This window comes from Stegodyphus dumicola, chromosome 2 (assembly GCF_044657685.1).
Source record: "Stegodyphus dumicola isolate Sdum_Otavi_A_Nest chromosome 2, ASM4465768v1".
NCBI lineage: Eukaryota > Metazoa > Arthropoda > Arachnida > Araneae > Eresidae > Stegodyphus > Stegodyphus dumicola.
Genome location: NC_140769.1, coordinates 62,326,941 through 62,399,029, shown reverse-complemented (window position 1 = coordinate 62,399,029; position 72,089 = coordinate 62,326,941). Strand labels below are relative to the sequence as shown.

Sequence of the window (72,089 nt, the reverse complement as noted above, 5' to 3'; positions counted from 1 at the left end):
TTTATGAACTTGTCGAAGTTAGTAAATAAATAAATTGGTAAGGCCAATCTGCTGATTCGAATCTCATAGCGAACTCACGAGATACTCTTCAAAGAACTGTTTCAAGATATTATTCTTATCCTAAAGTTTACAGTGATGAAAACACTCTAAGTAATATTTAAAGCGTTACTTTAATCTCTTACTAGAATTTCAAAGCAGTCTGTTTCTCTTATATAACAGCAACGTTAAGACGCTCTTATATAACGGAATACGTATTATTTGCCGTCGTATTCTTTGGGTACAAAGAATTTTTCTACAAATGCATTAACTGATCATTTATGTAATAAAGCAAAATATTATGCTGCTAGTAATATAATTATTTATGTACATGAAAGTTATATTTGATTTTCATAAAACATTCATTTGTAATGAGACTTTTTGTAAACAACTACACAATCGGTTGTTGGTAAAAAATTAACAAGCAATTTTCTTAGAGGTAAGGATAATTGCATTAGATTACGAACGAGGTGCAATGTGTATGGAATAACTCTTAAAAATAAACAAATGCACCCTTTTTTACGACATTTCATTTCAAGTAAATTTATAATTTATGACCGGCATGACGCCTTGAGTCAATTTGATAAGTGGACAGAAAACGAATTTAATTATTCTGTCATTTATTGGGGTCCTTTTACACCACTCTTTGTATTGAAACAGCCGTTATAAAAGGCGTCCTGTTAGATTTCAATCAAAATTAAGATTAAACTAACTGAAATTAGATATTATTAAAAAAGAAGCAAATCCATATTCTAAAGGAAAAATTCTTAGGAAGTCAGCAACTAAATTTTATATCATATACAGACAAGTAAATTTCATTCATCTTTTCGTAAATGATGTGTTATGGTACATAGGACATGTTAATGAATAGCTCAACTTTTTTTTTAAAAAACTGATTTTTTTTTTTTTTTTTACAAAATTTTATTTGGTTGTTCCATTTGCCTTGTTACAAAACAAATAAAGAAAACAAATACACAAACAGCGTTCGCAAAATATATAAAATACAAAAGCCTTGAAAAATTTTTGAAACTTTATCATAGCAATTAATGTAGCCATAAACGGAAGCGCTTCTATACAGAAGATAGCAAAGACTTTTAAGGAAACGATAGATAAATAACTCTGAATATCACCTGCTTTTATGCAACTGGCAGTCAGGCAGACATCACGGTATTTGAAGAAACTTGAAGACTTTACGTGCTTCATACTCGTCACCACATTATCTAATTATGTAAGAGAACATTTCATTCCTTTTTAAATGCCAAGTAAAACATTTGCATGCTGATATAAGCATCAGCAATAGTATGTATGCATAATATGGTTATATTTCTATTTCTCTGTCATGTGCAGTGAAGAATTCGTAACTCAATGAGGTTCTTTTAGTCTTACGTGCTTTAATCAAAATTAATGAAAGTGGTACAGTTAATGCTGGGCCCATCTTTTGAATGACGATAAATTTATTTTGTTACGGTTTGTTATTTATAACACTGCGAGTGGCTTGTGACAAAATTTAATAAATTGAGAAATCATTATGCTACTGAAATACTTTGTGAAACTAATTCTGTATAATAAACGAAAACTTTAAAAATTTTCTAAGCACTTACCCGGATTTGAACAGATAACCACAAAATAATGCTAACATTTTACCACAGCACCACACAACAAGTATGTTTTCATTGTTTATTAAAAGGTCAATCAAACTGTTATCATGGCTTTTATGTTTATCCTTCATCCAAAGGCAAAAATGTAATATAAAAATCATATATAAAGTTAAATAAATTTAACCAATAAATTAATCTTCACAAAATATGAAATTAAATTTTGTTTTTCATTTTTGTGGCGAGAGAACCAGTAAAATTTAATTTTGAAGCTCTTTCGTTTTATTTCAAAATCTTCAAATAAGTACTGAAGAATTAATGAAACATTGATTTATCATAACAGTTAATGTCAAAAATGTGTTGCAGGCATCGCATCAATGTAAAGGTAAATTTTACTGCCGTATCGGCGTCGAAACACAAGTATTTAAGCCAGAGTCATAAATTAAGATAGAAACTCTGGTCCTAAATTAAGATGGCTATAACATATAAATAATTTCTATTAGAAAGAAAGCAAGAGATTAAAGAACCAACCATTGAGAAAATATGAACAATACCTGCTTTGAGAAGTACTGCCTTCATGCAGCTGTCATACAAAGAAGTCGTATTCGATGACGGTGACGCGAGACGATCTATTTTGGCTGGCTCATAATTGATCTGGAGAAGTGAATCTCTGGAGAAAAGGACATCTGGAGTGTAGTCTGGAGAAGAAACCGAAGTATTCAAAATGACATAATCAAATATTTGCATGTATATAAGGATATAGTCAGAGGTATATCGATACAGTAATTTTTCTCTAAGACTATAATGTATTTCTCCCGCCTTCATAGCATGTCTTCGTGGTGCCATGGTCAGCATGCTCGGCGCATATTTGAGAGGTCCGAAGTTCGAGTCCGAGGGTCATCAATTTGCATTATGAATTAATCTATTCAAAACCTTTTGGAGTCAGGTGAAGGAAATACTGAATTATAAGTACTTATTAATTGTGTTATGTTAATAAAATCACAAATAAATCACAAAGCTTAATATAGAAAAAAAAACCTAGAAAATAACCTATTTTTAATTATATTACTTAAATACTATAAATAACTATTTTAAGATACGAGAAAAAACGATCTTATGTGTAAAGCAATTATTTTATAAGGTATTTCTCCCGCCTTCTTCGCATGCCTTCCTGGTGTGCTGGTTTGCACGCTGGGCGCGTATTCCAGAGGTCTGCCGTTCGATTACCGGCGAAAGCGTTTGCTAATTTTTCATCTTGGCTGCTTCAAAAAAAATCCTAATTTCTCTGTAATTTCTTCTCAGTACTTCAAAAACTACTCATAGTTCATGCAATAGCATTTGCCTACTTGAAATTCTTCGTCTGCTTAATCATTTTTTATCTAAGACAATTTAAACTACACAAAGAAATCAAGCATCTTGTAATCTTTTAAATTACGACCTAACTCTGTTAACTTATTTGACAAATTTAGAGCTCAAAACAATTACTCCTAACACCCACTATTAAATAGCTCTCTTCGTCCAGAATTTTAAAATTACATACATTTTATTTTCCAGTTTAGGTATACTTCCATTTTTCCCCACTTCTCAGTTGTAATGAATTGTTTATTATTAATATTTTCTTAAGCGTAAAAACCCAGAGCATCATCCTTTGTTTCAGAAAGTGGAGCATTCCAGTCAAGTTTTAAAAGCCACAACTGCTGATAAAACATTTTCAACTTGACTCTAGATGGTGATAGCAAGCCAAGAGGGTCAAAGATCTTAAAATATTGGAGTATGGACTTTAGTAATTTCAGTGCTGAAATCCATAGAAATGCTGAATAGTAATATGTCCTCTGTAGAGTTCCAAAAGAATCCTAAAGTTTTGGCACAATCAGCTGAGTGAACCTCCAGATCACATTCTTCCTGGTTATCAATAGATAAATTTTCGAGAATTTCAGGACAGTTTGAGCTCCATTTTCTCAAATTAAATCCACGTTTATCTAATAGCTGTAAAAGACCAGAGCATCGGTCAACTGATTCCTCTAAATTATTTGGTCCAGATTAACAATCATCTACAATCATCTACATAAAAATTGTTTTTAAGAACGAAAGATATTAATTTAGAAGTCAAACCGTTAATTTATCTTAATTAACGGAGGATGCATGAGGATGATCCTTTCCTGAATCCAAAGCAATCTGCAACAAACAGCGAGTCGCTAAGAATGGGGCAAATGCAGTGCCATAAGTAACTGAACATAATTTATATGTCTGCATTTTTGAATTAATTAATTCTCTCTAAACAATACAAATTTTCCTCCTCATTATCTGCTGAAATTTGGCAGCATATTTTTTTTACACCAGGAGAAGAAGCTATTTTATGTATATGAAAATTAAGCAATATTGAAAATATATCTCTGTAGTGTTGAACTCTTCCCCTAAAATAGAGTTTAAAGATTACATGATCCGTCAAGTACCACCCGAAGTTTGGTGGTAGAGCTATTCGATTTTACAACAGCATGACGCGATAGCTAATATACCTGATTATTTTCTTCAGTCTGAACAGCTGGAGTTAAATGATTTAAAACTCAAATTTCTTTCTATGGACAGAAGATGGGGGGGGGGGGAAATAGCCAAAGGTTTGGAGTCGCCTAACTCTTCTGCTTTACTGGAAATGGGCAGTCATACGACAAATCTGTCGTTTTCGTTTACTCGATAGTTTTCCTTAAAATGTTTCTTAAAAAACTCTTCTTCAACCGTTGATTTCTGCTTTTGGAGCGTTAATTCTTCCTACTCCCAAAAACGCTTAAGTGTTGCACCGACATTATCCTCAGTATTCAAACTAATGCGATTAACACTAATGGAATGCAGAAGAAAGCCTTCTATTTTAACTCTGCCCGATACAAACCCAATCGAAAATACATAATCAATACATAATCCAGTTTTTGAATTTTCATCTCCCTTATAGCCGTAAATTACAAGAACACCGCAGGGGTTAAATGATGGTTTTTTAATACTTGCAATGTAATAATTTATGTATTTTTTTAAGTTCATTATTATTTTTAGGGCATGCCCTATATGGTCTATAAGCTATAGGAAGTTCTGAAGTTAATATTACTCTTGGAAGTTCAGTATTATTACAATGCATATCCTATTTATTTTTTGCAAATATATGAATATAATTACTTAATCATTCTTTAAATTAGACATTTTTACAAGAATTTTCCCACTCATTATTTTCCAAGTTATTAAAACAATCCTTTTCATTTTCAATATTTTGAAGAAATTACTCTTAAAAGGACTATTTAATCACACACCTTCATTTACAGTCCTTTTAAACTGATACATCTGATGATTAGTGAAATTTAATTGCAATTTAAACAAAGAAACACAAGATGAAAACAATAGCCAATAATTTAAATGAAAATTTACAATATAAAATACCACATTTCTACTTTCGATTTTGCATGATAAGTTGATTGATTTAGTGACAGAAATACAATGAGAGATCAAGACAAAAATTGAAAATCTATTTTTTAGAGTTTCAAAATTATTATCATCGTAGCATAAAATATTTACAGAAATTACATTAGCCTGACTACATGTACTTAAAATAGCAGGAAAATCATTACTTCCTACATTAACATTTTACTGAAAATATTGTCATTTTTTTTAGTTAAAGTTTCATTGTGATAGGATGGAGATGAATTATAATTTAATGCTGGATTAAGAAACCATCAGCTAACATTATTGCATAGCTCTAGAAATCAGATATTCAACATCTCCAGTTGCACTGCTAATAACAATATGTATAAACAATAATATTCTAAAAGTAAACTTATAATATTTGTATAAAATAAATAGCCTTGAAGCATAAAATAAATATTTTCACTTACTCATATTAACCAATAAAAATACCGTACAATAATATAGCGTTTCAACAGTATCTATATCTATAAAATACATCTTAAATATAATATTTGTTGCTTCTCTTTTTACGTATGTCAACTCAAACTCTTTCCTTCTTTGCAAAATTTAGAAAACCTTGTTACACTATCTACTAAAATTAATTTCAACTGTATGAGATCAAAAACGGCTTTTATAACATGAACTCATAACAGGATCATTTATATTAAGAAACAGCAGACTAATTATACATAGGAAAACATATCTGGTTATTCAAATAAAAATGGACCTTTTTCTTTTGCTGAGGTGTGCATGTACTGCATAATTTATATTATGTCCAACCAGAGAAAGTTTCACATTGTTCAATTGTTTTTCGATTACCAGCTGTGTGGTTGACAGAATACATTTGAAGAAGTGAAAAACAATATTAATTCGGCCTTAGTGTCAAAAGAAAAGCTGCTAGTCAACAGACATATCACCTGCGATAGCAACAAAGCATGTAAATCTCTAATGAGTTTATAACCTATGAAGGGCATATGTAGTGTCAGTATATTAAAGACAAAAACGCGTCTATACAGTACTAAATCAATTTTAATGTGTGTATACATTATTCATTCAATGATGATCTGATTTTGGTTGACAGTCGTCGTATGAATGCGATTCATACAATGCATATCGTCAACGTGAAATAATGTTTAATGTACTATATTTGTCATGATATCATTATCTATATTTTTGTAACAAATGCAATCTTTTAAGCCATTTACAAGATATACGGCAATTCAGCATTTTCATCAAATCGCATGGTATTTCTCGTCTTCTTGGGAGCAAAGCCAGCATACCTAAGTGCACATTGTACGTGATTTTTGCGTTATTTATTGTTTACAGTAAAATGCTGAATACAATGGGCAATAACCGAGAACTGAAAATCATGATTCATTACTGTAATGTTAGTTTACTAAAATGAATAAATTTTACGGGCGAAGATGATCGGAGTCCCGGTAACACTCGCAACACTTGAGCTTATGATAATAGTGACAGCAGAAGGAGGACTACAGAATTATTTTAATCGTATAATTATGTACCATAGTTGTTTTTCATTTTATTTTCTTATTCTTTTTGTGTATCTTTGCGTTTTTGTACGTTTCATTTATTGTTATTGGCCCAGTGTGAAATCTGCAAGTATTTTTGCACTAAAATGTTGAGGAATTTGATTTTTAAAAGCAAGTATTTTTTATCATAATATTGCAAAATAGAATAGTACTTAACTATAAATCTTATACAATCAGGAATTTATAATTTCTTTAATCAGGAATTTATAATTGCTGACTAGCTTCTTTCTTCTAAATCGTTCTAAATTTCAAAAATGATTTCCAGTTCAATATTGAAAATGAATGAAATACTGAAAATGTTTTCCAGTGCAATACTGAAAATTTGAATATGAATGAAAACGCAAAATACAAGATCTCTCTTAATTTTAAAGTGTACTATAACTTCGATGCTACTGATTATCGAAGTAGAACATTGATCTTTTCATAACATCTATATTTAGGAGAAAAATAAAAACGAAACTTTGCATCAATAAAGATCACTTTAGATACGCTTATTGAATCACTTTAGATACACTTTAGATACGCTTTGAAATGCACCTTCATTAACCATCAAATTTTGAATCTGATAAAAGAAACCAACATCGAAATGCCTGTATAAAAGTACTGTTAATGACAGTAAAATGAGCAGTTTTCTGTAATAATTAGGAATCACCGCGAATAATAATAGTTTAAACATTTAAGCTTTTGGGACTAAATCAACACGATTAAAATTTCTGCAGCAGGTACAGTTACAGGTAGTCTTGGGCGAGACACAACAGTTTCACCATCGCACAAGCAACACTTAATTTCTAAAATTAGAAGTACTGGAGCCTTACGAAAGGCCATCAGGAAAGTGGAATAAATAAATAAAATAACTGTGTGGACATTTATTAATTTTCTTAACAGTTATTTTATGTTTAAGGGGCTTTCCTAACACTCTTGCTTTCAACTCACATTTTCTTGCCAGAATGCAAATTGTCTATTGCGCGTGTATTCAAACGAGGTAAAAAGAATTTCAGAAAATAATTAGAATTATTAGAAAGAATTATCGAGGTATTTAAGGGACGGTTTTAGAAGGTGAAATCAGAGCGTGTTCTGCTTGCCTGAAGGTCACGTTGCTATCTTTGAATTTCTAGCTACTAGATTTCTATGGCGTTGAGATTTCTTACCATTAAGCTTGTTTAGGCTAATTTTTCGAATCAGAGCCAGTTTGTGCAATATTTAATCCTGTGAAGCCGTTAGGCTAACTTAAACCCATTTAGTTCTAAATTCATGATCTTTCGATTTCAGCGAAAAGTGTTGGCTTTTGTAAGCACAAATTTGTACCATCTGTTAACTTTATTTATGTTAATAAAGGTTTCTTTACATCCTTCCCTGACTTTGTCGTACTTCAAGACTTAGGGATTATTCTCTCTTATAGTCTCCTAACGTCGAGCATAGTTTATGCTAGCAAAGCATACGAGAAGTTATAACTGCTAAAATAATTAAGAACTGAAATAATAAATAATTAATATTAAAATTCAATAGAATGCAAATATATAAATAAAAATTTAATAAGTTAATAAATTAATGACGAATAGTTAAATAATTATGAAGTAGCATACCGGACTTCGTCTTATTTCTCAAAAATCAAACGGAAATGTGTTTCGCGTTGTGCTTCAACTGCCGATGCAGATACCATATTATCTGGTTACGAAAAATCAAAAACAAGACCTCTTAAACTTCGCAAGATTAAAAAAATACTTTAGCACAAAAACATTACTTATTCATTCAGCTGATGGAGGAGAAGAAAATTTTGGTCGCTATTTAGTGCGACGTTTAAAGACCAGATAATAGCGCCCTTAGGGGGATCGAAAGCAACCAGTTTAGAGGGTGGAAAAGAAGCTTTTAAGAAGCTATTGAGAAATTAAATGCAGTCGCGTGCTGCTGCGGAGATAAGTTGTCCCTTGTAAAGAACAGGGTTCCTCCGGTCAATGCCCTTATGCATTGTTAACGCAGGGGGCGGTTGGGGTTTAGAACGAGAGGTAAGCATCCACTTGGGCGTCTGTATTCCAATACCGACGCCGTTTAAAAGATAGTTGAGCATAATCAGGTTGTAAGATTGCTCTGGGTCGCTTTTAGAAAAGGCAACCGCAGGATCATATACCGGCAGGGTATGTAATACTGGATTTCCAACAAGATGAATGTTTTTGTGTTTCACGTAGAGATCAACCAATCAGACGAAAGTTCTGCTTCTGAAGGCTCACGAGTAATTTTCAATGTGGCGATGGCTAAGACTGTGAGATCTTGAAAGCGAAAATAGAAGCCGATTTAATTGAAGAAATACGGAAAAAGCTGTTATATATTGCTCTTTTGTAGCATTATAACTGTTTAAGTCATTTTTAAAATCTTTATATAAGCGGCTAAAGTGTGTGTCGCCTATAGTTTATTGTTGCCAATCGGAAAAATGAGCGCGGAAATTAACGTTTCCGCAGTTTTTAATTAATATCTCGGCCGATTAAAGCCGTACGAAGATGAGAACGGTATCGATGGATTCGAAGAATTTTTTGGAATCTCGAATTTCAACTTAGCGCCGTTCCATAGATATTCGAGAAAAAAAGAATTTGGCAAGTAGCCAAATCCCTGTAATAGGGAAAACCCAAGCAAGAAAGTGGGAAATGTAGGGAAAACGTAGGGGAAAAATTAGTTTTTAATTATTATCCCGGCTAATTAAAGTCCCAAGAAGACGCGAATGGTCAAAATGGCGTGCCACTGACATGCGGATTCCAACGGTGTACTTCGCTAAGCCCGAGAGCCAGCCGTTTCGGAGGAGATGATGTTACTTCACCCCATATATATATATGCGGCTTAAGTGTCTGTTTGTCACCGATAGTTTATTGGTTGCTTGCGTAACTGTACTAGCCAATGGGGTGAAGTTGCCACGGCACAGGATTGCCGTTTCAATTGAGACGTAGACACTTTCCTGTAAAACTTGCCTTTGCTATGACCATCCATAAGTCTCAGGGCCAAACGCTTAAGCGTGTTGGCATTTTTTTACCTGCATTTGGACACGGTCAACTTTGTGTTGCCTGTTCAAGAATTAATGAACGGACGTAAAATTAAAAATAATGGATGGTCCTCTGCAAGGCGAGCTTAAAAATGATGGAAAGATCTACACAAGAAATATTGTGTGCAAAGAGATCTTTGACATGTAAATTAACATTTTATTATTTAAATCACCTTTATTTATTGAGCTAGCGGTAGCTTTAAGAAATGCATCCCCCCAGTGGTTTCCTTCACTGCACTCTACTTTAAGCAATTAAGCAAGTAGAAGGGGAAAACCCCGTGGGGTAGTAAGCAAAGGGGCGTCCTCGCCGCCTGCCCTGGGTAATTCAGTTTGAATTAGCAGACACCTTTGCACAAATCATTTTAATTACAATTTATAATATCCAGAACAGCGGTCATTTCGTATGACAGCCAGGCTTTCTAGGATTTATATATTCATTAAATTTATAATCGTATAAATTCAAGAGTAGACAGTATTTTATGACGTGCTTTGTATTTTTGATGATATGTTTACAAATTAATCGTCGCCTAAATTTCGCCAAATTTATCGTATTTCGTGCTGATCGTGTGAAAAGAAATGCTATTCTTATAGAATACAATTTTTTTATGAAATTTAATGTGAATATTTTTTTAAAATCTGTTCGTATATGCTCGACTTTACTTTTCTGCTAATTACTTATCTTTTAAATTGAATTTGCATAATCAGCGACATACTGTAAACTGCATAAAAGGTGCGTAAAAAAGGAAAACATAGCTTATATAATAATGAGAATACACATTAAATTTGTATGCTGTTATTTTCATGTTATTAATGGAATACTTTTTAGATTATAAATACATTAAGAACTATATTTTTATTTTTATTATAAATGCTACATATTGAAACATTGGAAACTTATGGATTTATTATTATGAATGATGAAAAACATTTATATATACATTCATTAATATAAATTTTATTCATTACATTAATACTAACAAACATACATCAACAACTTCTAAACCGTCACATCTCTCTATGTGTATGTAAATATATGACTTATTACATGTGTGCATATATATATATATATATGAATACAAAAATGAACATTGCCAAACCGTTTATTTGAAGTTACTTCTAATTCATATAACGATCATGTAATTAGCAGCAACTTTAGTCATTAGTTCTTTGAATATTATCCTGGATATGAAATACACAATTGAAAAATAATTGAAGTGCATTACTCTAGTCATTAAAAGTCATTCTTTTACACACAACCTTTGTATTTTTAATTATACTTAGGAATTTAAACGAAAAAATTCAGCAAATAGCTATACGAAATATTTAACATTTTGGGAATAAATTAAACATTTTTGACTCATCACAAAACATATATCAGTAAATGACACTATATACTTTTACATAAAAGTTATCGAGTAAATATATGGATACCAAAAATACTATTTATAATAATAAAATCAGAAGTAATGACAAATCAACGATTGTACGATGTAAAAGTATTTGCAAAAAATATACAGCAGATCATTACTAGAATCGGAATAAAAAAATATATAATTTAAAAGTAGCAATTAATGTAATAAACACATGTCTTTTTGCCAAGATACTGAGCCAACGGTATTAAAATAATTACAACTTGTATTCTGTATATGCACGGAATTTGAAAGCAAACGTCTCTTCCGCCAATTAAAGTTGTACGGAGAATGCCTAAAGATGACCTGCTGTCATAAGAAATAGCGCCCCACACCACCACACCAAGGATTATGGCTGTATGCCTTTGTAAAACAAAGGCTGATTGGAACCGCTGGCCCTGTCCTCTCTATACAAGATCCGTCCTCTCCAGACACGACGGTCCCAATCAGCCAAATCAAAAAAAAAAAAAAAAAAAAAAAAAAATTTTTTTGTACTTTATTTCAAAAACATTTTCGATATTTTACAATCGTTAATATTTTACTATCCTTGATAGTTTGCAACCATTTTTTCACATAACGTTACAGTTAGCATTTTGACAATATTTTACAGTTTTACAATACTGCACAGTTAGCAACATTTTTGCAACAGAACGCACATTTTACATTATTTAAAAATTTACAAAATAGGTTTATAAAATAGATCTAACAGATAGCAGCTTAACACTCAACTTAACTTTAAATTACCGCCCGCTCTTTATAAAGTTAGCATAAACACATCACTTAGTTTGGAAAATGCTGCTCCACTCTCCAAATACAAATATGTTTGGTAAGTTAAATTAAAACTTACTATTTACTTGCCTTTTTAGTTTTATTTTAGTTTTATTGTCTTAGTATTATTTATGTATTTTTTATAGATAGTATCTAGTTTCTTTTTGATTTATATGCCTATTCGTGTAGGGGAAGTTTTCTGTAGGCAAGAGTTTCTAAATTACTTTGGTTTTCTAAAAAAATTTGGTTTTACAGTCTTAATTGACTTTTTTTTTATTTTAATTCTAGTCATTTACTTGCTAATTTCTCAAAATTTCACTTGTTTAAATTTCTTTTTAGTAATTCACGGCATTTGGTTTTACTTTGGTTTTGAATTTTTCTTTTACCCTTGCCTACATAGATGACGAAACACGAATTGAATAATTGAAGAGATAGGTTTGGTGGCAACTTTCGCTTGATAAGTCTGTCTCTTGCCTGCTCAACAATTATTCACTTATGCATTTTTATAATTTTTAGCATTAAAATTTTTTTTGAAATTACATATTTGTTCATGGATTTTGATACTTGCACTCATATGCTCTCAGAATTTAAATGATATTGTAGATTAGTTCGCAGCAATAATTAATCATTTATTTGTTTGCAATTAAATTTCATTAACTTTTAATTTGCTTTTTACGAAAAGAGAATGTTTGTTCAATTTAATATATATATTCTTATTATAAATTATTGGTTTATATATAAATGTAACTATAAATTATGCTTTAAACTACTAATAGCCCCTTAATTCTTCATACTAATGTGGATATTTCCCCTCTCTATTCTAAAAACAGTAATAACGTTTTTTTAGTGCCTCTTTCAAAATCAATCCATTTATGTAATCACGTCTACAATGCGATGAAATCTCAACCAATCAGACTAGAGGAAATTCTTACTATAAATACCATGGCGACTAATTGTGCATCCCCTCGCTTTGCTTGTTGCTAGCAAACGGGCTTCCTAGCTTTCCGTTTTGTTCATTGTTAAGATGTTAATTGCTATATGGAATGCATCCAGGACTTAGAAGAGACTATTTATCCCTGGGTTGTATCACACGCCTAAGATTGATGTGGAGTGGACTGCAAAAATGTTCACGAATAAATTAATGTGATCTTTTCGCCGAAATATCTCTCTTATTTCTCTACAATCTTCTAATTTATCCACCCTCCGAAATTTTTCTTTTTTCTATCAGCCACTACAATTCTTTACTTGAACTGTCCTTGATAAATTGACCAGTTCTAAAAAAAACACTGGCTATTTTTTAATTATTATAAATGGAGAAATTTGAGAATAATTCTTATGGTATCATAAATTAGTCATTCAAGAGCATGAAGATGTTCGCTGTATGACACCAGCTGGAGCGCACGCAGATCCTATCCCTAGCAAGGTGTTCTATCTTCCTCGTATGTGATAGTAAAAATAGGTATTGTTATTAATAAAGTTGTTTTTGATGGTTCTTTGAAAACTGTAAATCCTAGTTTATTAAATTTCACGTTAGGAGTTAGTGCAACCTTATAACTTGATATTTTCTCAAATTTTAGACCATTCGTGGTATATGATACATCATTTCTGCTAATGTTAAACAAGTGTGTCGCAAAATTTTAATTACATCTTAAGATCAAGATTTACAATGAATTGTGTCGTGTGATTCCATGGAATCTGAAATTAAGGAGTATTAAATTTTTAAATGTTACATATTGTACTGAATCAACCTGAACGCTTACATTGAGGCCGGAGCCCGGGTCAGCTACTTCCCAAATTTTAAGATGAATCGTAATTCTATATGGAGCCCTAAATAATAGGCTTCCGGCCCTTCGTTTATGTAATTTGCCGTAATTTTAGCAGAAAATGTTTTTGATTTTCAAAATTTTATTTTGATAATAAACAAGTCTTAAAAATCGATTCTTTCTTCCCTGGCATAGTCTGCTTGACAGTTAGAATTACATCGGCAGGAGAAGGTATTAAGCTCTTCTTTCTTTGTTTTCATATCTATACATGTCACATAAATATACTCTCATAATGTTTCTAGCATTCTCTGTATTCGCAGAGGCGATTTAACTGTTTTAACGTTTTTCATTAACATACTGGAAAAATAATGATCTTTGTTTCTGTCATGTATTAAAATACTGTATATTCAGTATTAAAATACTGTATTATACTGTATATTCAGGGCTTAAATTCAGTCGAAGCTTAATTTAATATAAGGTCCAATATTTTATTTTATTTTCTAACAAATTATCATTAGTTTAATAAAATTTTCATTCATCTCCTTACATTTTACTGACTTTTATTCATTAATGAATTTATTACTTTAATTATTTGATTTATCTAAGTTTGTTCATTTTTCCTTACGGTCCATGGGGGCTTCCAATTTCAGAAATTAGGCATCTTTTTGATCGCTTGTGGTCCTTCTGCAAATTGCTTCAGAAAACGAAAGAGAATCCGCAATAACAAAAATGCATTTTATATAGAAGACTTGATGTTAGGCTTCATTAAAATTCAAGAAGCAATCACAACGGCTATCAAATTCACCGAATGGATGCTAAAGTTTCCCATTTGAGGCAGTGACGTACAAACAGACTGGACTTTATTCTCAACTTTAGTATGTAAAGATACCTGAAGTGAAGAACTAGAAGATCCAAGCTGATAACTGCTATAAAGCTCTGAGCCTACTCTGGGACTTTTTGCCGGATGTTTTTACATTCAAAATGGACTTCAAAATTTCAAGTTGAAATAACCAAACGAATTCCCTATCTCACTAGGCAAAACTATTGGAACCTCTTTGCTTTTCTCATGGACCATACCTATAAATATATTCTATCAATAGCTGTGGTTGCTGAATTTAGACTAGTATAATAGTTCCAAGAAGTGGAAATTACTAAAAAGAAGTCTGAATTTTGAAGTATCTTCGCATTTCTTAGATGGATTCCTACAACAATAAAAACATTTCATGGCGTCTGTAAGATTTCAAGACCAATGCATACTGCAGTAATATTTGCTCCCCAATTTCAAAAGGATGGTAATTTTAAAATTTTGAATTCATGTTGCTAAAAGTAAAATTGCTCCACTCAAACCAATTTCAGTACTTCGGTTGGATCTTGACGGAGTCATAGCGCTTGCAAGACTGCATACTGCACTGTTTGATTACCTTAAAGAGCGTCGACTAACTTTTCATATTTTGACTGTTCTCCCGCAATGTTGTTACAACTGTCACTGCATCCCAGTACCTGGAAAACCTTTGTTGTCAATCGAACTGCAGAAATTTGTTCTGGAAATCATAATTCTTCTAACTCCGACTCGCCAGTTGACATGCTCGATCACCCAGCCGCGATATTCAGCACTATTATAGAAAGAAATTATTTCAGCTACAAGCACATCAAACCCCTTCACGCCTAATCTTAATACAAGATGGAGTTCCTTCACATATTGCACGGAGTTTTAAGGGTGTTTGTTCTCAAACGTTATTTTGCAGAAGAATGCATCATCAGCCAACAATTCCTTTCCGAGCCCCAGATCTGAACCCATGCCTTTTTTGGCTTTAGAGGAAATTTGAAGCATCTAGTAAACCTGACAACCTCGTCACCTGATTGTCAGGAAAGCATTTCGTGAAACATAAAGGTCCAAGTGCATTATCTTCACTTGACTGTGAAACATGCTATCTTGCGTTTTTAGATGTTCCTGGTGGAAACTAAGTAAAACATGTATCGAAAAGGTAGCTAAGTATACAATTTATTAACAAAATAACCTCTAGTAGCGATATATAGAACTATTTTTTTTTCTGAATATTTTCCCCCATCTCTTTATTATGTTAGTCACTGTTTCACACTTTCCTGATGACGCTGCAGGCAGCTTTGAATTGGGGGATTTTAGTAAGAATACCTTGTACATCGATGGAGTCATGAAACTGGTAAGTGGAGGCCCTCACTATTCGATCCGTGAAGGTCCATTAGCTTCTGCCCTCTCGAAAGTTATGACAATTGTTAAACCTTCTCATGCACTCTTAATTGAGCTTTAAAACTCGCAAATTCCTAAGTTTTATACTCTTTCCAAAAGTTGATAAAATTCGAATTTCTTTTCGCGTCATAGTTATTAACTTAGGAGCGGCATCATATCTTTTAGTCAAGTATCTGGTTTTTAGACTTTTCTTATCACTTTCTAAGGATACTTAGACTGTAAAAGTATATTTTGAAGTCTTCGATAAACTTCAGAATATTTCTGCTCGGTGCTCGATTATAATATTGAATTATTTTTATGTATTCTCTCTATTCTTACTTTATACTGAATTTCGTTTATGTTAAATCACTGCTTACTAACTTCCAGTTGACAAAACACGAAAGTGTCTTGAAACCAGAGTTCAAGAATTCCATTTCACTCACACTGAAATTGAAGTGCTAATTTCTCTAACTATTCTTTCAGTCAGACCCGCCTCTTTTCTCAAAATAACCCAATTTTGCTCAAATTCAAGCATTAGCTGTGGGTAATTCGCTCAAGTTCAGCACTTGCTGATATTTACACGCACTACGTTGAGGCGAAATTATTTGAAAAACTATATTTTCGCCTCTGGACTCGCTTATGCTGACGACATATTCGCGCTTTTTAAAAGTAATAAAGACCATTTAACCTGTTGTGAATTCAACTGATCATGCAAACAGTTTTTTTCTAATGCTGAATCTGATCCCTTCTTTTTCTTCATATTTTAATTACTCGCAGTGCATCTGATTTCAGTGCAATCATTCGGTGTAAACTAGGGTTGGGCAGAATTTTCCAAAGCTACTTCAAATTTTCGCTATCACTCAGATATGTATTAGAACTTAATAAAAGATAAGTACATAACTAAAATACATACTACTTAGTAAAACCACTTTTACTTTCTTTTTTTAAAGATATTCCGTCATGAAACCATGTCTAAACCACAAAAGTAGAAAGTTACAAAAATAATAATAATGGTCATTCATATAATAGTAACAAATGATGCATTTATTATAAAAAATCAAAATACATTAAAATGTCATTGCAAATTATAAAAACGAGTGAATCATTTTCATCTGAGGCTAGTTCTCGAAGATAGCAGATTTAGTCTGCACACACTCCGCTAATCTTGAATATATCAATGTATAATTAATAGTAACATCTGGTCTTGCACTGAATTCTAAGTGGTTATTTGTAAAACGGGAACAATATTTTGACTTAATTATGTTCATCTAAAAAGCAAATTCGCGTAAGTAGGTACAGCCAAAAAATTATGTTAAATGAAATGTAACCTTTTCTAAATTAGGATACTTAACTTCGTCCATAAGATTCCAAGTTATTTTTAGAATTTGAACCATGTCCTCTCATTTAGAACAACAACTTTATTTTGCACAAGAAATAAACAAAATATACGATTTATATTTTAGTCATGTTCTTCCTTTCTTCCACATCAACACGTGAAAGTAATAGCTCTTTTCTACGAGATTCTTCAAATCGTCTCTCATATTCAGAATGAAGTATTATTTCCTCATAATACTCTTTGTTGTATGTACTTCCTTTTTTTAAGCAATCGGTCAGAAATATTTTTGAAATTTTTAATTCGTTCTTTATCAACTGGGAAGATATTAGCTTTAACTTATTTTTGAAAATTTTAACAAATCCAGTCAATTGAGTTGGAAGATGTAAAAAGGGACTATGTGACAGAAGTCAAATTTTACAAGAGCAGCAAAAAACTATCTCATTCCTCACAAGAACATCAGAAGACGTTTAAAAACGCTGTATTACGTAGACCCTAGTTACGTCGATCTCATAATATTTTGTTGTTGGCTTCAACATATAATGTCTCATACTTCGTTGCTCCTTAAAGCATGACTTTTGTCACAACCCCCTTTTACATCTAAAGGGTGTCCCAAAATTAACGCAAGATTTGAATGTGCCACTATTCATTCAGTAAAGTTTTGGCAACCCTATAAAAAACGATTTGACAGCTGATAGTTTAGAGTTAGTAGAAACGAAGCATTACACGATAGTACAACGTGTTTTCACTGTTAAAATATATCTCAAAAACAATGAAAGTCTGGCGACCGCAGTTCGTAAATTTCGATGAAGCCTATTTTCACCTTGATGGCTTTGTTAATCGTCAATATTGGTGCATTTGGGGTTCAGAGAACCCACGTGTGATTTTTGAAAAACCAAATGCATCCTTAACATGTCACTGTTGGATGCAATTTTGGGCTGGAGGCATCATTGGACCATAAAGCTAGTTCAAGCATTGAATGTTACTGGTGATCGTTATAGCGACACGATAACACAGTTCTTTCTGCCTGAATTGGATGATATTGATGTCGATGACATGTGGCTTCAACAAGACGGTGCCACATGCCCTATAGCCTGTGAAAGAATTCAATTACTGCATGAGATATTTCCTGGCCGTGTATTCTCTCGTTTCGGTGATGAGAATCGGTCCTTTAGATCATGTGATTTAACACCATTGGATTTCTGCTAATGGGGTTATTTGAAGTCAATGCCAACAGGCTCAAGTGGGATTTGCCTATAAGATGAGTATGCTAGTCTTTAGAGAAAGATGTGTTAAGTAAAAAGTTTTTAATGTTAAGAGATTAAATGATGAACACTGCTATGCAAGCTCTCATGAAGAATTTTTTTTTTTTTTTTTTAAATATCTTATTCCCAGGATTTTATAGAATTCAGATAAGGAACAATTAAAAATGAAATATAAAATTATTTGAATATGGCAAAGCACATAAATGATATTCGCAAATGGGAAGAAATGTCTTCACAGAGGACTTTCAAAGGGAATTGGGTTTATTTACATTACACATGAGGAGAACCACATAAATTAACCATGCAGCCAGCCCATACTCCTAACCTCAAATACAGGGTGAACTACTACCAATATTCAGTGGTCTTAACTTAACTACTTGGCCACTAATAAACCATTAAAAAATTATTCTAAAGTCATAAAAGTGCATATGAATACTAATATGCATCTTTAGCATTTAAAATTCATGCATTACTTGCATGAAAATTCTTTTGCCATACCATAATGTAACAAAATCATAAATTAAAGAATAGTTTACATTGGTAAACCAGAAAAGAATATGACTGAATGGAACTGGAGGAACCCCCAAAAAAATATACCTTGAATTATTCTAATTCATCCCTCGGTGTAATTTGAAACTGTTGTCATATATCATATATTTTGAAATTAAACACTTTTAAATTTTTTCCACATGATAGTCAGACTTTTTGTGTTTTATTTTTAATAAAAATACAAAATTTTCCTAACTATAAGGATGGGAACTGCTGGAACAGATAAAATTTAGATTTCATTATTTTTACAAAATTGATTTCTTTTAAATTTAAAAACAAAACATAAAACTTTTCATTATTTAAAGCATTTTCTAACTGGAAGTATACATCTACAACCAATGGTTGCTAAAATAAAGGACAGGTATATTTAAAGCTTTGTAAAAAGTAACAAATTGTTTGATTATGGTGATTAAAAAAATTAATATTCAGGCTATTTAGAACACCTTTCCAAATGGAAGCTTATGTCTACAACCAATGGCTGCAAAAATAAAAGGCATTTAATGATTTTGTAGACACGTGACAAAATGTTTTTATTTCTTAAGTCATACATATTGAGAAGCACACTTCATATGGACCCATTATGGATCTGTCAGAAATTCATTATGCCCACTAACGATGCATAAAGAACTTAGAGAACTTACTTTTTGTATAAATTTGAGCATCTTTAGTCCAAAGGGGCTTTGTCCCTGAAGGGCTATAGTTTTCATTTTAAGATTTTGCATTGAATCACTTTTCAAACTGCTGCCACCAAATGTTAGAGTCATTTAAATTAAATAATGAAAAATCTGCATAAATGTATGTATATTTCTTGCAATTTGATAAAACAACGGTACATAGAGCCATTGAATTTTGAATGACGCAATCCTACTGCGAATATGGGCATGTGCAAGACCAAATTGGAATTCGGAATTTTGAAATTTGGAATTTGTTTTATTATAAATTTCATATTTTGTAAAACTTTAACGAATTTTTCAGTAAGAAAGTAAACAATTTAAAAGCGAGCAATGGCAACACTCTACGGGGGAGGAGGACCTTTTTATCTCCAGTGCGTGGAACCGTTTATTGGAAATTCTAAAGATATGGTCATTTTAAAATTAATTTGCAGCATTGCTATTGAACTGAATTTTATGGTGTAAGTGCAAAGAACATGATATTTAATAAGTAAAGGTAACACACAAAATGTTAAAAAAATGCTCCTTTAGACGTAATTTAAAATCTGAAACCTTTCAGATTTTTTATTTATTTATTTTTGTGCATGACACGATGTGTTGATTATGATAAATAACCATGGCCTTATAAGAAAAAGACCAACCCAAATGGGTTTTCTCCCTCGTTTGACGCGCTCCCGGCTGTCACCTTGATCGCATCTGGAGGAGTAGGGACGACTTGCAGAAATTTAACAGGGGTTGCTATTGAAGCATGTATAATTGTCAAGAAAAAGCTGGTTGTAGCGCCTCAGTTCACAAATTAGAATTTCTCCATATTTTTATTTCTGAAACTGAGATTGATTTAAAAAAAATTAGCATATTTATCAAGCATAATTAGCATTCCAAATAAGTATAAAGCTATTCCTTGCTTTCAGGGCTGGATATTTTTTTAGCTTTTCCTATGCTGTAAGGAAATTTGTAACTACTGCTTTTAGAAAATAATATTTTAAATCTGAACTAATAGAAAATTTCAAACAAGCAATTTTCTCTTGCAATTTTTATGCTTTTTATTGATGTAAATAAGTAAAAAATACTAAAATTCCTTGCTTTCAGGGCTGGATATTTTTTTAGCTTTTCCTATGCTGTAAGGAAATTTGTAACTACTGCTTTTAGAAAATAATATTTTAAATCTGAACTAATAGAAAATTTCAAACAAGCAATTTTCTCTTGCAATTTTTATGCTTTTTATTGATGTAAATAAGTAAAAAATACTAAAATATTTAAAAACTAATTTTTTAAAGTTTTGTTTAAAATTCTAAATTATACAGCTTTTTTAAAATTATAGATGAGTATTATTAGCATAATTTCTATAAAGGAATTTTATTTCAATTATATTTCATAATACATCATAGTGATAAACACTTTTCACTCCTTAATTTTTATACATTTAATTCTAATATTAAAATTTTATTTAACCGTAATAATTAATTTTGCTTGTATTTTATAGTGATTATTTTTTAAATTAATTTTTAGTTTTGCATAAAATTTTCTTTACTTACTGTTAATTAATTTATTAGCTCGAACCGGCATTTTACGCTGTTTCACTATAAATGTCTGTGCCTCTTTGCAAATTGTTGTTACCAAATATTATCACCCTATATTATATTTAAAGAAATTAAATAATGAAGAATCTGCATGAATACATGCATGTTTGTTGCACTGTGACAAAAACGACGGTATCTAGAGCCTTGAATAATGTAATCCTCCAGCCGAATATGGGCATCTGGACGGCCAAATTTCGAATTTGTTTTAATCTATTTCATATTTTGTGAAACTTTAAACAAATTTTCGATTAACAAACTCAACGAGTTTAAAGCGAGCAATGGTAACATTGTATGGAAAATAACATTTTTATTTCCAGTGCGGAAATTCTAAAGATATGCTGTTTTCAAATGTATGTGGTTTACGGGCTATTAACATGATATTCAATAAATATAAGTAACACACAAAATGTTAAATAAAGGTTCCTTTTGGGCGTAATATAAAATCTCAATGCTTCTAGATTTTATCTTTTTTCCCCTCATTACACTCAGAAAATTTTATGCTCCGAATTTTATAAATTACTAAAATAAATAATCCACTTTAATGTTAATAATTTAACGATGATATATTCAAATAAATTATTTTGTAATGCTATTATAGTTTTGAAAATCACTGACTGAAAATGTTCATTAAATTTTAAAAAAATATATCAGATCTTGTTTAATTTTACCCCATTTATTTCAAAGCATCACATACTATCAATCTTATTTAATTTTACTTTATTTTTACGCAAGATTAAGTTCATAAATTTTGTGCTTATAGTTTTTACCATTTTATCAAAGTAAAGATGTTTCTACAAGAATTACGCGTGAAATAAATGCACGAAACTTATTTAATGAGATATATTAAAACCTTTTTGAATAAAAAACTAAGACTTTCATAATCTCATCACTATACAACGTATTACATTTAATAATTAAAAACGGTTATGTGATACAAATGCCATAAATCTTAGTGTTAAAGTAAACCAGATCGTCCCTACTCTTTCTTGCAGACATGTCGGTGACACGCGCCCCGCCCACTGAGTTAGTCTACCTCTTAGAAGGTGCACGTAAATAGCATGATAAATATTAATGTCTTTTTGCTACAATACAAATTCTTAAATTTTGTAACTTTCAGCTTCAAACTGGACTGAATATTAGTGTGCTAGTGAAATTTAATTGACAAAACGTGTACATATTTACAACCCTTGATCTTACAAGCATTCTATTTAGCACAGGTCACATGTTTATTATCAAGGTATCCCGACTGAGTGCAATTTTCATGACAATCTACTAGCTATTTTTTTGCTATGCATTACATTCACAATTATTATGCCCAATCTATTTATTACCTTAAGCAAATTTAATAACTGCACAAAAAATAACACAAAATAACTAATTAGAAAAAATAATATTTATTTTAAAAAGATGCAAACAATAAAAGCCTAAAAATACCATTCACAGAAAGGACATAAAACAGTTGCTACTCCCTGATATAGTAAATTTAGAATTGAATAAAAAAAAAAAAAAAAAAAAAAAAAAGCATTTTTACTTTTCTCCATCAATGTAATGCAATTTAATTCATTATTTTTACTATTTTCTTTACATTATAAACTACTCATTTTAATGCAAATATGTGAGAATGTTGCTTCAATCTGTATTTATGTCATTAATAACAGAGGCTTTTTCTTTCACCTATGAACAAGAACAATATATGTTCATATCTGCAAGCTAAATATAGTTAATCATGTGAATGCTTTCAAGCATATAAACCAATGTCCAACAAAATGCTACAAGCCCATCCTACAAAATGCTTTACAAGGCCATTCTATAAAAGACTGCACCACAAATTCACCAGCTGCAAACATTTCTTCATTCTCTTTAGACATTTGTGCTAGAATAAAGCAATAAAAATCACCTTTTGTTATTGACGGGGGTAATAATATACTTAAATCATCCATGAAAGGCAAAATTTGAAATGTAATAGTTTTTGATGTAGTCCACAATGCTTGATTATAAAGGTCTTCATACGAAGGTTTTTCATTCAGTTTATTCCAGGAAAACCTGACTGCAACAAATGGACCATGCTCTGCTGCACTTAAAAATATGTCTTTAAAAAATTCCTCATCATTTACATATGACTGGCAATCGGTAATCTTTTGAGACCATATATGAACTAACGATGGAGTTGGAAAGTAAGGCAAATTAAATTCAACATAAAAATTTTTCAGTACTGATGGAAGTTCATTCCATAAAGGACGAATGTATTCTACTAAACAATAATTACAAGCCAATTTGTAACGTTGATCAACTGTTAATCGATCGTCATTCATTAGACGTTCAGCTATTTTCTCTTCATTTAATCGATCACCTATCCAGTCTGATGGCATCCAGAAAAGTGAAGTTATATCCCAAGGAATCTCAAATTCTCTTTTCCATTCTCCACACCAAATAATTAAATGCATCGCTACCCATCGGATAAAATAAATTAATTCTTGATCCATACCCGGTGGGAGGCAAAGTGTCTTGCATACTTCTTTTGCATGCATATTAAGAAATAGCTCCCATTTTTCTCTCACCTGATAAGGAGAACTAGTGTCTGTAATTTCTAGTTCTGGGGAGAAAATGCAGTTTTTAAAGTTTCTATTATGACATATATGTATAGCTACATTCAGATATGACTGTTGTTTTAACGTAAATGTGATATTTACATAGTCATTTATCAATGTCTGGATAAAATATGATTCACTAAAATTCATTTTCTTCTTGTCAGAGCTAATACTTTTTAAAACTATATAACGGATATGATTTGCACTAATTTATAAGGTATTCAAATCATATAAAATGGTGATTATATATTCTTTACTTGCAAGATTAAATTATTATCATCTGAAATATACAACAAACTTCATAATTTAAATCTCTGCAAGTTTCCAAAGGAATTTTCAGAGAACTATCTCAGAAGGGAGGTGTACTGGTAGCATCAATTCCTTTTTACATCAAAACTTTCAGATGAATAATTTTTGCATCTTAACAGTTCAGCAAATAAATGACTATGAGCATGAAGTCTTCTTAGCAAACAGATCTGCTTTTAATGCACAAGAGAAATAATATAGAATGCTGTGGTAGAGAACAAATTTTCATTTAGGATTGCTGATCAAACCTTCAACCATTGCATTGTCAGCAAACATTTTCTTATCCTGCAAATACATTTTAAAACAATTTTTAGTACATTTTAATATATGAAAGAAAACAAGTCTAGTAATGCAAAAGTTAAGATAGCTACACAACTGAAAGAAAAATAGATACAGAAAATACTATATGCACATTTATGTTATAAAAGACCATTTTACAGCATTATAATATGTTACACACTATCTAAACATATAAGATTACTAAGTGTTAGTTATTATGCATAACAAATTCTCTTAATGCATTAAATAACATAGGACGGCCATGTTGAATGTAATAAACAATGGTTTTTCATGAACAAAGTTTTAGCTCATGACAAGCCCATAACATTATAATCCAAGACTATACTTTTCAACAGTCTCCATTTCTTTGCACGCACTTTTAGTATTTTCTGCAAGCTTGAAAACACCTGTTTGGTAGAACCTCATTCTAGTTGATCATAGATATAGGTGAACTGCAACTGTACACCAAAACATTTTATTTCTCAAATGTGTATAGATATATATAATTAATAAGCTAGGTTGTAAGTACAATACAAAAAGACCAATTTAGTCTAAAAATTTTTTGCGCAATATGCTGCAAAATTAAGGAAATGAAAAGAGAAATTGTAGTTAGCTCGCCAAAAAGTTACCAGGAGCTGTGGCTCCAAGAAAAAGTTCAACACAGTTTTTTAAAAAAACAATATTTAACTTTAAATTTTTAAAAATGAAAATGGTGGCCTTGATGTCTGACACACATTTGGAAGTTTTCCATCACTCTCATTACTAATCCTTGAGAACAGAAAAAATCACAGAGCCTTAAATCAGGCGAGCGTGGTGGCCACAGAACTGCCTTGCATAAGGATATACTGAACTTGAAAGCATCTGCAAAACTTCAAACAAACAACGTGTTAGATGAGGGCCATAGCTTTATTCTGTTGGAACCAGAAGTCGTTTAGATTGTGTCTTTCCAATATTCTTCAACTTTTGAGTTTAAAAATTTCTTCAACATGTTGCAATATTGATTGGAATTCATATTAACTGTGACCCCAACCTCTTTAAAAAAGTATGGCCCAATGATACCTATATATGAGACAGCATACCAAACAGCCACTTTTGAACAGGAAGTGATTTAGATCATGGAGTTCTCGAGGGTTTTCAGCAGCTCAGTAGCAAAAATTTTGTTTGTTCATGGAGCCAGAAAAGGTGGAAATTGACTTCACTGCTACTGCCCAGAATGTCAGTAAGAGGCACAGCTGCAAGGATCCCAATTCAGCAAACAAACAAGGATCCCATTACAGCAATTGATACATTGTCCCCAGTCTGCTGCAGATAATTTCTGACCAATCATATTCTTGTATGGGTATAAATGAAGGTCAGTATACAAAGTTTTTCTAGCAGTTCTTCCTGAAATCTTAATAATCGAGGCATGTTTCCACGCTGAATACATTGCAGACAGCTAAATCAAAGCTCTCGTTATAGCAACAGCTTTGGGTGTTCTCACATTTTTTGGACATTGGGTGATTTTCTCTTTAGTGCAAATTCTGTTGCCTTTATTCTTTACACACACAGCAACCTTCTTTTCCACTGTGGAGTGCTTTCATGAGCATGTAAATGGAACCACGTATGAAACGGCCTCTGTATTGCAACTGCAGATTCACCATTTTTGAAAAAAACATCAATTGCTCACCCAATTGAGGAATGGTGACTGAAAATGTTATTATGTATCATATCTAACAGAATGGATGACATCCCTCTATCTGTTTTGGCAACACCACAGTGATTTTTAGAAATGTTCACGTTATTTCTGCCACACCCAGCATTCAGAAAATAATCACTTTCATCTTTTCAATATCGGAGATATCAAAATCCTAACGATAATTTAATGATTTGTTAATACCTTATCTTTACAGTATGATGAAAAATGATGCTTATTGCATTATTCAGTCAATTCCCATAGCTGATCAAAATTTCAGTATTGCTTGGAATTTATTAGAAGAGAGATTTTCTAATAAAAGAGAACAGATATTTGCTCATATTAAGAGAATTCTTAATGTTTCACAAATACAAATGGAATCTGCATCTGCGATAGATAATTTTAGTGATACCTTGTTAGTGTATATTATATTTCAAAAACTTGGTGTGTTCAACAAAGTTGTGGTGTAAGTATCAATTAAAAACAGATGAAATATCAGCAAATACTTTAAACATTGTTTTAAGCATTATCATAGCATTCTGCACCTAGAAAACAATTTCAAACCAAAAAATGCATTCTAATTTTCCTTCACCGGAAGCACAAGTGTCTGTTCCAAAATCAAAAATAAAAACAGAACACAAACTTGAGTGAGGTTTCTCCAACTGTTTGTGCAAACAACTATGAAAAATCACCATTTTGGAGCTCATGCTAATGGCAAACACAGTCATGTTCTTTTGTGTACTACTTTAATTAAGGTTCAAAAATTAAAAAATAAATTCATAAATTATAGATATTTACTAGATTCAGGCAGTGAGAAATCCTTCATTCGTCGGGAAATAGCTATCAATTTATAGGATTACGCATGAAAGATTTTAAGATATTAGTGTAATGCTTAGGAACGTTCAATATAACAACTACTGGAGAAGTTGACTTGTTATTTACACCTAATTTTGATACTAGTTACAGAATTTCTACATTCGCTTACATAATAGAAAAAATTACAGGAAACATTCCAAGTGAAATATTACCTTTGAATTTATATGAAAGCTTCCAAGATTTAATTTTAAAAGATCTTACATTTCATAATCTGGAGAAATTGATATTTTGCTAGGAGTTAACGTATTCTTTACTTTGATCAATGGTGAAGTAATTAAAGGAGACAAAAATCTCCCATTTGTATTTGCTAGAACTACAAATTTTGAATTCCCAAACCATGTGCAAGTCAATACGCTAAACATAAACATTGAGGAATTAGTTAAATCATTTTGGGATATGGAACAAATTCCCACATCGAAGCCTTTAACTAAAGAGGAAAGACAGTGTGAAAACCATTTCGTGGAAAATTCCGTAGCAAAAATGGTCGTTACTCAGTAAAATTGCCATTCAAGCCTAAAAGAAACGTGTTAGGTAATTCCAGACCATCAGTCTTTTGCAACTTTCTTAGTCTGGAACAAAAACTAATAAAAACTCCTGAAGTATATCAAAAAATATAAACACTTAATGTCTGAATATTTATCACTCAGATACATGGAAGAGTTATCCGATAACCTAAATAAAGTAAATGAACATTATTACATACCTCATCATCACATGCTAAAGGAACTGAGTCTTACCACAAAACTACACATCGTTTTCAGTGCTAGTGCCAAAACTACATCAGGGATATTGCTTAATGACATGCTTATGATTGGTCCCAAGGTGCAAGACGACTTATTTACTATTCTCTTGAGGTTTAGATGCTATATCATAGCCATTACTGGTGACTTATCGAAAATATATTGACAAGTTGAAATTCATGATGAAGATCGCGATTACCAGAAAATATCATAGAGAGATGATCCATCAAAGCCGATAAAAATTTACAAGTTGTGCATAATTACGTATGGCTCTGCTTCAGCTTCATACTTGGCTACTCGCGTGCTCAAACAACTAACAGTTGACAAAAGAACTAAATTCCCAAAGGTAGCTGAGATAATATTACATAACCGTTATATTGATTGATGTCTTATTTGGTTCAGATACAGCAGAGAATATGGTAGAGTTGATTTCACAACTGAGTGAACTTTTGAAAAGAGGATACTTTCAATTACATAAATGGTGTACAAATGATCGCTCAATTTTAAAAACTGCACTGAATGCCCAGAACACTAATTCTTCCTGTACAGTTGTTGATATGAAATCATTAAAATTAGTGGGTTTAGAGTGGTATCCAATGCAAGATGAGTTTACTTGCGACTTTGAAAATCTCGAGAACAGAGAGCATTCTACAAAAGCAATGATTTTGTCTATTTGGAAAAATCTTTGATCCACTTGGTTGCTTAGCACCTTCCATAGTTGCTGCAAAAATCTTGCTTCAAGATATATGGAAATTACAAATCTCATGAGATGATCAATTACCAGATGAAATCAATCAAAGATGGAAAATTCACTGTGAAGATATTGAAAATCTTGAATGCATTCCCATTCCTAGAAGAGTATTATTGCCGAAAGCTACAAATGTAGAACTTCATTGTTTCTGTGATGAGAGAAAGCTTACGCCGCAGTGATTTATTTTAAGTCTTCAAATAATATTTCAGTTTCGGTGCAGCTACTAACATCAAAGACTCGCTTAGCTCACATTAAAGTAATTTCTATTCTTTGTTTAGAACTCTGCTCTGCCATTCTGTTAGTGCATTTGGTTCAAGTTGTGCAGAATTCCTTACAAATTCATGTTGAAAATATTTACACATGGAGTGATTCAATGATTGTTTTGTCATGGATACAATCAGAACCCATATTCTGGCAAAACTTCGTAGCCAACCGCGTTTCGGAAATTCAGTTTTACCATCATCACATAGGAATCACGTAAGAGGAAAAGAGAATCCTGCTGATTGCGCATCAAGAGGTCTTTTGACTTCAAAACTTTCTACTCATGACTTATGGTGGACAGGACCTCAGTGGGTCAGTTCAAATAACATTCCGTTTTCTATCAACTTACCATTTTCAGAAAAGTCCTTAAAAGAACAACGCAAAAGCATTTCTTGTTCAGTTGGAACAATCGTTTCACAAATTCCAGTCCTTAATGAAATTTCATCATTCTTGAAACTGAAAAGAATCATTGCATGGTGTTTTTATTTTGCAAATAATTCAGCTAAATCTACAGCAACAAGTATTAATGGTTACCTAAATGCAATTGTTAGAGTAGTTAAAGGGGATGAGTTTTTGAATGAATATAATTTTCTGAAGAAAACCTATATCTTGAAGAATATCCTATTTTGTTGTCGAAGTGCTTTGTATCTTAAAAAGGTGCATAGCGATTGTGGCACGAATGTTATTGCTGCAGAGGAAAAACTGAAAAGAGTAATAAATTCTTTGAAGGAAAATGAATTAGTTAATAAATATTGCTCTACTGAAGGTATTAAGTAGATGTTTAATTCTCCTGCAGCACTTCATTTTGGAGGATTATGGGAAGCTACAGTCAAATCTACAAAGTTCAAGCGAATCATTAGTGAACACCTTCTCACGCAAGAAGAATTTATGACATTCATAGCTCAAATTGAAGCTTGTTTAACATGTTGATGGCGGCTCGGATATTCGCGGTCCGTTCCATGTGGCGACGCTTTAACTAGCAGTCCACCCCATAGGGTGGCGTGGCACCAAATTATACCGTTTAATGCTTGCACCCTAATACCCACTAGCCGATTCGAACAGACCGAATTTCCAAAATTCTCACGTGGTCTGGCCTGCCAATAGGATCCACGGTGGCCAAAACCCCAATTCGTATTTTATGGCCATAAGCCTGGTCGATGGGCAAACGATGCATAATGTCAATGTCGTACTAGGAAAAAGAAATAGTCGTGCATTTGTCGTAAATTATGTTGAGTGCAATCAGCGATTTCGTCGAACCTACGACTGACGATTTCCAGGCAGCCAGGCACTCGAGGCCCCCAATCGTATTTGGTTTCCTGGACCGCTGACAAAAGATATAAATTGCTGGGCTAAGTGGCCGAGGACTGTCACATGGTTTTCCAGAGATCGGTTTGTTTTTCCTTAGGAAAATCGCGGGCAACGGAATGGGCTTTAGTTGGGCAAACATTGACCCAGCTCTGGATTTTTGGCGGCCCAATTAGAAATACAGGACCGCCTATGCATAGTGGAAAAAAATCTGTGACTTTTTGGGAAATGAATATGCCCCAGGTGACACTTTTTGAATACATAGTATGTGACCTAGTAATGAGGGACCATTATCGAACATTTAGACAACGACGCAAGTTTTACTAAGTTTACAGTTGACGGAAAGAGAGAAAGAGTACTGTTAGTGTGCAAGTATTCTGTGTGAAGTGCCTGTGAGGTGCGAGGCCAGTAGAGTTCTGACATAGTGAATTATCTGAGCACACATTTCTTCTGGTAAGCATAACGGTAGTAAAAAGTTTCTTTCCTTCTAAAAAGGCGGTTAGCAATTTTCATTTTTTATTTTTGCCCATCTAAATATTAGATACAATGGATATGGAATTCAGTGGAATTCTGATGAATCATATCTGGAATCATGCGAAAGAGACGAAGAAATAGAATACTTTCATCATCATCGGACATGACAACTGATAGAAATACCACAGAGGAAGAAGTTTGGGAGTCTGATGTATTTGACCAAGATGATGACTCGGAATGGCAGAAAAATCTGCATCAGAGGAAGAGAATTTGAGAAGAAGAGCTACTGATCGAAGAGACGGACTGCAATGATCCTGTTGCATTATATAAATTATTCTTCACGGACAAGACATTGGAGATCATCGTTGAAGAGAAGAATAGGTACACTGAACAGTGCATAGCGAATGTGGCATATGGCAGGAGACAACATCAACTAGCATGGAAATCCGTTACAAAAAGTGAATTGAATAAATTTATTGGTATCTTGCTTACTATGGGTGCAGTGCAGGTACCCAAAATTCAATTATATTGGTCCAAAAAGGGGATGTATGCGAATGCGCGTAAACAGAAAGCAATGAAATGCGATCAATTCTTAGCAATATTGAAATACTTGCACTTTTGTGATAAAGAAACAACTACAACCGAGGATCGGTTACGTAAACTGCGAAATGTAGTTCATAAAATTCTTCGCACATTCATAGATGCAGTAAAACCCGGTAAAAATATAGTAATTGACAAAAGCATGGTTCCTTGGAAAGGGCGCCTTAGTTTTCATCAATATATCAAGTAGGGAATAAAACTGTACAAACTCTGCCTTCCGGACAGATATACATACAATATGCATATTTATTCTGGAAAAAAATGAAACGAGTATTGTAAAAATTCGATTATGATGTATTATTATGAAACTCTTATGATGTAGTCATGAAATTGATAGATCTATTACTCAAGGGCCGGATTTTATTTCCTGACAGTCTTTATACAAGTATTCCTTTAACTGAAGATCTTCTCACTAAAAGAACGTATATCTGTGGAAGAATGAATAGAAAATTTCTACCACCACAGGCAAAGCACAAACAGAAACGGGACGGCATTATATCTCTTGAAATTCGACGCAGCTTGAAATTTTTAAAGTTTCCGACAAAAGACCCCTGTGCATGTTAACCAATTCGAGATCTCAAAATTGCGCCATTATTCATAAAAAAGATGATAAATTAAAACCAGATACCGTTTTTTCTTACAATGGTGCGAAAAAGGGAGTTGATATATATGACCAAATGTCTTTATATTATAAATGTTTACGGAAAACGATAAAACAGTATCAAAAAGTTGTCATGGAGCTAATATGTGGGGCCTCTTTAGTAAATGTGTGGTACATCCACAAAAAGTGGGGAACCAAGCGTTACCAAATTTTATAATTTAGAGGAAAAGTTATTGATTATCTATTGAAGAGTGTTGAGAACGCCCTTAGTCAAGAATTAATAGTAAGCAGACGGAAAAAGCATTTTTTAAGTTCACACCAAGGATCCGCTAGGAAGATGAGGAAAAGATGTAAAGAGTATTACAAACGCTTAACAAACATAAAAGATACACAGTACGCCACAAACAAAACAAAAAAGTAATGACCTTCTGTAGCAATTGTCCGGATAAGCCAGCACTTTGTTTAAAATGCTTTAAAAAATTGCATCGGTAACATAAGTAGTTATATTTTGTTATATTTAATGTATTGATTAAATTATAAGTTATGTATTTTGTGTTAAATGTTTGATTATAAGGTAGAAATGTTAATGTATAATGTTAATCAATAAAATTACATTTTATACTACATATTTTTTTATATACAAACGTGTGCCATTGGCGATATGTGCCGCCCCATGGAACAGACAAGCATGGGCCACCAGTGGGTCATGCCGGCATCAACGCGTTAAATTCGCAACCTTTGGGCCAATGTCTAAAGATTCATCAGAATTCTCTGCACCTGTGCCAGGCCATTTCTTAATTGGTACTCTGCTAACTGCCTTGCCTGAAGAAAGCTTACACAATCAAAAAATTCCCATATTACAATGCTGGAAGCTTGTTGAGAAAACGTTTCAAAGTTTTTGTAAAAGATGGTCCAATGAATATATTTTTAATTTATGATGATGTTCTAAGTGGTTTAAAGAGCAGCATAATTTAAAGATTAATGATTTAGTTATCATAAAGGAAGACAATTTACCCATGCTATGATGGAAAATTAGGAAGAATTCTGGAAGTTTTTCCTAGTGCAGATATTATTGTGCATATTGTGAAGCTCCAAACTGCTAATGGAGTTTTCAAAAGGCCAATTCACAAATTTGGTGTTTTGTCTACTAGTGCTTCAGATTTTTTTGTAAAACATTACAACTTTGTGTTTTGCTTTAAATATAATTAAGTTCCTGAATTATATCAAGGCTTCTTTGTATCTGTTTTGAGAACAATTGCATTTAATTTCATATTTTTGTCAATGCCGGGCGGAATGTTTCGGCCACCAGGTCGTCTAGCTGTTTGTGAGATCTTATTTCGCATCGCGCAATTCGTATTTTGATTATTATTATTTTTTTTTTATTCTCGTAAATGCTAACTAACTTTCACACTTGCTTTTTGCTGTGTTGAGTTCTAAAGATGAAACTGCTGAATAAATAAGGTGATAAACAGTCCACTTGCAAATGTTGTATTCTTAATGTTTATTAATTTAAATTTAAGATATGTTTAAGACCCAGTGCAAGTTGTGTATTTTTTTAAATTTCATATACGCACAAGTCACATGATCTCTGATATCATCACAAATCCAGTCTTCATGGATTTGCAAGTTATGGAAAGTTAAATTCTTGAACGCATTATTATGCATACAGTTCAAAGTCTGATACACGTAATCTTTGGGACTTGAAAAATTTCAGATTTAATTTAAATTTAGAAAATGATATACAGAAATTATAAAATAAAAATTATAAAATGGTTGCTTATGAAATAATGAAGCATTTATGATTTTAAGGGACTCAAGATGTATAAAAAAGGTTCAATATCAATTCATTTGTTTTACTAAAAGATTTCTTTCAAGCCATTCATTTCATTTTTGAGCTAATGCTTACTCTTCAATTTTAAAGTCAGACATAAATTTCTTGTTAATTACCAAATTGCACTGTTCATATCTTGTAACTACAGTCATGAGAATTCTCATTAAACTTTCATTAGAAATCTTTTAATTCTATCAAACATATTTGTCACTTTATTATCAGTAGTAATATTTTCTAGATTAAAACTATTCGACTATTAAAAATTTCACCATCAATTAATTGATTCAGAATTGGTGAACTGTCACTGCAATAGAAAACTTCTGCTTTATTATCTTCATTTACCATCAATCCTCCACATTTTTTCCACAAATTCCATTAACTGGAAAATTTCACCTTTTGCTCGCGATATGGAAATATCATCATGAAATATAGTAACTGGTCATAAATTATGCCAAGCAGCAGATTTTGTCTGTTAAAGTCTTCACTGAGCATTGTCTGTGATAGCATTTGAAGAAATTTTTGCATTAATAATATTGGCAACTTTTTCCTCTTCTTTACGAGTCAGTTTTTTTTTTTTTTTTTTTTTTTTTTTTATAAGGTGGCCGTTTCTAGGTGCAATTATCACACTACCAAACAATTTAAAATTTATCACATTTCTTACTGCACATTGACTTCTATTCACTACATCACCAACAGCTCTCAGTGGTTTATTCTAATTACATAAACAGATAATTTTTTTTTCCTTTCTTCAACCATAATTTCTAGAGGTTTATGAGCCATTTCAAAATTTTGACAGACTAAGCAAAAATTCTCAAGCTTTCAATTCTACTTCAGATAAACAAAACTATTATCTATCTTGCATCTCTCACTAATGCATACAGAATGATGCAATATAACTTAATTTGCATAAAACTCAACAGCAAATTAATAAATTTAAGTTTATTAATTTATTTTAATATTTTGTTACCTTTATAACATTCTAAAGATTATATAAACAATATATGTTTGAATATAAATAATGAATTCTACAGCTTTTAACAGGCAATACACAATTGTGCCTAAATGTATCTATGTGACAATCCAGGTATGAAGGGACACGTAGCGGACAACCAGCGATTTCCAATTTTGGCCCTTTCTTTTAAATTCAACGGTCATTGAAACTTCTTTTTGTGGCATTTATTGCATTCTTTTTTCCTTCTAAAGCAATATAATGGGACTGAGGAGTTTGACTGAGAGTGCCAGCTAACGAAAAATAAAGCATTGTATTTCTTCAAAAATATGGCTGTTGCCTAGCATTCCACAATTAGGTACTTACAAAAAAAAAGTGAATTTTATAGAAAAAAATTGTGCAATTTTCTGATGATTTTTATACTGAAAAATAGACTGCTGAGTAACTTCGAAAATAACAGCATGTAAAATGAAAAATTTCTGTCATTGTCTAATGTTGTTTTAAACAAACACAGATTGCTTGTACATGGGCAGATCAGACAATAAGCACAGTGCCAAGTTGTCATGCAATATGAGAGGTGCAGCCCGACCCTCCCAGCAGACTTCATGTTACCCCATAACCTTTTTGCAAGCTGCTCCAGAGCAAGTGCCAAGTTGTGTATGATACCACATTTCTGTAACTTTCTGGTGTTTTCTAAAATTAAAACAGATAGCTGTGTATGTGGGAACTACAGCAGATACAGGCAGAAGTGGGTGTGACACTAGAATTCCATCACCAGTTTGTACAGGTATAATTTTGCCCAACTAACAGTGCAGTTCTGCAACAATTTTGAGGAAGAGCACCCCAGGGTGTAGTGAAGACTTGCACCCCTCTTCACCTACCACCAAATTATCAAAATGGCTTCCAGCTCGCCGTGCATTTTTAATGTCTCCTTTCGGCACAGATGCTATATGCTTACAAACATTCATAACTTCTTTGGGATTCAAACCCAGGTTCATCAGTATGGCAGTCAATGTTGCTTAAGCAAAAAAAAAAGGGGGGACATTTTATTATGGATGTTTCTTGCATTTTAAGTTGTGTTCACTCGGTCTATTTCATGTAATTCTTAATGCAGCGTCATCTTTTAAAATGACTGCTGTTTTCCACTTCTTAGCTCAACAAAATATTAATCGGCAATGATTGCTGACTTTTGGCGAACGGGATGTGGATAATCACAGGGAAGCAAAATTTTAAATACTGTCAATAAAGTTACAGAATAAGAAGAAAATATCTATAGTTAGTAAGATCATTAAATTTTCTTTGCTAAACAATTCAAAACAAATTTAAAAATATAACTTTACATTTCAAGTGCATTGGACTTTATAACAGATACTTATTATTCTCGACAGCTTTAAAATATGCATAGAATGCAAGAGAGGATGACAAAATCTGACTATATCATATCAGACTAAATTCATCCTAAAATACTTATTATTCACTAAACACAAGGAACACAATCTTCAAAATTAAGAACATGTTGAAAACTTAAAAAAAATATTTGCTGTACATAAATTTTCAATTTTTAATCACCCTGTTCAATGTTTGAATGTCTTGTATAAAAATTTCAAATGAATTTTTAATTTAGTTCTAGCAAAGGTTCTCCAAGGTAAAAAAAAAAAAAAAATTATTCGAAGTCATTATAGCAATTGGGCCGAGAATTTAATATTGAGTACAAAGGGCATGTTCAATAAAACATCTATTCATGGCAAAAGGAATATGTCGTTTTTTTTTTTTTTTGTGAGGTCTGGAAAGGAATTTCTGCTTTTATAAAATTTGCAAAATTTTGCTTGAATGCACACTATTATACAAACCCCTCTTTCAATTGTTAAAATTTTTTGCATGAATTAATTCATTTTAAATTATAAAAAATCATTCAAGGAAAATAATAATAATAACAACCTTTTAAAAGCCTTGAGTACAGCTTCCTTTATTTGTATGTTCAGAATGGTGCGACTTCAGAGATTTCCCTTCTCTTCTCTATGTTTCCTAATGACAATTTGCATATAGAAGATCTTTATTTTCATGCCTGAGAAGGATAATAAGATTTAATTAACTTCAAAAGCAATCTCTTTAAGGTTCACTTAAAACATATTGCTATTTAGAAAAATTTTTATTACCTATAATTTAGAACAGAATTTAGGTTAATTTTAGGCAACAATGTATTTTGAAATAGTTTATTAATGAAATAGTTTATTAAAATTTTACTTTTTTCAAATATTTAACCTTTTGACCAATCAACATAAAATTAAAATTTCCTTGACATATTATTTAATAGAATAATTTACATTTTTGAGAGTTCATAGCAAAATTAAAACTGCTCACAGAACACAGTTATGAACATTATACGATAATGCATACAAATAATAAAAAAATAAAAATTCAAACTCTTATTATTAGTATGCTAACAAAGAAAAAATTTACATTTATAAAATGATTTCTCCACACATGTAATAACTAGACTGAGTTCTAGTGGAAGTAGTACGCTGAAATTACCAAAATTAATGACTGATAAATTTTGGGAAGACCCTAAACAATGGAATGAATTGTGGAATACTTTCAAAAATCCGACAGATAAAAACGAAATGCTTTCAAAAATACAAAATTTGAAAACATTCTTAATCGGACAAGCTTCAAAAATTGTTTCAGGCTCTGAATTAACAGAAAGTAATTATGATAGTTGCGTAAAATCACTAAAGGATAGATATGGTTGAAAAGACCTGATCATTAATTCATTCATGAATAAAATTCTCAATTTAGAAGCCGTTAAAAATTCTGCTAATGTAGAGGCTTTACGTAAATTGTACGATGAATTAGAAGTTTCGATTTCTAATTTGGAAGCTTTAGAGGAAACTTCTGGCTCATATAGACATTTACTAATTCCAATAATATTAAAAGTAATTCCGGACGATTTAGTTTTGGAATTTAATCGGCAAAGAGGATTGAAAGATTGAAAGTTGAAGTTTCGGAATGAAGACAATTTATTAAAAAGGAAATAGAATGCAGGAAAGTTTCAAACCTAGTATTAAATGAAAGGGAAAATCCTGTGCCTCTGCGAGTCGATCAATCAAAATATGAAACTAGAAAATATGTAAAAAATACACCCACGGCTAAATTTCATACTGCAGTTAACCGAAAATGCATCATATGTGATAATTTGCAAGAGTCATTTAAATGCGAAGTGAATGTTTCTGATAAATTAAAGAAACTAAGATACGAAAACTGCTGCTATTCTTGTTTTAAAAAATTTCATACATAAAAAAATTGTAGAAATAAAACTAAATGTAATAAATGTGGCGGTATGTGTCACAATGAATCGATTTGTACTAATAAATCCCCTGTAAACAAAAAGTCGGAACAAGGTTATTCCGAAAATGAAAATGAATCTCTGACTGAATTCTGACAAAAATAATAGAGTTCAAAACTTAAAATAGATATCTTCTGTTTCTCAACGTAATAATAATAATGACTGTACTGCCAGGGAAATATTATTACAAACTTGTACAGTTTATGCTTGCTCTAAATGTAAATCAAAATTAATTAGATTAATTCTTGATCAAGGCAGTCACATATCCTTTATAACGAAAAAATTGGCCAACTATTTAAAACTTACTCCAATCCATTATTAAAGATATTCATTTGGTGTGACCAAGGCAATGACTCATTCCTATTCAGCCGCTGAAATCCAAATTCAGAATTGGAAACAAAATAATAAAATAAAAATTGAATATTTAATCTTGGATGTTATTTCCTGGGCACCCATCAGTGTGCCTATTAAACAAATTGCAGACTTCATGGAACATCTGGGGTTGCAGATCGTGGATTGCTCTAGAAAAAATAACACATATGTTGAGATATTAATTGATGGGGATGAATTCTGGAATGCAAAAGCATGCAACGCATGCGCAGAAAGTTTTTAGCTTTGAGGTCTGGATTACTGTATCTCCTTTCATTTTGGCCATCACTATAAAATATAACATTCGGAAATATAAAGATAAAATGCCGGACAGTTTCAAAATGTTAAATTCTTCGTCTATGTCGACGACCTATATTTTGGAGCAGGAACGATTGAAGATCCATATCAGTTATCTGTAGATGCGATTAACATATTTAAGAATGCTGGGATGAATTTCAGAAAATTAAGAACTAGTTCTAAAGCATTAAACGATTTACAGGTCTTAAATGGGATTAAGGAATCAGATAACAAATTAACTAGTGAATTGAATTTTTTAGGCATGACTTGGAATTCCACTGAAGACAATATAAAGTTAAATTTAAGACTTTTCTATTAAAAACGATTTTACTACAAAAAGGAAACTTTTGCAAAATATCACCCAAATATACGATCCATTTAGATTTATTGCGCCCTTTGTTTTTCGGACGAAAATTATTGTGCAAGATATCTGGTGTTCCAGTGCTGACTCGGATGACGTCCTTCCTGCAGAGATTAAAGACAAATTCAACATTTGGCGGGATGAACTTAGTGATTTAACTGAAATATTGATACAGCAAAATTTCTTTGATGACGATCCAATGAACATAAGCCTTCACCTATTTTCGGACGCTAGTCTTAAAGCATATGGGGCCATCAAATATTTCAGTTACTGTACGAGTGATTCAGAAATTAAAACTTCCTTTCTCATGTCGAAATGCATGGTTGCACCTTTAAGATCAATCACACTTCCTCGTTTAGAGTTAATGGGAGCACTCATGGCTGCTCGAAAGTATAAATATTAAAAAAAAAATTGTTTGGTGATTTAATTGAAGATGTTTATTTTTGGAGCAATTCCGAAATCTCCATTACTTGGATTAAAGGTTCGCCAAATAATTGAAAACCATTTATTGCCAATCGTGTTACGGAAATACAGGATATATGCAACAAAAAATTGTAGAACCACTGCGAAGGAAAACAAAATCCTTCAGATTTACTGACTCGAGGCATTAGTGCTCAGTCACTAGTTAAGCAGAATCGTTAGAGTTAAGAAAAAGTATTATTTTGACTACACCTGTAATTGACAATGAATCCCCAATTCTAGATATAGGAAAATTCAGTTCTTTAGGAAAATTACTTCGAATTACTGCCTATGTATTGAGATTTATTAGGAGGCTTCTGAAAAGGTCTACAGAGAATGCTTTTGAGTTTGAAGCAGCTGAACATTATTAGGTAAAAATTATGCAACAAGAATCATATCAAGTGGAAATAATTAAGTTGTCAAATAAAAAATCAATTCTCGATTCTTCCATCTACTCTCTTAATCCAAGGCTTGATGAGAAGGGAATTCTTCGATTGAAAGGTGGCATTCAATTTGCAGACTGTCACGAGAATTTAAAACACTATTTCCCTTTAAATGAAAGTTCATCGAGTTGATCATCATGGACTCGTATGAAAAGGTATTCCATGCTGGAGTTAATTCGACACTAACTCAGATCAGAGGCAAATATTAGATCATTAACCCTTTAACTGCTTAAGACGTGTTTAAACATTTTTGGAGTTTCTTTAAAAATGCTTAAGACGTGTTTATACGAATTTCAAATCGCACGAAAAATGTTTAAGACGTGTATACACGAAGCCCAAATTTCGCGAAGATTGCTTAAGACATGTTTAGACGATGCAATCTGGTCTTCCTTCCCCTACCTTTCTGCAGGCGCCTGTCAGTTAACACAAAGGTCTTAATAGGGTGTGAAGTCTGTTTGAAAAGAACACTTTACGGATGGGTCCTGAAAATGAAGTATCACTGTCAGACAGCAGGTGTGTGTTATCTTTCTCACGACTATAAGCTTGTAAATGAAGATAAATTGTTTTACAACAGTTTGCCTTGTTATTTACGCAAATGAAAGTGAAGCAAATACTTTACCGAATTGTTACAATACTTTACCGAAATTTAGATGAAACAGGAAAAAATAATAATTGTAACGTAAGATGTACTTTTTAATAAATCATATATTATACAATTAAATATTTTATTTTAGCATTATAAGTTGATTACAATTTCTGATTCGTCAAGAGTAGGAAAATATAAAATGCTGAAAACATCTATCTTGTTTGCCCTCGTATTTCAAGTGCCGGTGTTTTTAATATTACATTTTTCCATTTTACACTTTGAAATAGGAAAACTGTGCTTTCAGCATGCCCGATTTTTCTACTCGTATATGTGGCTGTGTGTTGCTTATAAAAGCGAACTGACATATAAAAATTTCTTGGATGTCGAAAGGAAGATATTCTACTCGAAAACTTCAATTAAATCGAATAAATTCATATGCCGCAGCAATTTCTAGAAATATTTGTTTTTAAAAATTTTATTATTAAGATTTGAAATACAAATTAGTTTTAAAATCTAGGGAAAAAATATGCATTTCTTGGAACTTTTTTGGAAAGAAATCTACCGGTATAAAATCGCTTAAAATTAATGGAGTATAAGTTAAGTAAAACAGTTAATGTATGAAAGGGTTACATATACTGCGCACAAAAATTAGTCAGAGGAACAATTAGCTAAAGAATTAAATTAATTACATTAAAAGAATTTCATTAGAAAATAACCTCTCCAAATGTCAGTGCTGATAGCAGCACTACAAATGAAAGTTATTAAATTCCTAACTTAATTAATCCGTTGGTACTCAATAATTGTGGCCTACCAGCGGCCGATCAGTAAACGTCGATGAACACTGGTAATTCGCGAACGGGCTGGCTGCAAGGGCGTTTTCGTGATTTTCCCCACGTTTAACGTGTATACGAGCCACTATCCCTTAGAAAGTCCTCCACGAAGGCATCCATCTTCTTAGGCAGATAGCTCTCGAGGATTTGCCGTAATCATATAAAACCAAACCAAATTAAAAACCAATAACTATGCGTCCGCGATTACTTTGCAAAGATTTTTTATAAAGATACATCAAAAGCCCGCAGTGACCTAGTAGAAACTGGCAGTTTGAATCGAATTTAAATCCTGGCAAATGGGCTAGCTACATGGCAGTTTTCGTGGATTTTTGCTGCCTATATTTAACGCGAATATAAGCCAATCTCATTTAAAAAGTCCTTCACCAAGACGTGCTCTGACTACGAGTCCTCGTTTGGGATTACGGATATGTTAGAAAGTGCGATTGTTTAGTAAATTAAGACAACTTAGTAAATTAGGCATTAAATAAATCTGATTTGAAAATACATGCACTTAGGTGAGATTTTCGTAACTTGAAAAACGCAAAATAATCTCTAAGAATATTTTATCTTCCTACTTGATTCTATGAAAAACAATTTAAATTAGCTTATTACTTTTTTTTTTTTTTTTTTCTATATTGAAAACAAGTTGATTTTTTTTTAAATCTTGCCGTCAGACCGAAAGTATTTAGAAGTATAAGAGTGGTCTTTTTGAACACACGTTTCTGCAGTATTTCTTTACAGGCGTAGATCAACAGATAAGAGGCCAACCTTTGATGTAGGCATTGACAGATTTCACCACCAAAAGGCTTTTCCTCTAACATAGTGGATGCCACTTTTATCTTCTTTGTAATGTAGTATAACTAAACCTGTTGGCCCTGTTTGTTCAAATAGCTTCTGAGAACCGTTCAATATAGCTCCGACGCATTTGAATGCGTCGAAGCTTGAGTGACTGAAAGACTACTTGTTCCCAAAGCTATCAGTCAGACACCAATAAAAATTTGTTGTCCGTATTTCTACTCTCTCTGTGAGTTCTTCAAATCCAGGAACGGGTAATGCGTGCATTTGGGTGTATGTGAGGAAAAAAAATTTCTATGCTTCATTTTGTATTGCTTGTATAGTGAAACATTTCAAAAAACAGCTTTATGTGTAAAGTTTTTCTCTGATGAATGAACTCAGCTGAAAACACGTTACTATCTTCTGTAAATCCCCTCCCCCCGAAAAAAAGGATGTTCTTTTAAGTGAATTAAATTCTTATTGTGCTCTTATTACATTTTTCTAAATTTTTCTGTTCCCCTTTTCTTATAACACATGGTTTCTTCGTTTTTCCTCATGTGAACGCAATACGAATTCTTTCCTTTTAAACGTCCTTTATGAGACGCAACTCCTTTTAGGCATATAATCTTCAAGTGCTGTGAAGAATTCTAATCTAAATTTTTATGATATAAAATTTCATATACATTTATTCTACTGCGGCTTTTGTGTACATTATATTTATGAATCCAAACCTACGATTAATAATGAATATTGTCATAATTAGTGTTATGTTTAATACTGAAAATAATGTTTAAGCTAAAAACCAATTTGAACCCTTTTTTACTTCCTTGTACGAAGTAAAAAGGAAGTATTGTAATCGCAAAAAGTTTCAAGCAGCATATTTCAATGAAAATATCCATTTTGACCGCTTTCGAATGCAACTGAACGATGATTTTGCGTGATATCTGTACGTAAGGACAGAAGAAAAGACTCTTTTTCCTCCGAAAAAATTATAAAACTGCGTTAAAATGAATTCTGAAGAGAATTTTTCGTGGCGTCTGTACGAACATATGTACGTACGTGCGTATCTAGCATAACTCAAAAACGAGTAGCCTCAGAACAAATTTTGTATATAGGACTGCTATAATATGTAGATGTGCACCTCGTATTTTGGTTGCAATAGGCTGCACCAAACGTATATAAATATATTTATATATATATGCACTCTGTTACCTGGTTCAGTGATCTGAGGTTCTTTACTCTTATATGTTTGTAAATTGTACATTTTTTGCTTTAAAAATCATTGAATTATGTTGTTCTTATCTTCCGGTTAAGGTTTTTATGCCTTTAGTAAATCTGTATGCAATATTTTTAGAATCAACAATTTTAAAGTTGTTTAAGTGCCGCTAAGCCTAATAATGTTTTTGATGGTGGTTATTGCTTGTTTACATTTGAAACAGCAGAATAGTGGATTTGTTGCCAAGGTTATTGCTTGTTTACATTTGAAACAGCAGAATAGTGGATTTGTTGCCAAGGTTATTGCTTGTTTACATTTGAAACAGCAGAATAGTGGATTTGTTGCCAATCTAGAGAAACTTATCTTCGCAACAGCAAAGATAACGCCTTCATTTATTATTGTGAATTAAATCATGCTTAATCCTTTCTGGAATTTTTTCGAGGAAATAAGTGTTTCAGATTTACTTCGTAGTTTTAAATACAGATATTTGGTATTTTTGCCTTGTCGCGAAGTAAGAACTGAATTAATTCAATGAGAAGTACTCAATCGTCTGTGAAAAACTGTTTCTTTTTTGTTTTATTTGCTTAATTTCTTTTATACATCGTTCTAGCTTTATTATAGTATTTGAATAGAACATGTGGCAACGATTAGATAATTCTTTAAATAATATAAATTTTGTGCATTATGAGTTATAATATGAACGAAATATAATACTGTTAAGTGAACCTTGCAGCAGAGTGTCACTATGGTAAACAAATAGAGTGAATTTTAAAGAATGTATTTATTCTATAATGGTTTATGCGCTGTCGGCGAAGTAGATTTAATTCAATCCATTAAGTTTAAATGAAATGCATGATAAAATGTGTATAATTTAATATTCTGTACAAGGAAGTCATGTGCTGTACACATCAGATTTTTTATATTTATTATCCTACAAATGTTCGTTTAAATAAAAATGCTATACTCGTGGCTTTTACAAAATATTTTCATTCAAAACTGATATGCTTATCAAGATATTCTGTAAGTAAGGATATTCATAGAACAGTTTCTGTTTGTTCACAGCATTCTAAAAACATTCAAACTCGTAACAGATTTAAAATGTTAAGTTGGTATATTTCAGGGTTGTGGCTTTCATTGAAAAGATAATTCAAAGTAAATCAAGCCCAGTAAACCATTTTTAACAGTATGGATTTTGTATATGATCGGGAGTGATTTTAGGAAAGCTGTTCAAAAACATTTACGCTTAAGAAATAAGATTAAAATGCAAAAGTAATGCACCCCTTTTCATACTTTTTTTTTTCCATTACAGTTCCAAATACAATGACATGTTAGAAGTATAAAACAGAGAGCCTAAAAAAATTCGAAACACTACAGGTTTTATGAGAAAAATAGATATTCAACAGATATTTCAAGACAGAAAATATTAATTATCTGTTGAAGAGAAATGCCAAAGCAGTGACTTCCAAAATTATGTCATGAGAATAATATTTAGCATTTTTTATATTACTATAAAACTTGCATTTTGCATATAACCAGCAACTTTTATCTACATATTTTTTTATTAATTACAAATTACAAAGATTCGAAAGTCAGAATCATTACGCTGGGATAGCGTCTACACACAGGCATCCGTTTTGCGAACCTCATCGTATTTGCCCGAGCCGACAATAGCTTCATCTTCATAGGCAAGTATTCTTGAGCAGTTTCTGTTCATGTTATCGTTTATTAAATATATACTTTCTTTACAAAATAATTAAATTATTTTTAGCAGTGATCTTCTGCATATTTCCTTTATTTATTTTTATATTTGTCAAAATATGCCCCTGTTCGTATTTTATACGCAAATTTCCAAGTTTACTATTTTCTGCATTTCACTTATTCTTTTAACTACTTCAGTAGAAACAATGTTTCTTACTTTTTTCTTACATATGGATCGCTTTAAACAGCACCTTTCTTGGAAAGAGAGATATAAAAATGTAATACTGGAAAGAGATAATAGAAATCATGAAAACTAAACGCTTAATGAAATTTCCTAATTATGTTAACTTTTGAAATTTATTAGAATAATAACAAATCTAGTATATAAATTAGGTGAAAAATAAAACATAAATGAAATTACTTTCCAAAAGAAATCTAGTCCTTTGAGCAAAAAGGCGAACTAGTGGCAGAGCAGTAAGTTCATTGAATCCTGGTAGTTCGATCCGGCTTCCAATCCCGGCAAACAGGCTGGATGCAAGGGTGTTTTGGAAGTTTTCCCATGTTTAACTAAGACATAACCTAGTTTCCCTTTGAAAGCTCTTCATGAAAGCATACCTCTTTAGTTTGCTTTGCCACAGTAAAAGAAAATGCAATATAAGAGACACTTTAAGGAGAAAATTGTTTGTTAACATGTAGGGATTATCTTAACTTTTGCGATTATTTTCTTAACAATCAGAAGACAATAGAAGAAACTAAATTTTTTTTGTTAATATCAAAATAGATAATTATTATCTCACATATTTTATATTTAAACGAAAATGTTAATTTCTTTTCTTCATCGCGTTTGCTGAAATTGTTATAAACTTGCCATTGTCCTGAAATCGGTAGCTAGTGAATGTTTTCGCGATTTGATAACTGAACTATTTAATCATGATATTTTAATCTCATAAATGAACTCAGCCCTGGCCAGAGATATGATGGTAACGTTAACTTTCTAAAGCAGGCGGTACATCAAAGTATCTATTCCTCTATAGATTCTTGGTACAACTATTGTACCGCGAAAATTATTTGCTTTCAAGCCGTCTATGGTACAACTGTCCAACCAGCCTTTCTGTCTCCCCCTTTTCAAGTAATCGTTTTTCTTTAGATTATCCAGGTGGTCCAAATTCGTGTTCGGAGCAGCCCTTGGCTATGCATTGTTTCCCGTTTCTTAGCTGGTTAGCTACGTTTTAGCGAAGACCGTAGGTTTCGTCTCATGCCAGTGTACTTGAAAATAAAACAGATGCTATCTCTCTTTCAAAAATTAGAGCTTTTTCTCGTGATTTCAGTGTAACTTTTTTTCTCGCTGTCTTATTCAATTCTTATAATGGCACCTCGTGTCAATGGTCCCAGTCAGAACGAAATTAATAAGTTTCTAAAGAGATTTAGAAGAGGAAACTTTTGCTGATACAGATTCGGACTTTTCAGATACAGAAGAAATATATTTTAATCAAGCTTTTTAATAAAGATAAAGTTACCGATGACTTCAAAAGCAAGGCTAATAATTTATTTGAATGGAGACAGCGAAATGAGCATGACAAAGCTAACATATTGACATTTAGTGGTAATCTGGTATAAAGACTGAATTTTCGGAAACTCATCTTGCTACTGATTTTTTAAATTATACTTTTCAGATGAATTGTTTAAAATTTTAACCAGAGAAACGAATCGATATGCTTCTCAAATCTTAGAGTTGCCACCAAATATAAGCGGGAAAAGGAAGCATGAAAGCAACTGAACGCCAGTTACATAAGATAAGCATCAGAAATTTTTTGGATTAGTCTTACAGGGCGTATTGAAAAAGACAGCATTCGAGATTATTGGATGATTTAATGGACATCATCCAATAAAGAGGATACTTTACGAAAGATTTGTCATAATTTTTTTCTTTAATTTTGCTTTGAAAATATTCCTGGCTACTCTTTTTCATCACGGAAAGAAATATAAAATACATATTTCCTACACTGTAAATGTCAACACCTTGTATGCCCTTATTCTTTTTAAAGTATGAAAGATTAATTTATTTAAAATAAATTAGGAAATTTATTATGTAGAATATTATGTATATTCATTTAAAACCAAGGAAAAATCAAACTTTGGATATAACAATGGTTTTGAATGAAATCCGCCTATGAAAGAAAACTGACGTGGATTCTTTATAAACATTTAAAACTCTTCTGAAAAATAATTTTGATAAATTTATATTTTCTGAAATTTTAAATCATACATCAAAATTCTCTTCAGCGAATATTAAAAAGAAGCCTAAAAGTTTTCTCTGTCTACGGACACTACGAAAATGCAAAGATTTAAGAAATTATCTTATCAGACTTCACTTCCCACTGCAGGTATAAAATGGATTGATTATATGGGTATTCGGAAAATTTTCCCTGCTAACGTAAATATAATCCAATTTTATAAAAAAATTCTCTCAACAGATATACCTCCTTTGCCCGACAGTCCAGAGTAATATTTGTTAAAAGTTAAATAATACAACACAACTAATAGATCTCTGATTTTCTTTTTTATGTAACAATAACAAAGCTATCGAAAAAAAAAAAAGATTTAAAGCTTTATTATCACCTCAAAAATCAAATAGTAATGAATCAAATTCTAATCATGTAATAGTAATGAGTATTATTATGAATTCATTATTATTATTATTTCATTAACTTATTCATTAGTATTATTTTATTAATGAAAATAGATTATCAAATACTGCATTTGGACTCGCAGGCATATAAAGCTAGTTCATATTTGTCAAGTTCTGGTCTCGTTTGCTAATTTCTAGAAGAAACAAAGACATAAAATTCACAAATGATTACCCAGATTGATCAGAAATAGTAAATTTATATAAACATCCTATACATTTTTTTCTTTATAAATAAATACAGTTTTGCCTAAATTAAATCAAAATAAAAATCGAAAAAGTCGCAAATATAGTAACCTATTCTAGATTATTGTCCAGCGTCTGACAAACATGTAAATTTTATTGCATAGGGACAAATATCCAGCCTAACCATGGAGGTAAGAAAGTACTTCCTACGGCTTTCCTCATTAGGGGACAGTAAAGGAGGGGGGAAAAAGTGTTTTGGATAGCGCCCTCCTAAAGGTTATATTATGAGAATTTAAGCCAGGTTTTAGAAGGTTAATAATGTATAAACTAATTTTAGAATGAAAATATTTTTCTGTACTGTTATCTATTTTTAAGCAACTGGAAGAAATATTATTATTTTCATCTAGCGATAAATCTTGTCCATTATTAAAAAATCGTTGCTCAGTACAGCAAAATTCAAAAAGTCATTTTATCTGGACTTCATTGCAACATTTTTCACTAAGCGTTTATTTGTACCATGAGTGCCATAAATAAAATAGGCTTCTAACATCTTATGATAACATTCAGTTGCAAAAGTCCTACCTTTAATGTTTATGCACGTTATTATCTTACAGCTCCCAAAAAACATACATATTACTTCATAATAAATATTATAAAGTATACTGAAAAACCATCATACCTATTACTTTTTTTTTTTTTTTACATTTCAATGGTAAATTGTAATATACTTTTTTTTAATAGTTTGATATTTTTTGGCTTATAACATTTTTTCCATAAAGAAGTACAAAAACAATCCATGGATCTCATAAAATTCAAATTTTGATTGATTTTGAGTTTCAATTTTATATATTTGTATTTTATTTGGTCTTATGAGTAAACAGAAAGTCTTTAATTTTATAAATTGGTAAGAGCAGATTGCATTATTGTTTAAAAGAAGAAGGGAGTAAAAGCTTAAATTTTATTGATATTTATTTTTTAATTTTCAGTAGTTAAATTTTATTTGAAGCATCGGGCAGCAATCTGATGTTTTCAAACTATAAATGCTATATTTCTTTTATTTTCTTGTTCTTTAAAAATCTTGTTATGGATCTAAAGTGTGTAGGATTAACTTCCTTGGCCATACTTTTCGCAAATGTTTAATTTTTAATAATTATTCCCTTCGTCCCTGGTGCAGATGCATAATAAGAACTGCGAAAAATCTCGTTCGCTCTTTTTTTCCTTCTCGTCTATTTCTTTTCGTAATTAGTTTGAAATATAGTAAATTATTTCCTTCATCAACATCAGATTATAAGTATGCATTATATTTAATGCAATCATAGTCTGCTCTAAATTTATGCTTAACAAGTCGCAAATATTATAAAGGACAGTTTGAATATGATAGAACTAAATTTCGTAGTTCTAGACAAATATTTTTACCGTCATTCTATTTAAAATGCTGCATTAGGGAAATGTACAAATTATGGATTTTCGAGAGTGCAAATACCTTTTTCGTACACTAATAAAGCAGTTTCTCTTTCAGATTCCTGAACAGAGAAGAGAGATCTGGAGCATACTCATGAACTGGCAATAAAACATACAAAAGAGTATACTAATTTTTTCACAGCTATTTGATAGGACAAATGTAATTTTCAGATATCTTTCTGTTATTTTATAAAGTATTTCTCCCGCTTTCCTAGCGTGCCTTCGTAGTGTACAGCATATAAGGTATTTCTCCCTTCTTAGGGTGCCTTCGTGGTGTAGTCGTTCTGCACGCTGGGCCGGTATTCCAGAGGTCCATGGTTGGATTCCCAGAGAAGGCATTGCTCATTTTTCCTCTCTACGGGTTTTCCAATTAACCTAATGTCTTTACAATGGCGCCCGAACTAAAAAGGTGTTGAATGATGATTCTCCTCACCCAGAATTTGGCGATTGGGTCCCCTAAAAACCCCAGCCCACCTTTAAAAGGGGGAGTATATAAGATATTTCTCCCGCCTTCCTCGCCTGCCTTCATGGTGCAGTGGTTCTGCACGCTGGCCTGGTATTCCAGAGGGCCGTGGTTCGATTCCGGCGAAGGCGTTTGCTAATTTTTCATCTTTCCTGATTTCAAAAAAATACCTAATGTCTCTACAATCTAACGTAAAGGATATACATATAATTTCATGTAAGCTGAAGCGCATCAATTTGAAACTTATACAAAATTCATCTTCAGATTGGTAATAATATGAAAGATCTTTCAATTATATTGGACATAAGTTTTTCTCCATCAAACAAGAGTACTTTGCAAGAAAATATTCTTCCTTTTTGAAAAGAAGCTTTTACTAAATGCTGTTGAAAGGTCCATAGCAAATCTTTCAAAAGAATGCTGTTCTGAGTTATATTGACTAATTGCCGAAACTGTAATATTTCATTTCATAAATACATATACATATACCATTCTTTTACTCAAATATATTGAAAATTGAATTTAACAAATTTTATGTCCTTTAATATAAATGACACATAGATAAGAGTACAGTATAGATAACATATCACATTTTTTTTTTTTTTTTTTTTAATCAGTTACAGCTTTCTATTTCATTGTGCTGCCTCACTTCCTTGTCCCGTAAAACATCATAATGATTGGTGATCGTCTAGAATATTTTTTTAATGTTATTTTTATTTTCTTGATCTTCTAATAAATACTTCAAAGGCTTGCGTCGGAAATTTAGTTTTAAGTTTAAATTATTGCTAAAACCGAAGTCTACATACCTTTTGACTGAGGTTATCGAGCTACTACTGTAATTAGAGAACCTGGCATGTTGTTCTCTTCCCCAAGGAAATTTTTAATTGCTTAAAACACGTTTAATGCAGTGTATTGCATGGAATTTTAAGATCACATCGGTAGTCGGCTTATAATAATCAAAATATGTATACACAAATATTGTTAAACGAAAACTTCCGCTTTTATATATATTTTGAAAACAACATTATGTTTCATATTTTTAATGTTACTTCTTGTAAAATAATTATAATGATTTGTCATTCTGTTTTTGAAATACCAAAATTTCTGCTTTGCACGTTGTCAATAAACTACTATATGTCAAACAAAATCTTGCTTTTATGCCATAATCTCAGTGATGCTATTTATGGTGCTAAGTAAATACTGAATGATTTTTAACTGTTTTACGCAAAAAAAGCTAAAGGACATAGAAGTGTTCTTAGGGAAACTTTCTCTAAATGTCATTTAGATTATCACTTACCTAATTCTTCTGAAATACATCGTTAACAATACCATTTCATCTTAGATTTTACTTGCAAACTGTCAGTTTACGAATGAATGCTTAAAAGTTACGGTATCCTCATAACATTGCTAAAATCATTGGTGCAATAGGTAGTATTAGCAATTGTTAATGGAGATATACAATTTAGCAATTACATGGCACTTTGGAACGCAAAATGCATGTTGTTTTTTTATATCTGTTTTCTTCCTCCTGACGACTTTCTGCTTGCATTATGATGAAATAAATTTTGATTATCATATCCTCAAATCGTCACAAATACAATCTTGGGGCAAAAAGAGATTCCATTGCGGATTAAAAAAGGACAATGGAAATTGTAAACCAATGACAGTAAATTAAAAAAATTTTGCTTGGTTCTATTAAGAGTTAATTCTTCGGTTATTACAATATTTTCTATAGCTAATTTCAGATTGTTCCCTTCAAAAAGGAGAAAAATAGAAAGCGATTCACGATACTGACCTCACACTACCATATAATTTTATTTAATTTTAAAAAACTAGCTCATATACAAAGAGAGTGTAATCAACATATTTGAGCGAAGTATGTCTCGATTCTTAATTTTATGCAAAAGCATTCTTAATTTTTATGCAAAAGCATTTTAATAATACAAATAACTATAATACTTATGCTTAGAAATAGCACACAAGTCCCCCCCCCACACACAAAAAGCATGTGACATATACTCTACTAACATTCTCACTGACATTAAACATTTTCAAAATATTATTTAAAAGTATGCTGACTCCCTATATTGCAATGATAAAAAATAACAATATTATAAATTTAAAGGCTTATTTAAGATTCAGTTGTTGATAAAAGTTCACTATATCAGACATCATAATTGCATGTTGTTCTCAAAGATGTGTTCAAATGCTTTCAAGCCGAGTTTTATATACGAGGGCCATCCAGGAAGTAGATTACGTTTCCGTCTGTGTCCGCTAGGGGCGGGGCTAGCGCGGCCATCTTGGGGTCAGAGCGTTGCGCAGCTCAGTCTGCATCTAGCCGTGCTAGTGAGAGGTTCGTGCTGTGCTCCGTTCAGATACTGTGACGGTTTGAAATGTCTGCGTTAATTGAAAATCCCGCGAGGTGCGCTCAGTAATAAGGTTTCTGACTGCAAAAAACTGTAAACCGATAGAAATCTATCGGCAGCTTCGTGAAGTGTATGGGGACAACATTATCACTGAAGGTGGAGTGCGTCAGTGGGTCATAAGATTTCAAAATGGCCGAACCAATGTTCACGACGAAGATCGAAGTGGGAGACCCAGCATAGTGACCGCCGAACTTCTCGAAAAAGTCGATGCTAAAGTCCGTGAAAATCGAAATTTCACAATAACGGAACTTTCTTTGAGTTTTCCACAAATTTCGCGAAGTTTGTTGCACGAAATCATCAGCGAAAAGCTTGGTTACCACAAGTTTTGTGCAAGATGGAAGGCAAGAAGAGGTAACGAAGTGGTTGAAGGCGCAGGCGGCCGAATTTTTCGACGAAGGAATTTCCAAGCTCGTACATCGCTACGATAAATGCCTTAATTTGTATGGTGACTATGTAGAAAAGTAGTATTTGAGTGTGGCTTTCATCTGTATATAATAAAATTTGTTTCCTACACTTTGTTTATTTTTTTATTCCAAAACGTAATCTACTTTCTGGATAGCCCTCGTACATATATGCCAAATACAGGCATAAAGTATAATAAGCGAAAGTGAAAACTTTCCATTAAGGGTAAGTAAAATTTTTTCCAATTTTATTATTAATATATTTATTATTATTACACGTGTTCATATGTGTTACACATGGGACATACACATTGCCTGGATGTGTGTAACAATATGAATAATAAATAAATTTTAAGATAAAATAACTAAAAGGTCAGCATTAAATTATTAATTTGCCCATACAGAAGCATCTTACCCTAATGCGGCAAATAAAATGTATTAAAATGTGCTTTAGAATGTAGGGCAATTATTTATGTTATAATAATTGTACATATAATGGGAGCAAAAACGAAACAAATTCTTAAAATATCACTCTGTTTCGTACACATTTAAGCAAGCGGTAATTTTCAATCTATAAAACAATTCAAGCAAGTATAAAAGAGATTCTTTCTAAAATTTCTTTAAACAGAAAAGTAAGACAAACGAAATTGCATTTGAATATTTAGGTTTATATTCAATTTGTCTAGAAAGTAATTGTAACAAGAAAGTTTTGAACTTTGAGAATCGTGAATTACCCTACGATACACAAATTCATTTATGTACAAAAACAGTTCAGAATTATAACTAAAAGGATTAGCAAAATCTAATTTAAGTTTCATTAATAGGTGGAGGAAGAGCATATATATATCACAGTTCAAATTTAAATAATACTGGAATCACAAAATACTTATGAGGCACAAATTCATTTCAGTACAAATACAGTTCAAATTACAACTAAAAAGATATAAAATACTATAATAAATAAATGAAGGAAGAGTATATATAATTCCGATTTAAATACTATAGAGAATCACGAAATATCTCTGATGCTCAAATTCATTTCAGTACAAGTACAATTCAAGATTATAACTAAAAGGACATATTAAAATATCATTCTTTAAATTTCATAAATAAGAAAAGAACATATACATTCCAGTCAAACCGTAAGGAGTAATAATAATCACGAAATTCGTATGGTGCAGAAATTCATTTAAGTACAAATGCAGTTCAAAATTATAACTAAAATGATATAAAATACTATCATAAATAAAGGAAGGAAGAGTATATATAATTCCGATCTAAATACTATTGAGAATCGCGAAATATCTCTGATGCTCAAATCCATTTCAGTACAAGTACAATTTAAGATTATAACTAAAAGGACATATTAAAATATTATTCTTTAAATTTCATAAATAAGAAAAAAACATATACATTCCAGTTAAACCGTAAGGAGTAACAATAATCACGAAATTCATATGGTGCAGAAATTCATTTAAGTACAAATGCAGTTCAAAATTATAACTAAAATGATATATATGAACACACTAAAATAAACATTTGTATGGAATGCAATATGTAGGTAACATGACACCTAAATACGTATAGAGAATTTGCAAGGCTTATTAACAAGCAAAGTTATACTTCCGAAAGGCATCAGTTTATACGTAAAAGCTTGATACATTTTGAAAGTTAAATTTTCACGATCTCTTATTATCGAAAATAAGTTACTTTTTCCTACGATTAAATTAACGGCAGATGAAATTAACGGAAATCTCAAGATAGGTTTGCATAAATGAAGGAAATCAAAAGCTTTACGCTTTAACCATAGCTTTACGAAAAACTCTCCATTGTGTAATAAATTTCAAAACAAAGAGTTACACATAAAGCCACATCACAGTTTTGGCAGTAATACCTAGATTCTTTCCTCAGTCTCTTGCCATTTTCATTTAATTTAATGGAACAAACTACACACTTTTTACAAGGCCTTGCCTTTTTCTCTGTTGGCGGTATTTCAGATGGGAAATGCCTTTCTGTCAAGCGTAGTATTGGTAAAAAGTTTTTAGACTTCCGCATAGTGACAGTGCTGTCTCTATTTTGTTTAATTAAATTTTCTATTAAATTTAATCTAAAATCCAGCTGCGTAAGATTTTTTCCTGATTTTTGAAATAGCACAAATGCGTTCCAATCTGCTTGATTTAAGAAATGTCTGAATAACTTTTTATAGAATTTTCTTTGTCTGTTTCGGTACACAGGATAATATGAGAGGCACTGATCTGCTTTATCTACGCCCTCCATTTTTAAGTTGTATTCTAAAGCAACAACTGGTTTTAGCAGAGTTCCAGATCTTGTGATGCTTTCCGCCATTTCCGCGTTGTGCTTTGTACTTAGGAAACAAATCGTTTTTTTTGTCTTTCCACTTAATCGTGCACATTTTTCCTTTTTGGAAAGCAACCACTTCCCCTTTCTTTAAGTTTTTCGATTGAATTTCGTAAGGCAGATCTCTTCGATTTGGTCGCATTGTTCCAAAAACATCTGTTTTTTGGGCTATCAAAAGTTCTGCAAGTTGTGGAGATGAATAAAAATTGTCAACAGCCAAACAATAGCCTTGATTCAGCAAATCGTGAACAAGAGATACAACACTTTTTATTGATAACCCGTAGCTTTCATATCCTTGGCGAAATCGAGTACTTTTGCCGGTATAAATTATGCTGTTCCATACATAACCACAGTCACTTTCGCATAAATTAAACGTTTTCATTCCGAACCTGGCTCGTTTCGACGGTATAAATTGCTTCCATCCAAGATTTCCTTTAAATGCGACTAAAGATTCATCGACATTTATAACCCTTTGTGGAGTATATGCTCCCTGAAAGTTTCTGAGAAGTTTAGTCGAAAAGTTGTATATTTTTCTCAACTTCGGATTTGGACATTGGTTATTGTCATTATCTCCTTCAAAATGAAGAAATTTCATCAAAACATTGACGCGATTCGCGGACATAATTTCTGCAATACCCGGTGTGCTTAATATAGGTCGTTTAGACCAGTAAAATTGTTCATTCGGCTTCTTTATAATGCCATGTAAGATTAATAAAGATAAAAATACTTTCATTTCATTTCTGTTAGTTTCAATCCAAGTTCGAGCTCTTGAACTTGGGGTCAATACATTATTTCTGAGATATTTCTCCGCAAAAGAGTTTGTTTCGAAAACGATCAAATCTACTATATCATCACCTATTAAAATACTTAAACAGTCTACTTCATTTGCATCACTAGGCATATTGATTTTTATTCCAGGAGAACCACTGAAAGGAAAGTGAGGAGGCGGTGGCTGAGGATTTGATATGTCAATGTAACACCAATCCCTTGCGGTAGAAATATCATCTTCTGACTCACTTCCTGATGTCGGCTGGTCATCCGATGAGCTAGAGGAAGATAATGAAAATTCATCGTCATCAAAACTTGCCATTTTCAGTAAAACTGCGTAACGTCCATATTATGAAGATTCAGAATAAATTCCCGATGAAGGCAAACTGAAAACCTTTTAAAAATGCATTGGTGATTGCAGACTTGAATATTTTCTAAGAAAGCACCAAATACTCTTCAAGTGCTCAGTGCCACCACTTGGTAAGCCTATGAGCTACTCTTGTATGGACTGTCTTTTAAATGCAGCAATCAAAGGGAAAAATAATTTCTTTCACAAGAAATAGCTTTAAAAGCCTCATCAGGTGTCTATTCATAGCGGAATTCTTTATTTACATGTATTCAAATAAAGATCGACATGTTTAGGTGGTGCTTATGTTGGACCTCTCAGGAAAAGTAAGGATACATTTATCCGTTTGTAGGCTAAATTCATTAACATTTCAACGAAGTCACTTCCCTTTACTTCTAAAACTTACTCAGAATTCTAAAGGGTGAACATATTTCCCACGGTCCGCCTTTTCTCCGCGCGTTATTTTCAAAACGTAGACTTATCAAAAGAAATCATCTTTCCTACTTCAAACTGGAAGCTTTTCTTTGCTTGCGGAGTAAACAGCACTAAACAATAGATCGAAAAGTGTGTTGTTGTCTCATTTGATTGACATCGGCGACAACAGTATTGCTTTTAATTGTAGTATCGTCGCCTCCATCATTCACACGAATAAGGGCTCCTGGTCTACAATTAAAGAGAGGATGAGTGAGACATTTCCTACAACCTGAGCCTGAGATATTTGAAATTACTTTAAAATTTATCAGTTACCTTGCAAAGTTGAAAAATTTCACCAGATTTAAATATCCTTGATTGTTAGTTCTTATATGCCTGTCCTAAAAAGTCAACTTATTGAAAGAGTAATTGTGGGATTCAGAAATGAGTGAATTTCAATATTTAATCAGAATAAATAAATTATAAGTAATTTTTAATCTTATTTTTCCTTAAAAAATGGCTTTTGTGACATCTATTTAATTTAGTGCGTCAGAACACAGATAAATATCTAGCTAAGGGAAAGGGCTTTCCAAGAGAAAGGGGACCATATTTACTTACTTTTGGGAAAAATCATGGGAATACCCAATCAGTCTTATAATTCACCGGGATTCGTATCTAGTCGGAGATTTCCGTCCAGGTTCAGCTGTTAACCACTGGTCTCAGGGAAAAGAGACCTTTGAGAATTACTTTCGAAAGGAAATTGGCTTGTATTTATGCTACATTCAGAAAAATCCCGAAATATTCATGTAACCAATTAATTCCACGAATTCTCACACAAATCGAACTACCAGTGTTCAGGTGATTACTCGCCCTCTGACGAGGAAAGCGATTTCATAGCATGTTTTACTCATGAAAGTCCCAAATAAATATTTTTTACGCTCCTAATACCAGGAATTAAATCTTGACGAACTACCAGCGTTCAGTGGTCACATTCACTCAATCATGGTGTCTTAAATTACTGTTTGTATATCATAAATAAGGATTAAAATAGTGAACAATAAAAATTAGCCCGGTAAATTTTTTGTTTAATGAGCTTTTTACTACAAATTTTGGCAGTTCAGTTGAATAGCAGAATGTTACATTAGATCATGGTATTTATTTAGAATTCACCGCTGCTACTTCTTCATACAAAATAAAAAACCAGAAAAAATATTCCTAGAAGAAGGTAGTTTTGTAAAAAATACACCCACAAAAAGTATCTCTGGAAAAACTGTACCAGTTCTAGTATAACAGTATTTCAGAATAAGGGGAATATTTACAGCTTATACTGAAATACTTTGGATTATGAGAACTATTTAATACTTTTTTATTCATGGCAAAATATACACTAATATTTACTAGTACATTGGCTATTAGCTATATATAAATCTACTTAAAAAATGTGCAAAAAGAGTCTGTTTACTATTTCGATTGCATATACAGCTCCTTAGAGAATAAATGGTATTTATACGATATATTTCAAAATGTTTTCAAATTGGAAGTACGATTCTGTATGATGCGTGGAGAAAATTAATCAGCGGAAGTAAGGTTTTGTATATATGGCCACAATTTTTTTCATTAAAAGTATAGCTTAAATTTATATTCGAAAATCCAGTTAATGAAATTATACTCGTATAACACTTCATGGTTTATTCTATTAATTCTCAATATCTCTTAAAAATAATACACATTCAATGCATCTTTTATAACACAAATTATTAAGTGTAGAGGTAACATTATTATTCAAGTCAACAAGCCTTGTTAATGCATAAATAACTTTTGTTACAAATATGACTTGAAATTATATAATTTCTCTCAGAGCTTTAAAAAAAAAAACATAAACAACAATGTATTTCTTTTGGCATTTTTCCCAAGAATAATAAAATACAATATTACTATAAGAAACGTGATAAAATTATCTCTTATGAAAATACAATAATGCAATGAATGTTTTTGCAAGTGTACTTATTATTCTGAAGCTTAAAATCAATTTACATACTAACTCGTGATTTTCACATAAAACTCGTATTAGTCTGCTAGCATCTAGTGCTGCAGCTTTTACTTTTCAAATGAAACATGAAAGCAAGAGAGTCAGAATCCCCCTACGCTCACTGTTTGAGATTTTGTGAGGATGTTAAAAAATACTGCACTTTTCTCATGATCGAAGCCTCATCAGTAGACGAGAAGTTAAAGACTGTTGAATTGTTTAATACTGGTAGTTTGATTTACTTTCGGTTGAAACCCAAGCGAATGGCATGCCAGCGTGTTTGTTTTTTCCGTATGTAAGGTTAATTTGCTCTTGTTTCCTACAGAAAGTCATCTTTTTGAAAGAGGACCTAATTGTCAGTATAAAAAATACATTAAAATACTTTAATATCCTTAATTTATAATTCTGAATTTTGTTTAAATTTAACTTCTTTAAATCTCACATCAAATTAAGTTGATAAAATTTAGTGTAACTAATAAAGTAATTATTTATGTATAATTATTCATCAAATCATAGGCTATGCATTTTGTAATAATATTTATTAAAATAAGAAAACTGTAGAGGTATTTTTAAAAGTAATTGTAAAAATAATTGTTTCTAATACATAAATGGAGAATAAGAAAGATTTTAAAGGTTTTACTGTTTCAATTCACAATGATAAAGTACTGAAAAACAGAAATATAAATTGCAAAAAATTGATATTTCAGCGCTTCAGTCATGAAAGGAAGAATAAAAATTGAACTAAATAAAAATGACTTAAATTCAGGTTACACGTGAGAAAAATCATAAAGACTCAAACAGTTAACCAGTTTGGTTGCCAGGACCCAAACTCGTCACAAACTACCAACGTTCAGCAGACTTATTCAATCCACTATAGTGAACTTAATTTATTTTTTATATATTAATTATTAACAGCATTAAAATAATAAAAATATTTGTTCTAAATAAAAGTTAATGATCCTTCCTTGTATGGCATTTTCTTTGGTTAGGAGTTTGGTGTAAATACTTATTTTACTATCAAGACATTTATTTAGAGCTTAATGTTTCAAAAAATGAATACTGGGAAAATTATCACTAGAAAAAAAAAATCTCCCTGATAATGAATCCCATAATATATATTTAATTACTCATATCCTTTATTAAACACATTATCATAATTATTAAATGCAATCTTTATTTATTACAAAACATTCGACAATACACTTTCTTTACAATAATACTTTACTTTTCTATACAAAAATACCATATTGAATGATTATATTACTTATGTGAGTTAATAAACAACAACATTGTTTAGTTCATGCATAATAACTTAGATAAAGTGTAATAAAACATTGCATAGTAATATTAATTATGTTACATAATTCCTTTGCAGCTTTCAGTTTGTAGAGTCATTCAGTTATTTTTGAAGTAAGAAACATGAAAAATGTGCAATGCCCTAGCCAGGACTTGAACCTGGGCCTCTCAAATATGCGCTGAGCGTGCGAACCATTACAGCACGAAGGTATAAAGAAAGGAGGGGAAAAATACCTTATGTACTCTCCCTTTTAAAGAGCGACTGGGGATTAGGGTACCAATCGCCATATCAGGATGGTGAAGAATCATCATGCATCACCTTTTTTAGTTCGAGTGCCACTGAAGAGTCATTAGGTTATTTTTGAAATAAGAAACATGAAAAATGTGCAATGCCCTAGCCAGGACTCGAACCTGGACCTCTCGAATACACACCCAATGTGCTAACGATTACACCACGAAGGCCTAAAGAAAGGAGTGAGAAAATACCTTATAAGTTATAAAAGTAATGTTTTAATCCTATTTCACATCAAGTTTAGTGTTTCAGTGACAGAAAAGTAAGAATTTATAAACTCAGTCAATTAATAATAAATTGCTAAGCTGCATGAATTTCTAAGTTCTGCAAGAATACCATTAAAAATGCAATCCTTAAAAAAAAGAGTGTATTATTTTGGAGCTGATATAGTTTGCATTGAGATTCAAACAACTGTCCTTAAATAATCCAAATCTTTGTTTTCGTTAAATAAGTCATATTTAATACCTATCCTTTTTCAAATCAGCAATCCACGTATAATTTTAAAAATGCTTTCCTTTACACTGAATTTTAGACATTTAGTCACAAAGTGACAAAGTCACAAAGTTTGTGAATATTTAAATTTGTTTAAAAATTCTTTTCTATAAATTTTTCAACTATAAACAAACAAATTAAAAATAATTTTCCAGAAAACACCATTCCTTCGGAAAAAGATTCGAATTTGAGCATAAGAGAAGCCTAAAGTTTGAAATATACCTTATTTTTCACTAGCAGTTTCTTTAAAAAGCAGTTTTAAAAGTCACATCATATTCCATTGATTAAACTTGCAGAAATCATAAAACACCATTTTTTTATAATAATTATTCGAATATTATGCTAAACATCTTAAAAATATAAAAAGGTAAAAAGGAATATATCTATAAGGAATTATAGAACTGTTAATAGATAATTATTATTTGCATGCAAATAAAAAATGTTTTAAAGATTTTTAAATTAATGTTTTAAAGATTTTTAAATTTATGCTAAAAAAATCGGAAAATAATGTAACATTCAAGAGAACTAATAAATAATGCTATTTAAATGTAACAGTGTCACAGAAGGAATGAAACATGTACCAGTTAATACAGATTTTATTAATAAATTATAATGCAATTTAATCGATCTGCAATGAAATCAGTGACTTCGAAATCTGGGTAACTTGGTTATAAAATGCATAAAAATTAAAAATGAAAACAGGCAAATTTTAAAAGCAATTTATTCGAAAATGAGATGTTTGTATGAAAGAATATCCTTTTAGTTCTGATACCGTTTACTTATGAAATGTTGATGAGTATTTGGTGGACAATTACCCTAGAGCACTCCCAGGGTCCGTCAGAGAGAAGCTATTCATTCGCAAAGTTCTTGACAGTTCGCATCTACTAATGTTTACAGTGCAATCAATCTCTTTTAGGTGGAACAATTGATCTAAAATTCTGGGAGGGATGGGAAATAACAAAAGAACTGCTTGACAATTTTCAGAGGTTTAGAGTTATTTTCGCGACATTTTACAGGAAGTTCGGTCCAAAACTAGTGACAGTTTTAAAGGGATTCGCAGAAAATTACTCGACAGGCTAAGAGTTAAGGGATGGCAGCGTGTTAAGACTATCATCAGCAAATGTGTGATATGGTAGACGATATGCAGGGTTCGTACACATTTCTGCACACGGAAATTAAATACTTTTAAGGACTTTTAAGGACCATTAAGGAAAATAATTAAGGACCTATGAGCAAATGGGAACTGAATAAATTCAATTAAAAATATTATTCTATGCCTGACTTTCACTTTTGTAATACCATCCTAAAATAAAATAGATCCCTAAGTAGTATATGAATTAAATAACATAATTATTAATAAGTTTGAGAATAAAATAAACTTCATGCAGTTTATCAAGTAGCAATAAATATTTTACACTTATAATAGTTGGACATATTTAAAAGAAGATAAGTGACATTTACATTTTACTAATACATAGTTAGCTTTATGTTGATTTTTTTTTTTTTTTTTTTTTTTTTTTTTTTTTTTTTTTAAATGTCTCATTTTGTCACATACTTGGTCAGTCTAGAGGTTTAGCAAATAGTAGGGAGATTTTATGTCAAACAGCAAAAGTGAAGTGAGAAGTGAGATCATAATCAGCATGTTTCATAACAAAAGACTGAATGCTGTCTCTCTGCTGCTTGTCTATAGAGAGACCTACTCATTGGAACAAACCTGCAAGGCCTGATGTAGGCACGGTTGGCAAATGTTGAAAGTTAGTCAAGCTCTGCTTAATGCAGTTAATGTCATAGCTTTGTGTAGAGTTCCAGCAGTTGTAACCCAGTTAATATACTTTAAGATTCCAATAAGCCATTAAAGCACCAGAGTTGATAAGTTGTTTTATATATATTATAAGTCTCAGTAGATGCAAAGAATAAGTTTTACTTGATGGTGTTACTTAATGGGTGTTGGATGATGGTTTCCCACACAAAGGATTTGGCAATCGGATCCCCTAAAAACCCCAGTCGCCCTTTAAAAGGGGGAGTATATAAGGTATTTCTCCCACCTTCTTGGCAATCCTTCGTGGTGTAGTGGTTTGCACACTGGTAGCAGTATTCCAGAGGTCCGCAGTTCGGTTCCCGTCGAAGCATTGTTAATTTTTTAATCTTTTCTGCTTTCAAAAATACCTAATGTCTCTACAAGCCTTCCCAAACATTTTGGCTAGTTTAAATCGATTTCCTTCTCTTTAATTATCGATCTTTTCTGACAATAATTACAAATTTGTCTCAGTATGCAAACCAATGTTCTCGCTAGTTTCTGGGTGCTTTATCTCCTAACTTGTCAACCTCTCCACAATGTACCTATGAGGGTTTACTTGATCTTGTATAAGTTAAATATCCTTTTCCCCCGATAGACGTAGAGCAAATTATCACTGTATTTGAAAGTAACTACGATATCAGACAAAGAACTTAGAACATAAAGGCATGTTCTGATGCTAACAAAGTCAATTACAGCTCACGGTGACGTAATTAAACAAGAACAGTCAAATTCAAACTAAAAGTGTGAACTAGTGGTCAAAGATAATACAATTTAATTTTAATTTAATCTCGCTCAGTAACTCTATCATATGAGGAAACAGAAATGGGAAGTTATAGTAAAGGCTGAAATGATAAACAATCGGGTAATTTACATAATAACTGCACATATCTTTGAAGAATAATTTTCTTTATGTATTTGGTTTCTTTCTTCAGCGTGTTTCCTTTTAATTTTAGAATTTTTGGATTTAATTAAGGATTTCTGTTATTCTAAAAAGCACTGAATGCATTTAGGTTGTACAGAAAAAGCGGTTAATTTTATTTCTTTAGTAATATGAACATTCAGAGGAAATATGAAATATATATGGTAAAGGCCGGTTACAGAGCTGGTGTGGCAGAATTTTTAGAATTTAGTGACACACAGACAGAACAACAAAATCTAGAAATGGCAAAACTTTTAGAATTTATAGCAGGCATTGGAAGCAGAATTTAGATGGGCACTAGGCAGCAGAATTTAGGATACACAGAGATTGCATCAGGTGGAAAAATGCATAGCACCAGCTCTGTGTACGATGCATTTAGACATATTAGATGAATCTTTTAAATTGTAAATTTTCAATTTCTTTATTAATAAAAAAATCTCTTTCTGTAGTGCCTGCCCAAGTGATATGATTAGAAGCATTTTTTATATTTTTCACGCTTTTGTCTAGTGAAAAGTAGAAAAAATAAAGGGAAGATAAACATGTTAAGAAAAAATATTCTAGTATCAGGAGTAAAACATTCAAATATTATGTTTCCATTGTTCTTCCAAACGTTCTCCAAAAAGTAAGAAATTCATCACAAACTTTCTGTAAAATGCATCCATTACATGTTAATACCATGGAGACATTTTTCAATTTGTCACATATTTCTCGAATCTTCTAGAATCGCGAGTCTATAAATCATGCCTTCAAATCCTTCTAAATTTTCCATGCTGTAATGTCAAAAATACTAAAGAAAAATTATCCCAACCAATTCTGTAACAGCAAAAAGCCAAAAATATTTTGAAAAAAAAGGAAGGAAAAAGTATAAAATTAATTTTATAGAGAAAAATGATGCATATTCTGAGAATTTTAAATAATATGAGACAATTACATGGGAAAAACGCTTACTATGAAAAAATTAAAAAGACATTTTAATTAATTGCATAGCTAATTTTGTTTTTCTAAGAGCTGTTTCATATATTATGCTTTATAGATATATACCTTGTTTATTTTCCAGATTTAAAGTATTGTATAAGTTGCCAAAATGAAACTTTATAATATGACAGCGAAAAATAAAAAAGTTTTATTTTAATGTTATTTTTTAAATATAATTCTAATATATTACCATTATTTTAATAAAATTTATCAATGTGATGATGTTTTAAAAACATCGAAAAATTCTCAGATCTCGGAATTAAAAATTTTCTATAGAAACTGATCTTAAAATCGCCAAAATGTTGTCAAATTTAGAACCATTTAATAAAAGAATTCACAACCTCAAAAGCGAAAAGTTGTTTAAGAGCTCTTTATTAGAAAAAAATGAATTTCGAAATGCGGCTAATCTTTAGAATATGGTAACAGGTAGTTTGGCGACATTTTGGTAAGGCGATAAAGATTACTAGCTAGGACTTTAGCAATAATCTGAGAAGTACATAGTTCGAATCACAGATTATTTTGTCTCAGAGAAATGAGAGATCCTGAGACATGTAATGCGACATTTCCCGGAAAATTCCAATCGTAATTTTAGTTAATAAGCACTTAGAAACAATTTCACTGTTTAAGGGCAGAATCGCCCACTTATTTGTTTGGCACTTTTTAACAAGAGTAAGAAGAATTCGATTTTTGTCAATTTTCTTTGACTTTTTAAGTGAAAATTAAATCGATGTGTACATAGATAAAATCAAGAGTGTGCACAATGCCATTTTTGTGCAATTCTGAGAGATTTTTTTTAAGTGAAAATAGGTCGACGTGTACATGGATACCATGTATGTGCAACTCTTAAAAACGCGGCAAGCAGTTTGCGATTTAGCACTTTCTTTCAATTTCTCACCTAATCTTTGTCATGATTAAGCATTTTTGTTCCATAAAAGTTCTAGTATAAGCATAATTTGGTTAGCAGATTGTTGGAAAAAATTTTGATTAAAAAAAAAAATAAATAAATAAAAGCCTTTACTTCGTGAAAACAAAATGGCGTCCAAAACAAAACTAGCAGGTTGCTGTAGCAGGGTTGGTCGCCAAATTTTCGCCAAAAAATCGCCAAGTTACCATAATGTAAAGATTCGCCCGAAATGCTTATGTTTCACTTCTTGCTTAGAAACTCGAGTATTGCATCATTTATATTAGAAATAGAAACAAATTGTAACCCATTCAAAAGATAACCATATGTCAGTGAATTGCCAAAAATATTCCTCCAAAATGCTAATTCACACTCAAAATGGCAGTCGTAAAAACAGAGAGAAATTTCAGATGATTAAAATTAAGGACCTTCTGCTGATTTTGGCCAAAATTAAGGACTTTTAAAGACCGAAATCGATTTAAAAAAATTTAAGGACTTTTAAGGACTCTTAAGGACCGTACGAACCCTGGATATGGTGCTCGTCTTGGGGTAGAAGGATATCTATCGCTCCACTTACTCCAGACAGAATCCAAGAATCGCCTCCATTTGCTGTGACCGGGTTGGACTTCACTAGTCCATTTTTTACGAAAGACAAGTAAGGTAAAGTTTACATGCTGTTGTTAACGTGTGCAGTCACTTATGCCTTACATATAGAGATAGCAACTGATCTCAGCACTGAAAGATTTTACTAGCTTTTCGAAGATTTTTAGCTCGCCGAGGACTGTGTACCACCGTGTACTCCAATAATGCCAAGACTTTTAAAAGAGCTGACAAAGAACTAAAACATATTTTCAAAACTTCGAGTGGCTCATCTGTGAAAGAATTTTTTTCTGCTAGAGGCATAATTTGGAAATTTATTATTGAGAGGGATCCATGGTGGGGAGGGTTTGGGGAGCATATGATATGAACCATAAAAACCAGTTTATGTAAAATTATTGGTCGATCATCCCTTACCATTAATGAGCTTGAAACAGTGCTCATTGAAATCGAGGCTATGATTAATTGTAGACCAATTACCTACGCCTTTACCGATCCCAATAAACCTTCTCCAATAACATCCTCTCATTTTCAGGTTGGTAGACGATTACTATCTCTGCTTGCTAATAAAATAACATCAAATAATTTGATTGGATCAAGAAATTCAATTATTAAATGATATAAATACCATCCAGACATTTAAAATCATTGTTGGAAGCGTTCGAGAACGGAGTATCTTTTTAATTTGAGATCTGCCAATATTTGTCCTCCACACTCGAACGCATCTCAGTTCAAAATCAATGATATTGTCTTGATTCATGATAAAACATCCCAGAAATCTCTAGACGATAGGTAGAATTTTGGAATTAATGCCAGGCAGAGATGGTAAAATAAGATCTTGCATGATTAAAACACCTATTGGTACCTTAAAAAAGGCCTATACAATTGTTACATAATATGGAACTCAACTAATATTTGTATTTTGTACTTTTAGGTTTGATTCTCCTGACTTCGTTGATAGGTATCATTTAATGTTTTGTAAAATTTATGTGCTTATAGTTATGTATGCATGTTTATTATATTAAACCATTTCTCTAGAATTGATTGTCGAAATATTAATTGAATATTCTAGAATATATTATTGAAAGATGAACTCTCCACCAGGTTCAGGTGGGGAGAGTTTAAATAATTTGAAAGAAAAGGCTAGAGGGCGCAGATGCTCGCATTGTCGTGAGTGAATAAAGTTCGTTTATGTTGAAAGCGGGGTCTAAGAATATGCTCTGTACACATAGTGAATTAAAATATTGTTAAAAATGTTAAAATTAGTAAACCACTGAACCATCGTCTGATTTAGAAATGCACAATATTAAAAACCATGCTCATCGATAACTGGTACTAAAATGTATGCCTTATTTTGAAACCAAAACTATGCATTACTTATATTTCATTTTAAAACCAAACTTTCATCAAGATTGACAATACATGTTTTTAAAATCCTGCTTTCAATCATAATGATAAAATGAAATATTCATTTTGAAAATATTTCATTTACAAAAAAATGATGACACTTATCTACTACTGCACTAATCATGAAACTGTCGCCAAGCAGTGTGATTTAGCCCCAATTATGGGTAAGTGTAACACAACAACCAGGGCTGTGGAGTGTGTAGGGAAAATGACCGATTTCGACTTTCTCAGGAAAAAAAATTGATGGCATAGCAAATTATTTATATTAATTAGCATTTATTGTGAAATGGAAAAACTGGCATTAGTTATTTCTAAGAAACAGTATAGCTTCGGCAAGATCTTTGTTGGAGAGCTATAGATACAATTTAATAAACTTAAGAGCTGAGAAGTGTCTTTCCATACTAACTTGAATAGGAGGAAAAGCTGTTACTCTTAGGGATACTTCTTTTAATGTTTCAGGATAGATTTTTATAAGTTCTAAAAGAGGTGTTTTGTAAGTGCAATCATATTTCTTCAAAGGCCGTGTAGAAATCTTGTTTGTATTTTTTCATTTTATATCTAAAGGCTCTTGGTTCTTTATTTTCATTTGCTTCGCCTAAGCCTTTTCAATATTATCAAAAAATATTTCTCAAAAATCTAATTCATCACTGGAAGAGGATGATAGAGTCTCAATTGCAATGTCTGCAGTTTGACTGTCCTGATTCGAATTCTGCAATTGCTCTGAGAATAATTTCATTATTAATAAAAGTTCATAGGTGTCTTTCTTTGCTTTTTTAATTTGTTTGTCATCCAAGAAAATTCGGTGTTTTGGATCTACATATTGAACCCAGCAAGATCTCATCGTCTAGCAAATTAGTTTTTCTGTTCTTCACTGAAAAAATGATTCCTTCTGCAATAAACCCTTCATTTCAGAGAGACAAAATAGCACATTCTTCCATTCTTGTATTCTGTCAATTCTTCAGATTGCAGCTTTTTTGTGGCTATACATGGTGTAAAAATAAGAGTTTCCAATTCTGCAAGTTCATAGGTGTTCATTCTCATTCCACGGTCTTTCTGTTAGTGAAACATTATGGTTATCTACATCTTCTAAAATAGTTCTTAATTCTAACAACCTCTTTATCATCAAATATGCACTTCCTTATCCCATTTCTTGATCAATAATTTCTCATTTTCCTGCTCGCTTCTTAAGAATGGCATCAATTTTGGGAGTTCTTACTGTTTACCTAAATTTACCAATGAGATTTGTAACTAAATGAATTAGTTTAATCACTAAAGGCAAATATCACATCTATTCTCCTCACTTATTTTTATTTATTAACATGTCAATAAAATAGAAAATAACTATTTATTAATGTATATAGTCCATAAATAAAAATAACTCAGCTTGTCATTTTTTTTTCGTTTCATTTTAATTCCATTTCAAATTCAAACTGTCCAACAAACACTGGAGTTCGAGTCCACCTGTTTTTAGCGACTCCAGCTCCAACTCCTTTTACCCAAAAATCTACCCGACTCCACAACCCTAATAACAATACACTCATAACATCTGCACATTTGTTTGATGCAAAATTGGCATATTCTCAATAAGTTAAACTTTGTTTTAAATGAACAATAATATAAATTAAATATTACTGCTGTATTTTCTGTTGCATTCTGGAGGAAAAAGATTATACTTTGGGACCTACCTTTCATAGAACAGCAAGGAGGGTTAACATCTGAACACCCATGTTGAGTGAAAGGAAAAAGCAGTTGTCTTTTAAATATTCATTTTAAAAACTTAATAAGAATTTCTTGAATACTAATAAATAAAATAATCAAACCATTATAGCCATAACACAAACAATGGCCACTGGATGCAGCCACGATGCTGGTTGCATCTTCTTTAAGTCTTTCACTGCATAAAAAGCTCACACAAAAGGCCCTCTCTTTCATTTTGTTAAACGTCTTGTCGAAAATACCTGGAATGGGGTAATTACTAAGTCCCTTATGTCCGGAAACTGCAACATTTCCACAACGTCTTTCCTCAAAGTTCTAACAGACAATTAGTCTCTGGACAAAATGGGAAGTTCTTCTCATTAAACAAATGTTCGACAGAGGTGTGCATATTAAATCAGAATTTCCAGTATGCAAATCAACAAATTTTGGAGATGAAGAACTAGAAAGAAGACAACAGAATCATGGAATAGAAAGAATTTCAGTAAGCTGTACAGTTATGGAATAAATTATGCCTTAAACTTTTACTAAGACTTATCAGAGAGATATTATGATCCAAAGGCTTCAAATGCAGTTTATTTCGAGAATAAATTTGGGTTAATCTTTGGATTATGGTAACTTGGCGATTCGGCGAAAATTTGGTGACCAACCCTGCTACTGCAACCTGGTAGTTTTTTTTTTTTTTTTTTTTTTGAAGGCCATATTATTTTTACGAAGTAAAGGCATGTTTCATTTTTTTTTTTTTTACTCAACATTTTTTCCAACAATCTGCTAGCCGAATTACACTTATGCTAGAACTTTCATGGAACAAAAGTGCTTAATCATGACGAAGATTAGGTGCGAAATTGGGAGAAAGCGGCCACTGCTTGCTGCGTTTTTAAGAATTGCACATACATGTATCATCCATGTACACATCGACCTATTTTCACTTGAAAAAAAATCCCAGAATTGAACAAAAATGGCATTGTGCACACTCTTGACTTTATCCATGTACACTGCTGAAGTCCTAGCTAGTAACCTTTATCGCCTTACCAAAATGTCACCAAACTACCTGTTACCATATTCCAAAGATTAGCCTAAATTTGAACCTGAGCAGCATCTAAGCTTCTAGCACAATATCAAACGTTTGGGACTTACTTCACTTTGCAAAAGTGCTACACTCATATAATTAAATGTGCTTTCAATAAAGAATCACTCTTGTAAATAGTGTTTTAATCTGAATATTTTAGCCCAAAAGTTTATATTACCAGCTTTTTCTGTTTCTGCATAAGATAAACAAGGTTCAGCAAACTTAAAAACTTCGTTCAAGCAAGAAGTTTGGCCACTCACTCAATTTTATATAGTCTTAAATACTTAAAATCTATGTAGTAACTGAGTGATTTAGTTGTTCTAAAACAAAATTTGGAAAAGATTTTGATTTTACAGATTTACTGATTACCGGGTCTATATTTCCTAAATACGGAGATTCTGAAATTCCGGATATATCCGGACCACAATCACTCCTGATTAAAGAAATCAAGGAATAGTCAGAAAAAGAAACAACAATGTAAGATAACAGTATTGACATGGGCTAGACTTCAATTTAAAAAAATACACATTCTAAAATCAAGCATAACACTAACTTAATAAAAGGTACAAATCCACTCCCCCCCCCTTTTAACAATGTTTGTAGTTTATAATTACGTAGAATATTCCATAAGCAAAGATGTAAAGCATGATTATTATTATAATTAGTATTCCTCTTACCTTAAAATTTTCATATGTCACGCCATTTGACTCCGCGTAATCTTGCAGATGAGATGAAATGCCCTGGGCCCCTGGGTAGGAGTTGTTATCAAGGTTGCCAGATCTGAAGACTAAAAAGTAATGGTAACAAGGATACTCGTTGGAGAATCATGAAGTAAGAAGCTAACTTCTGGAAAATTATTGTCCAAGGATCAGAGGAAGGTATCAATTACCTGATTAGTAGAATGTTTCAATTACTGTCTAACCACACTATCGAGAGCAGTTTGGCTGAGAGCAAAGATGGGGGTATATCTCCTTCTCAGAAGTCGTATGCATTTGAAATAATGAATAATAAATAATGTGTCGGCAATATTGAAACGCAGGCTCGAGATCTGCATGCATTTTCTCGCCCGAAGCATGTAATTAATTTTTTTTAATAAATTTTTATACATTTTCTTCTCTTGTTTGTATGTCGCCATATTTTTTAGTGTAAAATAAAAGTTATTGCTGTGTTCCATCATTGGAATTTACTTCATATTGGTTAAGAAGTATCACAGGATGTGGGTGAAAAGCGAGGGTATTTTTCCCTCTCGAAGGTCGGGGGTCATTTAGTGCTTTTATCATAACAACTGCATCAACTCTCTTAGATGTTCTCCATTTCCTAGAGAAAAGCACAAATATCCATCTGACATTCTCCATCCTTAACATTTTTTACTTATACTATATTCTTCAGTTCACTGATTTGGACCTTCGACCAGAAACTTGTTGTGTTTTGCGGTGGTTCAGTCAAGCAAGGCTAACTAGATATCTACAGGCCTGCTCCAAGCTGATGATCACATGATCTGACGTCATAATCTTAGGCTTTCAATTTTGTAAGTTGAGCTTGCTTCGCCGTATGACTACTGCTAGTGAGATTATTGTTTACATGTGTTTTTTCTTCTGAAAAATTTTGTATTTTACCGGAAAGTAAAATATTATATTGTGAATTCGAATTTATAAGAAAAAGTGTGTTTTAGAATGCCAAGAAAGTGTAGTGTACCTAAATGCCGATCAAATTACGATAGCACTACTGAACATGTGTCCACTTTCAAATTTCCTTCGGATCCTGTACTCTCTCAGAAATGGATAAAAAATATTAATCGCAAAGATTTTGTAGCTGGCAAACACAGTAGTGTATGCATTAAGCATTTCGAAGAAGAATTTATCGTTCGAGAAGATAAAGCTGTTCGTGATGATGGGACGGTAAGGCTAAATCGCAGAATAGGCTGCATCAGTCGATGCTGTGTTTACTTTTCTTATGCTTGGACACGCCTTTTTATGACGTAATATTGGTTACGCCTCTTCTTCAAAACAAGTTATAAGTATGCTATAGCTTCCTATTTAAAGAAAACTTAAATTATATTTTAACTGAGTTGAAATGGTAGGTTTATAATGTTCTGTGCGATATTTTTTTAATTAAAAATCTACTTTTGTGTGTTCTGTGGTATTGTTAGCATTTAACGCAACGAATTATCTCTCACAAATGTATTATTAAGATACCAAACGATTGAAAACGATCATTAGCAAACGATTGAAAATATTGAATACATGGATTAAAAATTATAACCGTAACTTCTGAAAATACAGAAAAGAATTCTTTTGC

At 31.9% G+C, this 72,089-nt stretch overlaps 1 protein-coding gene across 2 annotated transcripts; it reads right to left on the bottom strand.

Annotated features, from left to right (window-relative positions):
• Positions 1 to 22,569: 22,569 nt before the first annotated feature.
• LOC118185237 (uncharacterized) lies at positions 22,570 to 70,621 on the bottom strand. 2 transcript variants are annotated; one of them, XM_085810705.1, is made up of 4 exons: positions 70,469 to 70,621; positions 36,366 to 36,492; positions 29,017 to 29,123; positions 22,570 to 24,373 (listed from the first exon to the last, which is right to left on the bottom strand). In XM_085810705.1, exon 4 carries the CDS (start codon positions 23,930 to 23,932, stop codon positions 22,964 to 22,966), a length of 969 nt encoding a protein of 322 aa, XP_085666831.1. In that variant the 5' UTR covers positions 23,933 to 24,373; positions 29,017 to 29,123; positions 36,366 to 36,492; positions 70,469 to 70,621; the 3' UTR covers positions 22,570 to 22,963. The 2 variants fall into 2 exon arrangements, with proteins under 2 accessions (XP_085666831.1, XP_085666830.1); XM_085810704.1 differs by lacking the exon at positions 29,017 to 29,123.
• Between the last annotated feature and the right edge of the window lie 1,468 nt (positions 70,622 to 72,089).

Excerpts from the sequence above, each read along its gene's own strand:
- LOC118185237 (XM_085810705.1), bottom strand. The coding sequence starts at position 23,932 with ATGAATTTTAGTGAATCATATTTTATCCAGACATTGATAAATGACTAT.